This window comes from Zingiber officinale, chromosome 1B, assembly GCF_018446385.1.
Source record: "Zingiber officinale cultivar Zhangliang chromosome 1B, Zo_v1.1, whole genome shotgun sequence".
Classification (NCBI taxonomy): Eukaryota; Viridiplantae; Streptophyta; class Magnoliopsida; order Zingiberales; family Zingiberaceae; genus Zingiber; species Zingiber officinale.
The window spans coordinates 6,863,781-6,935,869 of NC_055986.1; the positions used below are offsets into that span (position 1 = coordinate 6,863,781).

General features: G+C 41.2%; 1 protein-coding gene across 1 annotated transcript; it reads right to left on the reverse strand.

Moving 5' to 3' along the window:
- Positions 1-46,461: 46,461 nt before the first annotated feature.
- Positions 46,462-48,203, reverse strand: LOC122048334 (scopoletin glucosyltransferase-like). Its single transcript, XM_042609920.1, has one exon. It carries the CDS (start codon positions 48,130-48,132, stop codon positions 46,591-46,593), a length of 1,542 nt encoding a protein of 513 aa, XP_042465854.1. The 5' UTR covers positions 48,133-48,203; the 3' UTR covers positions 46,462-46,590.
- Between the last annotated feature and the right edge of the window lie 23,886 nt (positions 48,204-72,089).

The window sequence follows — 72,089 nt, forward strand, 5'->3', positions numbered from 1 at the left end:
AGCAATATGTGCCGTTGGCCGTTACGAAGCTTACTTTTTCTTGATCTTCCCGGGCGAGCGGCACTTGATGATATCCTTGGTAGGCGTCAAGCATGCAAATTAATTCGCAGCCGGCCGTAGAGTCCACCAGCTGATCTATCCGGGGCAGAGGATAAAAATCCTTGGGGCATGCCTTGTTTAAATCTCGAAAGTCGATGCAGACCCTCCACTTGCCGCCCGGCTTGGAGACCAAGACTACGTTGGCCAGCCAACTCGGGAACTGCACCTCGCGTATGTGGCCGGCTATCAGAAGTTTTTCCACCTCCGCCCGGATAATGGCATTCTGCTCGGCGCTGAAATCCCTTTTTCTCTGCTTCACTGGCCGAGCGTCCGGTCGGACATGCAATTCATGCTGCGCTAGGCTCGGCGCAATTCCAGGTAACTCATGTGTCGACCAGACGAAGACATCATGATTTCGTTGGAGGCATTGGATCAGCTTCTCCTTCTGTTCTTCCCCGGATCGAGGCGATAAAGTCGTGGCCTCCGATCGGGTCGGATGGATCTGGACTTCCTCCTTTTCATCATAAATTAAGGGAGGTTTCTAGGTTATGGCGTGTACCTCAATTCGGGCGCCTTCCGACAAGCTTCTCCGGATCATCTCTATATAGCATCGCCAGCTGATCTTCCCGCACTTCTCCTACTTTGTCCTCCACGGGAACTTTATCTTTTGGTGGAAGGTTGAGACAACCGCTCGGAATTCATTGACGTCCCAAAATGACGTTGTAGGATGAGGAGAGTCGACCACCACGAAGTTTATTGTCTGGTCCTCTTGAGCGGTTCTTCTCCGAGGTGGCGGTAGGATTTGTCAATAGGGTGAACCTCGTTGCGTAAACCCGTAAGCGGGGTCGTCATGGGCGTGACTCGGCTCGATCAATTTCGGTGATCGACGCTTCTTGAATATGATGTTGACGAGCTCCTGTGTCAACAAATATCGGAGAATGGTGTAATTTGCTATTACCGCTTTAATGAGCAGCGCGTCGTCGTGGGGCACTTCTACTCCTTCTAAGTCCCCGGGTCCGAAAGTGATTTCCGGTCCACTTGCCCGCTCTTGGCTACAGCCGACCGCGTGGATCTGCAGCTGTCGGACGCCCGCCTTTCTGGCTCGGTTGGAGTCTCCTCCGGTTGGCCCACCAGCAATAACGTTGATCTCGCCCCGGGAGGTATTGCTCCTATTTTCCTCCTCCCAAGCGGACGGTCGTGACCGTTCTCTAGACGCCCTGCGATTCTCCTGTCTCGGAGATCTATGCCGATCGGGTGTCTGTTGATGTCGCCTTTCGGTGCGGGCCCGGTTAGCTTCATGGGTCCTTTGTCTCCTGTCGATGGGAGGAGACCGTCGTTCGGCTCTCCTGGGAACGGGATTGGCCACGAAGGGAAGACTTCGACAATCCCTTGTGTTGTGCGTATCCGCCTGGTGGAAGGAGCAGAACATAGGGGTCCACCTCTTCTTTGGCTTGGGCCGAGCGGCAGCCACCTCTTGTACGTGCGATCTGGCGTGGGGGGATCAAATTGCTTCGGTCCTCGGTCCTCTGGGTGGCTGCTGAGCGGCGTGCTATTTCCGCTCGGCATGAATAGGTGCATGCTCGGCTAGAGTTTCCTTTTTCCGAGCGGCCTGCGCTTCTTCCACATTTATATATTCGTTGGCCCGATGTAGCATGTGATCATAATCTCGGGGCGGCTTTCGGATGAGCGACCGGAAGAAGTCCCCATCCACAAGGCCTTGCGTGAAGGCGTTCATCATTGTCTCCGAAGTGGCCGTTGGGATATCCATCGCCACCTGGTTGAATCGTTGGATGTAAGCTCGAAGCGATTCTCTCGGCTCTTGCTTGATGGCAAACAAGCTGACACTTGTCTTCTGATAACGACTGCTGGCGAAGTGGTGGAGGAAGGCCGTTCGGAAGTCCTTGAATCTAGTGATGGATCCGTCCGGCAGCCTCCGAAACCACCGTTGAGCCGATCCCGAGAGAGTGGTAAGAAAGACTCGGCACTTTACTCCATCTGTATACTGATGGAGCGTAGCTGTGTTATTAAAATTACCCAGATGATCATCCGGGTCCGTTGTTCCGTTGTATTCGCCGATCGTCGGAGGTACGTAGTGCTTAGGCAGAGGGTCTCGTAGGATAGCCTCCGAAAATTGGCGATTGATCCGCTCGGGGGAGGAGTCCGCCCGGGGAGCTTTCCCCTTCCTGTCATCCCGCCTTGGCATTTCATCTGAGGAAGATCCTCTATCTCTTCGGGCTAGTATGGAAATAAGGCCCGATGGAATGTGACGGTGGCTGGAGGTGCTTCCGCTCTGCCGCCAGACGCAGATGCTGCTTGTTGCTCCGCCCGCTCGGCTGATGCTTTTTGCTTTAGCTCCATAAGTTTGGCGGCCCTCATCTCGACCAGAGCATCGAGTTCTTCTGTTGAAAGCGCCACTGTGTGTTGTCGTCCAGCCTCGTCCATTGTTCTTGCTCGAATGCAGGAGCGTTCCCACAGACGGCGCCAATTTGATCCTGTCCGAACCAGAAGTCAACAGACGCTGGGCACGTGGCGCCCCTTGACTCGCTGATGTAGACCTCCAACTGGTGGCGCGATGCTCCGACTAACCTGCACAGAAGTCGAGCCGGGAAGGGGGTTCCCGGCGACGACCCTCCGACGCTCAAGTCAGGTAAATCACGATGAATAAGGTGGCTTCCGAAGTCTCAGAGTACCTACCTCCTCTTCTCGGTGAAACCTGAAGTTCTTTATATAGAGCTGTGAAAGGTTTGGGCACGCGTACCAAGGTGCCTAAGTGTCCTCTGTCTTATCCTAGGTATGCGGCTGTCAGAAAGCTTACCTGTCTTTTCCTAGGTATGCGGCTGTCAGAAAGTTTACCTGACCCATATCGCTACAGCCACAGCATGCCCTCGATGGGACAGCAGAATCCCCTGTCGCAAGATTTGGAGTGTGACGCACACGTGAAACCTACAGGTTGTCAGAGAAAGAAATCCTCTGGCCCTTTCCTTTGCTCCAAAATTGTAGTCCGAGCGGACAGATACCTAAACATCCGATCGGACATCCTTGGTGGTTCACTTGTGCTTTGTGGAGACTAACGAACAGGGGTGCTTTATGACTGTGATCGGTCAAAAGGTCAGCTCGGTCCATGGCCTTTTTAACTGAGCGTCGGAACCCCGATTTGACAGGGTGCCTTCCAACCATAAGTGCGAGCCGGCCAGACCCGTCCGGGTATTCGATTCCATCGGCCCGGCCGTCTATGGCCATCCGTCCGGTCGGACCACACTCCTCCCGGATGGGCGGCTACTCCGGTGACTTCCACTCGGCGTTGACATTGCAAGAGAGAGGGGGGGCCCGTTCTTACCACCGGATCACTAGTAAACTTGGGTATTTATTTCGGATTAGCACGGATTTCCATTATGTTATGTTTCGGACTTCCGTTTCAGATTTATATGGATTTTCGGTGATTTTCTTGTACAGAATTCCGAGGTAATATGAGGACTGGACAGCGACGAAACATCTCCAGACGACAAATAGGTATGATGTTTATTTTATGATTGTTATACTTGTAGTAATATATGTTATATAACTTAACAGATATGAGGAGATCTACAGGTATTGCTGCGAGACGTGGTGTTGGACGACCACGTACGAGGACCGTGGGATCTCTGGACTTGCCAGAGATGCCTACCGGTGTTGAGCCTATCAGTCAGGGACAGACTCAGGATACTGTGGGCGTATCAGGCTCTCAGACCCCGATGGCTCCTATTGAGGTACCTACCTCGGTTGTACCGAGTGTACCCACCCCTACTATATTTCCGGTACCACCAGGGGTACTGCCGGCATATCCCACACCTGCTCCGGCCCAGCCTACGGCGTACCCGGCACCACCGCCACCTGGACCTACCGTGTACCCGACACCAGTGGCACGTGTACCCCCAGTACCTACCGTGTACCTAGCAGCACCTGCACCAGCGGTACCGATTGCTCCACATCCGATACCACTACCTACCGTGCATCCAGCCGCGACCACCTATGCTGACCCTACAGTGCCACCGGCGGCATATACTCCAGTCTATGCAGCAGCACCGGGAGTACCTCCCCCGGTCTATTCAGCGGTACCACATGTAGCACCAGCTCCAGTGGTTCCGCCAGTTCCTGCAGCCGTCCCGACACACCTCACTGAAATTGTCGCGGCACGAGCCAGGATTCCAGCGTTGGCAGAGTCGATGAAGAGTCGATTTACATTCTTCTGAGGAGACCTTGATCCGAGTGTGACCCTGTCATGGATTGAGACGATGGAGCGGACCTTCTTCTACATGGCTTGCTCCGAGTGGGAGAAAGCAGAGCTGGCTGCTTTTCACTTACGGGACGAGGCCGACACTTGGTGGGTTACTCAACGTTCCATCATCGGCGAGCAGAACATTACTTGGGTCAGGTTCAGAGAGGCTTTTGAGAGCTTCTTCTTCCCACGAGATTATCAGATGGCTCACCGGCAGGATTTCTTGAGTCTGCGACAGAACAACCGGTCGGTGATAGAGTATAATGCAGAGTTTGACAGATTGGCCAGATTTTGTCCAGAGCTAGTTACTGAGGACAGTTCACGTATGCAGCAGTTCATTCAGGGGCTGGATGGACATTTGCAAGTAAGGCTTGCTGGTTTTGGGAACGCATCTTACCTGGAGAGTTTGGACAGAACCCTCATGATTGAGTCAGCTCAGCAGAGAGTGTTTCCGGACAGAAAAAGGAAGCAGACGGGTCATACATCAGGACAACACAGTCAGTCAGGAACTTATCGAGGAGGGCGAAGAGCCCAACCTTCGCATGGCTAGCAGCGGAGTGCTCCCCTTGCAGTAGCTGCATTTGGCATGCTCGGACAGGAGTACTCCAATACTCCTATAGTACACCAGAGCTCCATTCCGGGACCTCATTATCTGACTCAGGGGCAGTATCAGCTGCAGCCCCAGCCACAGGCTCAGTATCAGACGCAGTCCCAGCTATCGGTACAGTATCAGTCGCCACCCTCTCAGACTTCTCTGGTGCAGTATCCAGTACTACCTTAGTGGCAGGCTCCTGCCCAGACGCAGCAGTCGCAAGCAGTGTTACCACCTCTTCCTCCGCCAGAGACTAGGTGTATTCATGCGGTCACCAGAGAGGATGCGCAGCGAGCCGATGGATCCGTTTTCTACGGTACGATTTCTATTTATGCCTTATCTGCAGATATACTGATAGATACTGGTAGCTCGCATTCTTTTATATCCCGTACTTTTATGCGAGAGATTGGTAGACTACCCACTTTCAGACTGCAGCGACTGACTGTCTCCCTACTATCCGGTGATTCATTGGACGTCACTCAGGAGGTCAGAGGTTGCCCGTTAGATTTTGGTAACCTGATACTTACGGTAGATCTTTTAGTATTGGAAATGATCGATTTTGATATTATTCTTGGCATGGACTGTTTGTCAGCATATCATGCCACTGTTGATTGCCAGACGAGGGTGGTCACATTCCGACCTCCGAACCAACCCTCGTGGGATTTCACTTGTTAGCTAGAGCCCTAGATCCAATCATTTGATGATTGTATTATGGACTTGTTGTATCATATTCTATATAAATAAAGACATTTGGTTTTTGGTTATTATACTTACTTGTATTGGTGCCAAATAAACTAAGTATAATAACGTCCTTGAGTAGAAGGTTCTTACCTATATCAATCGGTTAGCTGAAACGATAGTGAGATGATATAGGGAACACTACTCTTAATCATTCCTAGTCGAGTATTAACATTCAGGGACAATGTTAATGTAATAAGACTAGCATGTAGGTCAACTCGATGACTTGATCTCACAAGTCATGGATATAGAGATATCAAATTGACACATGAGTATGCATTAGAGAATGTATACTGAATGACCCTCCATGAGAAAGTATCATGGATCGTTATATGAGTGTCATATACTTTCTCATGTGGCTATTAGTATGACTACTAGTCCTTGGACCTGAAGTCACCATGGATCCCTACATAAGGAGTTATGTACTTTGATTTCGTCAAACGTCACCCGTAACTGGGTGGACTATAATGGCGATTACTGGGTATGTAACGAATTATGCAGAGGGATGTGAGTGATGTAGATGGGATCTATCCCTCCTATATGATGGGAGAGACATCGGTATTCTTGATAGAGTGAGACCACGAAGTGCATGTCCATGCCCAAATGAGTCAATATGAGATATTGAGCTCATTTATTTTAGTGAGTCTACTTGGAGTTCAAGATTTAGATTGATCAGAGGATGACACGGTCTATGCCTCACATTGATTAATGTAGATGTCTAGGATAGAAGGACACTTGTCATATATTGTGAGGAGTCACAATTAGTAGTCACAAGGTGATGTTGGATCTCAACATTCTTGTAACTTGGGTAGCAATGATGTATTGCTAGATGCCGTTCATTGCTTATGTTTCTAAAGGAGTTTAAAAACATTGCCAACGTTACAAGAACCTATTGGGTCACACACAAAGAACAAGTGGATGGAGATTAGGTTCATATGATGAACCAATTGGATTAGGTTCATATGATGCACCAAAGATTGGATTCAGATTAATTCAAATTAGACTTATTGAGTTAGACTCAATTAGATTCAATTGTTGAATGAGTCTAATTTAAATTTGATTCATTGAGTCAATTTATATTAATGAATTGAGATTTATTAGATTAAAATTGACTTGAACCAAAGGTTGGTTTTAACTCAACAAGGAAGAGAATTGGTCAATTTTGACTTGACCAAATGGAATTTGAAATATCAAGTTTGACTTGATGTATTGCCACATCATGAAGGTTGACTCATCCAACATGGCATGACTAACCTTGCCACATCATCTCCACCTCATCATGGTGTGCCACCTCATGGAGGTTACACATCCATTCCATTTAATGTGGCCGACCACATTAAATGAGGGAAGTTACAAGATGTGGCCGGCCACACTAATGTGTGGAGAGGTTTTCATTTTGTGGCATTGATGTGTGATTACTCAATCCATCATTTTCCTTGGTCCTTCTTCCTCCTTCTCTACTGTTGCCGTGGGTTTCAAGCAAGGAAGAAGAAAGGTGAGTGAGTCTAATCCAAGAAGAAAGGTTAGTGAAAGTCACATAGAGTTTTAGAGGAGTGTGTTCTCTTCTTTTCCTTTCTTCATCTTCCAATCCCATCCGAGAGCATCAAGAAGTGCTAGCACACTTGTGGTGTTCTCTTCTCCATCCTTGAGTGTTAGAGAACACTTCTTGTTCGTGTGGATACTACTAGAGGTGTGTACGTTTGAACACACTCGAGATCCGGCGTACCTTGGACGAGCGGGATTCGCAAAGGGCACGCAACAAGGGTAACCTTCTAAACATGTAGATCTAAGTGTAGATCTAGTTAGTAAACTCGTAAATGTAAAATTTTTTTTTGTTCTATACACTTCGCACGGATCCGGTGGCATGGGAGTTTCAGGGTTTTCGCGACGTGAAAAAGCAATTTTCGGGGTCCGAAAAACCCAACATCACTGGAATTAGGGACGACAACATATCGATCATTTCAGTGATTCAAGCTCAGAAGCTGTTGTTGCATGGTTGTCAGGGTTTTCTGCTATCTTTGATTAGTACTAACAACAGCAATAGTTCGCAGCTCTCCGATGTGTCAGTAGTCCAAGAGTACCCAGATATATTTCTAGAGGAGCTACCAGGTTTGCCTCCCAGAAGGCAAGTGGAGTTCGCTATTGAGCTGATTCCGGGGACCGCGTCGGCATCGAAAGCTCCTTATCGTATGACACCAAAAGAGTTGAACGAGCTGAAGGTTCAACTCCAAGAGATTTTAGATAGGGGATTTATTCGCCCTAGTGTTTCTCCATGGATTTCTCTACAGGCGACCATGTTTTTCTACGAGTTTCACCCACGAAAGGGGTGAAGAGATTTGGTCTCAGAGGAAAGCTAGCTCCTCGATACATTGGCCTTTTCCAGATCCTAGAGAGGATTGGAGCAGTAGTTTATCGGCTAGCACTACCACCGTCCTTGGCAGGCGTTCACGATGTATTCCACGTATCTATGTTGAGGAGATACGTACCCGACCCGACACACGTGCTGACAGATATCTCAGTTCCCGTTCATCCTGACGTCACTTATGAGGAGATTCCGATACGGATTCTAGACCAGAAAGAGCGTCAGTTGCGGAACAAGACAATCCGACTGGTTAAAGTCGGATGGCAGCATCATTCGGATGAGAAGGCTACCTGGGAGCTCGAGGATACTATCCGAGCTCGATACCCCTATCTTTTCACTTGAGGTATGTCATTTAATTTACCGTTCAATATTTATACTCTTTACCTGTTGTTAGTATTTGCTGATGGTAGATAACGAAATTTGGGGACCAAATTGTTTATTAGTGGGGGAGAATGTAAAATATCGAAAAATGGCGAATAATGATAAGGGAATTTTCCAAAATTTTTAGAAATTTTTCTGGAATTTTTCGGAGACCGTATGACTTCGATTACGGGGATAAAAACTGGGCCCCGGGAAAGCCTGTTTAGGCTACCCATTTAAGCGAGGAAATGTTTATTTTCTTAATTCCTTTCTCTTTTATTTTATTTTATTTTCTTTCTTCTTTCCTCGCCGAACCCGTGCGTACCCCTCTTCTTTCCCCGCCGAACCACCGCGTGCCCTAACCGCGGCAGTTTCTTCTCCCTTATTTCCTTTAGATGTCGATTCCTTTTCTTCACTTCTCTTCCTCCTCCTCCCATCTGCCGATTTTCCCCTCTCTGTGCTCATGCCCTAGCCAGCCCGGATGCCACTTCCTTGCCTCTGCCGTCGCCCCTTGACGTGAAGATCCCACAACCGACGCCGACCGAGTGCCACCTTGCTCCGCCACTTCGCCGAGCCTTACAACCGTTGAACACAGTCGGCTTCACCCTACTAGAGTTGTGTTGCGGTGACGAGAAGAGTCCAAGCGCTGACCACCAGGTCCGACCCCAGGCACCTCCGACTCCACGGATCCACCATCTGCATGTGTGCCCTAGCGTCGGCTCAGGTCCAGCGCACTTTTCTCTGTGCTGTGCCCTAGCCATCTTCTCGGTTGCGTCTCCTCCTTCTCCTTTACGCTCGGCGCCGACTATTTCCAGCCCTAGCACTGACGTCGTCGACAGATCGCCACAAGAGCTCGCCGAAAGAAAGTATCAGCACCACCATTTCGTCTCTGCCCTAGCGAAGGTAGCCGGCCCTTTCCTTTGCCCTAGGTTTCCTCTTGTTGCCGGATCCGAACCCTAGCTCTGTTGGGTATGGTTGTGATCAGCCTACCAGATAGGTAACTCTTCCTTCTGTAACCTGATATGAATACTTCTGTTGATTCTTTCTTGGAGAATTCAATAGTAGCTTGCGGTGTCTACCACCAACGGTCTCCAGCAGCAGCTACTCTTCCGGCAGCAACCATCTTTGGCTGTGAATTGAGATAAGCGTTAACCCTAGCCTCTAAAATAGGTGATACAGTGATGGATTATTAATTTTCGGGCATTTAATCAGGTTGGACAGCGGTATCGTAGCGTGTACCTCTGGCATTGACTAACCGAGGAATCCCTATATCTTGGTGAGTTTTAGAAGGGATAACTATTTGGATTTGACTAGAGGAGGAATTTTATTCTTGCTTTAGTTACACCTAAAAATGGAAATTTGGAATAATTTAGGGCTAAGGATTTTATTTAGCTATTTATTGAGTTATAGCTAAATAAAATATATTTATATTGGTAACACAGGACTGTGACGCGAGAAGATTATCTCGACGTCAGATTTGGACCAGATTGGACTTTTCTATTGGAGGCGGGTACTTTGACTTTATGTCATTTGATATGCATAGTAATGTGTTTATCAAATAGCAATGATTGTGTTTCTCATTTGCTTCGGTTGATCACTACCCGATCTGTTACATGCTTATTTGTTTATTTGTTATGCATATCATGTTAGTACTTATCTGATTATACATGCTTATAGAGGTAGTGAAACAACCATGTTATTTATTATGTTCAGGACCTAAGGTTTTTGATACCTTATCTGATTCTGTGTTCCTTTGGTTTGGTTCATTGTCATATGGTACACATTTTATACATATATGGATATTGTTATGCTGTTCAGAATTTTTGTCATGCTTAGTGTCATGCACCATTCGCATGATTGCATATTGCGCGATAGTCTGCTCCATTATTGTTGAGCACATCACCAGTTTCATCTCTGTCGGTGCTCCGTTAGTCTGCTCATGGGTAGCGTGACGTAGCGTGGTAGCACGTCAGTTTGTCTCTGTCGGTGCTCCGTTGATTCGCTCATGGGTAGTGTGACGCAGCGTGGTAGCACGTCAGGGATCCCTCCCCGTCAGTGTATACCGGGAGATGAGAGCATTAAGCTCCCCCATTTATAATTTGGGGTAGGAGGATAGGTGTACTTCGACAGCATCCTGTCCACTCGGTCACTCATCAGGAGTAGTGATATTAGAGTGCACGGTTGTCACAGCCCTACCCACTCGGTCTCACCATTGTGTGTGAGATGACTTACTGGCGTCAGGGGTGACCATGACATTGGCATCATATGCATGATGCATTTATTGCTTGTGTTTGTTGCATTTACTTACTGCATTTATATGGATACATATGATTGACATGCATACAGGATTTATGACACTCTCGGTCTGACGACCCTATTGTACTTATACCCTGGTCCTAGTTAGTACAGTTTTCTCCTGCTTGTTTCAGTTGCATTTATCCTTCTTGTATCAGGAGACTGTACGCATGATTAGTGCTGGTTGTTATTTTCTTTATTATGTATATCAGTTGATACACTCTGAGTGTTGGACTTACACCCTCCTCTGTTGTTATTTTCAGGTTGATGTTGTCCGGAGAGTTCTAGTCGCTAGTCCCCTGCAGTCCACGAGGACATGTGTTGAACTTTTAGTTTTTCTTTTTTAGACTATGTTAGACTTATTCTGTTTTTGACATTTGGACTTGTATTAGTTACTTTATGGATATTGTCTATGAGTTTTATTTGGATTTGTTTTACTACATGCCTGCTTAGACGGCAGAAGAGGTGAGTTGATTTTACCGTCGGATTTGTGCTTTATGGGTGTAGTGGAGTAGGAAATATGTTTTTAGCTTTATGGGTGTAGTCGAGTAAGGTTGTTTTTGAATCTTCTTATCATTGCTTTAGTTGTTCACTATTGCGTGGATGTTTGGATGTGTGTTATGTTTTATTATTGTTATTGTTCCGACCGTGTTGGCCGATGTATATGTGGCCCTGAGGGCATTGTAGAAGTTTCAAATTGTCACTCGTACAGGGGAGGTGCTGCCAAAATTTCTTCGGACAGGGACTTCCCAGGGGCGTGACAAAAGATCCCCCGATTGAAAAATCAGGTGGCGGATGAGTTGGCGAAATTAGCCAGTTCATTGTCACCAATCGTCATAGGATAGCCGATCGAACAGGTCTTGCTCGTTGCATGTACTGACATAATGTAAGGAATAACCTTCCCTAACGACTTGAGTACGACCCTGATAGAGTTCTTACGATCGTGAGTTACACCTGTCGATCAGGACAAAGCTCGCTTGAAGAAGAAGAGGGTCGGACGGTTCACCTTGGTCGGGGGCCAGCTTTATAAGAGAGCCTTCTCCAGGCCTCTACTTAAGTGCATTGGATCGGAAGATGACGAATACATTCTACGGGAAGTGCACCAAGGTTCCTGCGGAGGCTGTTTGTAGGGGGGGGGTAACCTTAGGTCCTAGGGGGAGGTAACCCTAGGTGGAGGAAAATCGTAGGGGGTGGTAACCCTAGGTCCTAGAGGGAGGTAACCATAGGCGGCGAAAAACCCTAGGGGGGTAACCCTAGGTCCTAGGGGGTGGTAACCCTAGGCAGAAAGTCTAGTCAGTTTGGAGGATCAGACTGGCATTAGGTATGCTCTCATGAGTGGAGTATGTTAGTATTAGCCATAGTACCAATTATGAGATGATTGTTAAAGACACATTATTGTATCATATATCATTATTAAAGTTGGTTATTATATTTATTTCAGTTCAGTGTCAATTGAATAAGTATAATAATATCCTTGGGTAGTAGCTTCTTATCTACATTATATCAATTGGTTGAATTGATAGTGAGATGTTGTAGAGAACACTACTCTTAACTATTCCTAGTCAAGCATTAATATACAAGGATAATATTAATGTGTTGAGACTAGCATGTAGGTCAACGGATGACTTGATCTCACAAGTCATGGATATGAGATATCAGGTTAACACATGGGTATATATTAGAGAATATATACTGAATGACCCGCCATGAGAATGTTTCATGTATCGGTATATGAGTGTCATAAACATTCTTATGTGACTATTGGTATGAATAGTCCTTTGACCTGAAGTCACTACGGTTCCCTACATAAGGAGTTGTGTACTTTGGTATCGGCAAACGTCATCTGTAACTAGGTGGACAATAAAGTCGATCACTGGGCATGCAATGAATTATGCGGAGGGATGTGAGTGATGTAGATGGAATCTATCCCTTCCATATGACAGAAGTGATATCTGTGGGCCCCTTGATTAGTAGGACACAAGAAAACATGGCCATGCGCAAATGAGTCAATATGAGATATTGAGCTTATTTGATTGAGTGTGTCTACTTAGAGATCAAGAAACACAAAGGTTGATAAGAGGATGATACGATCTATGCCTCATTGGTCAACCTAGATATCAAGGATAGAGGGACCAAGTCATACAAGATAATAGCCAAGGACAGGTTAGGTCGGATCTCGACTTTCTCGTCACTTGGGTAGCAATGATGCCTTGCTAGATGCCACTCATTGTTTATGTATCTAAATGTTGATTTAGATACATTGCCAATATTACAAGAACCTATTGGGTCACACACAAAGAACAAGTAGATTTGGAGATGGGTTCATATGATGAATCATTGGAATTGGACTTATTGAGTTAGACTCAATTGGATCTAATTGTTGGATTAAATCCAATTCAAACTGGACTCAAGGAGTCAATTCAAATTAATGAAATGTGATTCATTGAATTTGAATTGTATGAGATTAATTGAGTGAGACTCGATTGAATTAGACTTGAGTTAGACTCAAGTGAATTGGACGTGAGTTAGACTCAAGTGAGGAGACTTGAGTTAGACTCAAGTGAGGCTTAATGAAGAAATTCATTAAATTTTGAATTTAATGAATCATGTCATTTAATTTTTGAAATTTCAATTTAAAATGAGAGGTTTTTAAATGTGTGCTTAATGGAGAGTGAATGATCATTAAGACTCATTAATGGAATTAATGCACATTAAGTGTTTTCATTGGATGAAAATACTTAAGTAATTTTTCCTCTCATTTTTGTAACTTTTCATTTTTGGCTTCTTCCTCTTCCTCTCCTCTCCTCTCCTCTTGGTCAAAACCTTCTCAAGGTTGCTAGCACAACCTTAGGTGGTTTCATCTTCATCTTGTGAGTTTGTGAGACAAACAAACGCTTGTTCGTGTGGATACCGTAGAGGCGCAAACGTGAGATCGTGTTGTGATCTGAGCTGTCGGGAGTCCGTGAGCACGCTACAAAGGTATAATACTATCATGTTAGAAAGCTTAGTATATGTAGTAATTACTTTTTCCTTTCGTATGGATCTTCTGGAGGAACTAGTATTTTTCGCTGCGCGTTTGCGTGTTTAGCGCATCTAGTTCCTTACAGTGGTATCAGAGCCACCTGCGAAGGTATATACTAAGTTTTAGAGTTTTATATGTGATATAGAAAAGCATGATAGGTTTATTATGATTTGCAAAATTATGAGTTTCGGCCAAAAATTAGTGTTTTGTTGAGAACGAAACATAGTTGGTATGTGACCAACAAGGTCTCGGTCAAAGGTGTTTTGTTCGGAATGAAACATAGTTGGCCTTAAAGGTAGTAGGGTCTCGGTCATGGAAGCAATTCATAAACGAGTATGCAAAAATTAATTTTGTTTCGAGGGCGCTGCCCCCTAACCCCCGCAAAAATTAATTTTGTTGCGGGACCGCCGTGGCGTTGCGGCTCATAATTTGTTATTGCAATCATAGTAAATTTATGTAGTAAATATATTGTGAATATATGTGACATGGTGCATGGTTATGGCCCTTGATCCCCTATGTAGTTGTGTGTGTTGTTGTAATTCATAATACGGCCTGCGTGTCGTGCCTTTATCCCTTTTATTCCTATTGTAATTTAGACTACACTCGAATGTAACTCGAGTTTCTTTAGCTGTTATAATGTACAAATTAGAAAGGAATTAGTCTACTGGGCGATGGGTGAAAAGGAAGGAACGAAGAACAACAACACACGGCGACAAAGGGAGCGCTTGGAGAAGCTGCAGTAACCTAGGTGGACTCATCGCTCTTCTTATGGGCTTGAGAAGATCGTAGTTTATGGGGGTCATAACCATGTCACGTTTTGATTTATGCATATATGTGTGATGTGTGCTATGTGATGTATTTGATACATGTTTAGTTTAAAAGATTAGGTCTTTTTAATATATGCCTACCAAAAGTTTAATACTCACTTCTGACTCGATCAATTGTAGTTAGGTTTTGCCAAAGCAAAGTGACTCAATTTATCTTGCTAGAGTGTGACTGGACAATTGTGATGCCCGAATATTAAACTTTGGGTACAACTTAAGTTGTCTCACTTAGATTGAGAATTTAAAGGCATATCCCATAAGATGGAATTCAAATTGTACTAATCTTGGGCGATTAGTCAAAGCTAACTCAAGATAAGCTATAATATGAATTTCATAAGATGGGCAAAATGAACAAATAGACTAGTTCATCTCGCTATACAAGAGTTGCATTTGATGCAATTGGTATATGATGTCTACCTACGTTATACGAGTCTTGGGATATTAGCCAAAGCTAACTCAAGATGAGTATAATAAGGATCTTATCCCACATGAATGTCATTGTGATTGGATTTGGAGCTAGTAGTGTGGGTAAAACCACAATCATGACTTGTTCCTACCAAGCTTTACAATTCAGTGGGAGCATCATTTAATTAAAGGCCTAATTAAATGATCGATATATGATACTAAGTTCTGCATTATGTTGTTGTAGATAACCATGTCATCAAACACGTCGAACACTCTCTCTCTCTGCGATCTATCCTTGATAAGGACAAGCTCAATGGAGCTAACTTCCTGGACTGGTACAGAAACTTGAGAATAGTTCTCAAGCAAGAACGAAAATTGTACGTCCTAGAGCAGCCCATTCTTGAGGCACCCCCCGCTACTGCTACTAGAGCTGATAGGGATGCTTACAAGAAGCATCAAGATGATGCATTAGATGTGTCATGCCTTATGCTCGCCACCATGAATTCTGAGCTTCAGAAGCAACATGAGAACATGGATGCTTATGATATGGTTGAACACCTTAGACAACTATATCAAGGACAAGCAAGGCATGAGAGATTTGAGATCTCTAAAGCACTATTTCAATGCAAAATGCAAGAAGAAAGTCCTGTAGGACCATATGTACTCAAAATGATTGGTTATGTAGAAAACCTACAGCGGTTGGGATTTTCACTAGGTCAAGAATTGGCCACTGATCTTATCTTATAGTCTTTGCCCAATAGCTATAGTCAATTTATCATGAACTACAACATGAATGAAATTGACAAACCACTGCCTCAGATGTTGAGCATGTTAAAAACCGCTGAACTAAACCTTAAGAAGGCAAAGCCTAGTTCCATTCTAATGGTGTCTAAGGGTAAAGGCAAGTCGAAGCCTAAAGGTAAGGGTAAGACCCAAGCCAAAGGCAAGGGCAAGGCTCATGCACTGAAACCCAAAGGTGGGGTTACTAAGGAAGGAACCTGCTTCCACTGTGGTGAGACTGAACACTAGAAGAGGAACTGCAAAGTTTACCTAGAGGAACTAAAACGGAAAAGAAGTGAGACTTCTGCCTCAAGTATATATGTTATAGAAGTCAATCTATCTATTTCTTCTTCATAGGTATTAGATACCAGATGTGCATCTCACATTTGTACTAATGTGCAGGGGCTGAGAAATAGTAGAGCATTGACAAAGGGCGAAGTGGACCTACGAGTAGGCAATGGTGCAAGAGTTGTTGCTGTCGCTGTAGGAACATATTCTTTATCTTTGCCCACTGGGCTTGTTTTAGAACTAGAAGAGTACTGTTATGTGCCCTCTTTGACAAAGAATATTATCTCTGTTTCTTGTTTGGACAAGAAAGGCTTTTCATTTGTAATAAAGGACAAATGTTGTTCTGTTTATTTCAATGATATGTTCTATTATAATGCACCTCTTATGAATGGCCTCTATGTTCTAGACTTTGAAAACCCAATCTATAACATAAATACCAAACGGTTCAAGTCTAATGATTTGAACTAAACATATCTCTGGCATTGTCACCTAGGTCACATAAATAAGAGTCGCATATCCCAACTCCATAAGGATGGACTTTTGGACTCATTTGATTTTGAATCATATGAGGCATGCGAATCTTGTCTTCGAGGTAAGATGACAAAGACTCCATTTAGTGGACATGGTGAAAGGGTTAATGATTTGTTAGGACTCATACATGCAGATGTATGTGGGCCTTTCAGAATAGCTGCTAGAGGAGGCTATTATTACTTCATTACCTTCACTGATGATTTCAATAGATATGACTATGTGTATCTGATGAGACATAAGTCAGAACCCTTTGAAAAGTTCAAAGAATTCAAGAATGAAGTGCAAAACCAACTTGGTAAGAGTATTAAAATGCTTCGATCAGATCGAGGTGAGGAATACCTTAGCCAAGAGTTTCATGACCATCTCATTAAGTGTGGGATCATATCTCAGCTTACTCCACCTGGAACACCACAATGGAATGGTGTATCAGAAATGAGAAATCACACCTTATTAGATATGGTACGATCGATGATGAGTCATACAGATCTTCCTACTTCCTTCTGGGGACATGCTCTAGAGACGGCCGCTTTCACACTTACCGAGTTCCATTTAAGGCCGTCATAAAGACACCATATACGACATGAATTGGGAAGAGTCCCAAGATGTCTTTTATGAAGATTTGGGGTTATGAGGCTTACGTTCGACGACAAGTCTCAGATAAACTTGGACCCAAATCAGACAAGTGCTATTTTGTAGGATATCCCAAGGAAACAAAGGGATATTACTTCTATAATCCCAAAGAAGGCAAGGTGTTTGTTGCCAGAACTGGTGTCTTTCTAGAAAGGGAATTTATTTCTAGAAAGACTAGTGGGAGTGAAGTCAATCTTGAAGAAATTCAAGATACACAAACTAGCACCGATGCCTTGATGGAAATTGAACAGGCACCACAAGAAGTTGTGGAGCAACAACCTGTTCAAGTAGTACACGCTCTACGCAGATTTGATAGGACCCGCCGTCAACCTGAGAGATATTCATTTCTCTTGTCTGACCATGATGATGTAGAGCTTATTGGTCTTGATGAGCCTACATCTTATCAAGAAGCTGTATAGGGCCCAGATTATGAGAAATGGCTAGAGGTCATGAGATCCGAAATGGAATCCATGTACACTAACCAAGTATGGATTTTGGTTGATTCACTTGAAGGGATCAAACCCATTGGGTGTAAGTGGGTCTTCAAAGTGAAGACTGGCATGGATAGACATAAGCATACCTATAAAGGTAGATTGGTAGCTAAAGGTTTCAAGCAAATTCATGGTATAGACTATGATGAAACTTTTTCACCAGTTGCGATGCTTAAGTCCATTCGGATTTTACTTGCTATTGCAGCTTACTATGATTATGAGATCTGGCAGATGGATGTCAAAACCGTATTTTTTAACGGAAATCTACTCGAGGATGTGTACATGACACAACCTGAGGGTTTTGTAGATCCAAAGCATGCTGGAAAGGTTTGTAAGTTGCAAAGATCCATTTATGGATTAAAGCAAGCTTCTAGAAGCTGGAATCTTCGATTCAATGATGCGATCAAAATGTTTGGTTTCATTAAGAATGAAGATGAACCTTGTGTCTACAAGAAGGTTAGTGGGAGCACAGTCATCTTTCTCATATTGTATATAGATGACATACTACTCATTGGAAATGATATCCCTACTCTTCAGTGAGTGAAGACTTGGCTTGGGAATTATTTTTCAACGAAAGACTTAGGTGAAGCAACCTATATTGTAGGCCTTAAGATCTATAGAGATAGATCTAAAAGATTGCTTGGCCTAAGCCAGAGTACATACATTGACAAGGTGCTTAAACGTTTTGCTATGGAGAATTCCAAGAAGGGATTCTTGCCTATGTCACATGGTGTGAGTCTTTTGAAGACTCAATGCCCCTCTTCTAAGGTAGAAAGGGACCGCATGGATCAGATTCCTTATGCATCTGCTATAGGGTCTATCATGTACGCTATGTTGTGTACTCACCCAGATGTCTCATATGTGTTATGCATGACGAGCAGATACCAGTTAGATCTAGGTGAATGTCACTGGACAGCAGTCAAGAATATTCTTAAGTACTTGAGAAGGACTCAAGATTATTTCTTTATCTTTGGAGCCGATGAAGAGCTTGTTGTAAAGGGTTACACTGATGCTAGCTTCCAAACATATAAGGATGATTATAGATCGCAGTCAGGGTATGTGTTTTGCTTAAATGGTGGTGTTGTGAGCTGGAAGAGTTCGAAGCAGGACACAGTCGCTAATTCTACAACAGAAGCTGAGTATATTGCTGCTTCAGCTGCAGCAAAGGAGGTTGTTTGGATCAAGAAGTTCATTACATAGCTTGATGTTGTTCCTAGTATAGCGAGTCCAATAGACCTCTATTGTGATAACAATGGGGCTATTGCACAGGCTAAGGAACCTCGTTCTCATCAGAGATCCAAACACATACTACGGCGATTCCATCGCATTTGAGAGATCATCGATAGAGGAGATGTGAAGATATGCAGAGTACCGACCGATGCTAACATTGCAATCTTTTGACCAAGGCTTTGACACAGAGAAAGCATGATGGTCACACTAGGTCCATGGGTATTTGATATCTTAGTGATTGACACTAGTGCTAGTGGGAGATTGTTAATATTAGCCCTAGTACCAATTATGAGATGATTGTAAATGATATATTATTGTATCATATATCATTATTAATAAAAGGCAAAGTAGGTTATTATATTTATTTCAGTTCAGTGTCAATTGAATAAGTATAATAATATCCTTGGGTAGTAGGTTCTTATCTACAGTATATCAATTGGTTGAATTGATAGTGAGATATTATAGAGAACACTACTATTAACTATTCCTAGTCGAGCATTAATATACAAGGACAATATTAATGCGTTGAGACTAGCATGTAGATCAACGGATGACTTGATCTCACAAGTCATGGATATGAGATATCAAGTTGACACATGAGTATATATTAGAGAATATATACTGAATGACCCGCCATGAGAATGTTTCATGGATCATTATATGAGTGTCATAAACATTCTCATGTGACTATTGGTATGAATAGTCCTTTGACCTGAAGTCACTACGGTTCCCTACATAAGGAGTTGTGTACTTTGGTATCGGCAAACATCATCTGTAACAAGGTGGACAATAAAGTCGATCACTGGGTATGCAATGAATTATGCAGAGGGATGTGAGTGATGTAGATGGGATCTATCCCTTCCATATGATAGAAGCGATATTTGTGGGCCCCTTGATTAGTAGGACACAAGAAAGCATGGCCATGCGCAAATGAGTCAATATGAGATATTGAGCTTATTTGATTGAGTGTGTCTACTTAGAGATCAAGAAATACAAAGATTGATAAGAGGATGACACGATCTATGCCTCATTGATCAACCTAGATATCAAGGATAGAGGGACCAAGTCATACAAGATAATAGCCACGGACAAGTTAGGTCAGATCTCGACTTTCTCGTCACTTGGGTAGCAATGATGCCTTGCTAGATGTCACTCATTCCTTATGTATCTAAATGTTAATTTAGATACATTGCCAATGTTACGAGAACCTATTGGGTCACACACAAAGAACAAGTAGATTTGGAGATGGGTTCATATGATGAATCATTGGAATTGAACTTATTGAGTTAGAATCAATTGGATCTAATTGTTGGATTAAGTCCAATTCAAACTGGACTCAAGGAGTCAATTCAAATTAATGAAATGTGATTCATTGAATTTGAATTGTATGAGATTAATTGAGTAAGACTCGATTGAATTAGACTTGAGTTAGACTCAAGTGAATTGGACGTGAGTTAGACTCAAGTGAGGAGACTTGAGTTAGACTCAAGTGAGGCTTAATGAAGAAATTCATTGAATTTCAAATTCAATGAATCATGTCATTTAATTTTCAAAATTTTAATTTAAAATGAGAGGTTTTCAAATGTGTCCTTAATGGAGAGTGAATGATCATTAAGGCTCATTAATGGAATTAATGCACATTAAGTGTTTTCATTGGATGAAAAACTTAAGTAATTTTTCCTCTCATTTTTTTGTAACTTCTTCATTTTTGGCTTCTTCCTCTTCCTCTCCTCTCCTCTGGCCGAAACCTTCTCAAGGTTGCTAGCACAACCTTAGGTGGTTTCATCTTCATCTTGTGAGTTTGTGAGACAAACGAACGCTTGTTCGTGTGGATACCGTAGATGCGCGAACGTGAGATCGTGATGTGATCCGAGTTGTCGGGAGTCCATGAGCACGCTACAAAGGTATAATACTATCATATTAGAAAGCTTAGTATATGTAGTAATTTCTTTTTCCCTTCGCATGGATCTTCTAGAGGAACTAGTATTTTCCGCTGCGCGTTTGCATGTTTAGCGCATCTAGTTCCTTATAGAGTAAGTGCGGACGCGTTCCCCGCGGAGGGAACAGTAGGCGTCGGTTCGACCTAGGGTTTCTGGTCGAAAATTCGAAGTTAGATCCGGATAGTCCGAAGACTGTCAAACTTATTTTTCCAATATATTATATATTATGTTCTAACTCTATTTTGCAGGAGACTAACATTTTGTGCAAGGGTAGAACTGACCGGGATCGGTCGACCGAACGTTTGGATCGGCCGACCGAACCCCCAAGTAGCAGGATAGTTTTCTAGTGAGTGGACCGGGCTCGACCAGGGGATCGGTCGACCGAACCTAGTTATCGGTCGATCGAACTGGAGATAGGAGTTGACCAGATCGAAGCGGAGCGAGCGGATCGATCGGATCGGATGAGGAGGAGATTATCTGATCGGTCGACCGAACATGGGGATCGGTCGACCGATCCTCTTCGGGTCAAACCTGATCTCGAGCTTTGAGGATCTGGATCAGTCCTGCAGAGGCTATAAAAGGAGCCTTGGGGAGTAGCTTCTAAATATAACTCGAACAGAACATCCTGTGCACTTGTACGCTGCTCCGAACACTCAAACGACGCTCCGCTGCTCCGACAACTGACGACTAACTTTCCTCATCTTTTGTGTTGTCGGTATTGTAATTCTTTATTCAGTACTTGTAATTTTAAGTTGTAAGAGATTTATGGATTGATAGTGATTGCCCACCGAAAGCGATCAACGATCGCGGGCCTTGGAGTAGGAGTCACCCAAGGCTCCGAACCAAGTAAAAAACTTGGTGTCTTTGTTCTTTGTGTTTGTCTTTATTTTATTTTCGCTGCTTAACTCGTTGTTTTTCCGAATACGATAAGTGAAGCCACAAGCGCTATTCACCCCCCTCTAGTGCTTCTCAATCCAACAATTAGTATCAGAGCGGGGTCGCTTCGAACAGGTGAAACCACCTTTCAAGCAAGTTTTTCGTGGTATTTTCAATTTTTTGGAGTCGGCCGGAATTAGTATAATTTCTATATTCTGATCTATCTTTATCAAATTGATTTTTGCTTGAAGTTGGTGCAACACCACTCGAGTTCATTTTTTTTATATCCCACACTATTAATCTAAGACCAAGTCTTGGAACAGATTTTTCTTGTTTTGTGTGTGCAAGTTTTCAATGGCTCAACAAGAAGGTTATAGCATTATCCACCCACCGCTCTTCACCGGAGAAGACTTCAGCTACTGGAAGGGCCGTATGGAGTCGTACCTATAGACCCAGCTCGAGATGTGGATGATCGTTAAGACCGGACTCAAACTTCTAACTGACGACGTCGGCAAACTGATGCCTTGCGAGAACTGGGATGCAACCCTGATCAAGAAGGTAGAAGAAAATGCCAAAGCGACTTACACCCTCCAGTGTGGCCTAACAAAGGAGGAACTCAACAGAGTAGGACCTTTATCAAGTGCAAAGGAGCTGTGGTAAAAGTTGATCGAACTACACGAGGGTACACCAGACACAAAGGTAAGCAAGAGGGACCTTATTTTAAATAAACTATATAACATTAAATTACAGGAAAATGAAACGGCAAGCCAACTGCACACCCACATACAAGACCTATTGAACGAACTCCACGCAATCAACCAAAGGGTGGTGAACCGCGACATATTGAGGTATGCCTTAAACACCTTTCCGAGGAATACCTTGTGGGCATCCATGGTTGATGCGTACAAAGTTTCTAAGGATCTCTCTTCAATCAAGTTAGATGAGTTATTTGCAGAATTTGAATTACATGAACAGATTAACTCACGTCCCGCCGAAAAGGGTATAGCTTTGGTTGTAGGTACAAGCAAAACCCGGGAAGCTAAAACAAAGTGCAGAACTAAACCAGAATCAAAAGAAGAACCAGATTCAGACGACGACGACAATGAGCTCACGGCCGAACTCGTCAACCTAGTGAGGAAACACTACAGAAAGAAGAGAGGCTTCAATAAGAAGAATGTCAAAAAGGTAATCCAGTCCAAGGAGGCCCAACCAAAGGTGAAGTTCGAGGTGACGTGCTATGGATGCAACCAAAAGGGGCACATCAAGGCAAACTGCCCGAACCAGAAAGATGCGAAGAAACCAAGAAGGAAGAAGGCCCTGAAAGAGACTTGGGATGAGTCTTCTTCGGAAGAGTCCGACAGTGAAGAACTCGAACAGACGAGTTTCCTCGCAATGACGGCCCGGGACAAAACCAACGAATCTGGAAGCGAAGAAGAATCGGAAGCTGAGTCCGAGAGAAGCCATGGATCTGTATTCGTTTCCGAAGGGCTGAACCCCTCTGTAAGTACATTTCATTTGTATAATTTAATAAATTACTTAATGCGTAAACTAGCTAAGTCTAATGTTCGAATCAAGTCGCTTCTAAAGGAAGTAACATCCCTTAAAGAAGTGACTAATATCGAATCCTTGGCTGCCCCAGTTCAGACTGGAACCTCAACTCAAGTCCAAAAGCTTGAGAAAGAGAATTTCAGCCTGAAAAGTCAAGTCAAAGATTTGAAGTTTGCATTGAAATGGTGTACACTGAGTTCCAAGAATCTTGACTTGATTCTTGGAAATCAGAAAGTCGTATACAATCGATCCGGACTAGGATTTAGAACTAAAAGAAAATATCGGTCTTATTTATCACTTGTTAACAGACCGAGTAAAAAGATAGTTCAAGCATGGGTACCTAAGTCCAACTTGGTCAATCAAGTTGGACTTGGTCAATATTGGGTCCTGAAGGATTAAGTTCATTACCTTGATAGATCATATTAAGGCTATGATCCAGGGGGAGCCAATAGAAAAACTATTTTAATACATAGATAAAATTGTTTGATGCTTGTTTACTTTTTCCTTGTAATAAGCATGTTTAGACTAGGATAGATTAAGGACCTAGGCATAATTTATACTTGTTTAGTTAAAACTATGGGTTTCAAAAGGGAAATTAAATATATATTTTCTTTGAAAGGCTCTATCTAGAAGTGGTGGATGATCTCATACCCAAGAAGGTCAGTGTCTCGCCATAGCTTGGGAGCCAATCTTCGAAATGTATATTTAATTAACCAATTGGAAAACCTAAGTTTAACTCAAATATAAATTAATCCTTAGAAATAATCTAAATTAAGATAATCATCTCACAAAGCTACTCAAGGTTCCTTGATTGATAACTTAGAATCGGGTGAAATGGATCTAGGTTGAACTTAGTCAATTTTAACTAAATAAACTTAATTAATAATTTAAATAAATAAACTTAATTAACTTAATTAATAATTTAACTAAATAGACTTACCTAAATTAATTAATAATTTAACTTAATAATTAATTAACTTAATTAACTTAATAATCAACTAAATTTAAATTAACTTAATCACTTTTAATCTAATTTACTAAAATCTAATTAACTAACTTAACTAATCGACTTAACCAATAAATTAACTTAATCAGCTAAATAAAATAAATTAACTTAAACCAATTAACTTAATAAACCATCTCACAAACACCCATAGGAATACCATAATTGATCATCGGGACTGGGTGAGATGGAACATTAAAGTTAATTTCAGTCAAACTATCTTCTAAATCCATCAAATTGACCCAAATCAAATACTTTATGTAGGAACATAAAGAATTGGATTAATGGATGCTAGATAGTGGATGCTCCAGGCACATGACTGGAGACAGACTGAAATTCACTAAACTGAAGCTCAAGAACCTAAGGTTTGTTGCGTTCGGCAACGACAGAACCCTTAAGGTAATCAGAATAGGTAATATCCAATTAAATTCTAATTTTTATATTCGAAAAGTGTTATTAGTTGAACAATTTAGCTTCAATTTACTTAGTATTAGCCAATTATATGACTCAGGATACTTAGTCACTTTTTCAAAAACTGAATGCATAATTAAGAATATTAATAATCCTGAAATCACACTTAAGGGAATTAGGAAAAAGAACATTTATACAATAGACCTACCTACCTCTTCACAAGAGTGTCTACTGACACAACAAGAGGAAATCGAGTTGTGGCACAGAAGACTGGGTCACACTCATACTAGACTCATTTCAAAAATGAGTCAAAATGGTTTAGTTAGAGGTCTGCCTAAATTAAAATTTATTGAAAATTCAACTTGTGATACTTGTCAACAAGGTAAACAAACCAAGTCAAACCATAAGTTAACCAACCTAAACAGAACAAATTCTATACTTGAGCTCCTTCACCTAGACTTGTTTGATTTACACGGATCCAAGTCACTAAGCAAAAACCAATATTACTTAGTAATAATCGATGACTACTCAAGATTTACTTGGGTAAAATTCATAAAAACTAAAGATGAAACCTTTGAAGTTTTTAAAATCTTTTGCAAATCAATTAAAAAGAATTAGAAGTGACCATGGGGGAGAATTTGAAAACCATAAATTTATTAAATTTTGTGAAATTAATGGCTATAAACATGAATACTCATGCCCTAGGACCCCCCAACAAAATGGTCTAGTAGAATAGAAAAACAAAACCCTACAAGAAGCCGCTAGGACCATGTTGAATGAATACAAACTATCTAACCAATTCTGGGCCGAAGCAATTAATACAGCCTGTTTATATACAAAATAGAATTTTACTTAATAAATATCAAAATAAAACACCTTATAAAATATATTATAATAAAATTCCTAACTTAAACTATTTAAAAGTATTTGGTTGTAAAGTATTTATTTTAAACACCAAAGACTATTTAGGAAAATTTATATCAAAAACAACCCCAGGAATATTTTTAGGGTACTCAACAACTAGTAGGGCATATAGGATTTATAACAAAAATACCCTAAAAGTTGAAGAAACTACAAATGTAATTTTTGATGAATAAAATAACTTATCTAATGTAGTAAATGAAAATATCAATATAGAAAATATTAACTCAAGAAATTTAGAAGATAATGGAAAAATTCCACTTGAACCTAGTGAATTACAAGTACCCATTACTGACCCAACTATAAGACCAACAAGAACAAATACTAATCACCCATTTGATCAAATTTTGGGTGATCCAACTCTAGGAATCAGAACTAGGTCTAGGTCATCCTATAGGAACCTAAGCCAAATAGCCCTGATTTCCAAAATTGAACCCAAAACTGTAGACGAAGCCCTACCCAACCCAGATTGGACATTAGCAATGCAAGAGGAATTAGCCCAATTTGAAAGAAATCAGGTCTGGGAATTAGTACCTAAACCCATTAACAAGACCATAATTGATACTAAATGGGTTTTTAGGAACAAGTTAAATGATCAGGGTGAAATAGTTAGAAACAAAGTAAGGTTGGTAGCTAAAGGGTTCAACCAAGTAGAAGGGTTATACTATGATGAAACCTATGCCCTTGTAGCCAGACTTGAATCCATTAGGATGCTGCTGGCCTATGCAGCACATAAAGGATTCAAACTTTATCAAATGGATGTAAAATCCACTTTATTAAATGGATTTATCAAAAAAGAGGTATATGTAGGTCAACCCCCCGGATTTGAGGAATTAGAATATCCAAATCATGTCTTTAGGCTAAAAAAAGCCTTATATGGACTAAAACAAGCACCTAGGGCTCGGTATGAACGTCTATCCAATTATCTAATATATAAAGGGTTCAACCAAGGTCAAATAGATCCAACCCTATTTGTAAAAACCCTAGAAAATGATATTTTTATAGCTCAAATATATGTAGACGATCTAATTTTTGGCTCAAATAATTCCAAATTTTTAAAAGAATTTACCAAATTAATGGGAAATGAATTTGAAATGAGTCTAGTAGGTGAATTTAACTTTTTCCTAGGTCTACAAATTAAACAAACCAAAGAAGGAATTTATATTTTTCAAACTAAATACGCCAAGGAATTAATTAGAAAATTTGGAATGGATAATTCAAAAATTATTAATACACCAATGACTACCAACATTAAAATTGACTGAGACTTAGAAGGAAAATCAGTAGACTTGAAATACTATCGAAGTGCGATAGGAAGTCTACTGTACCTGACTGCGAGTCGACTGGACATTCTTTTTGCAGTAGGTATGTGTGCAAGATATCAATGTTGTGCAAAAGAGTCACACTTCACATACATTAAAAGAATACATAGGTATATTAAGGGAACCCTAAATGTAGGATTATGGTACCCTAGATCTTGCACCCTTGATCTAACCAGCTATTCTGACTCAGACTATGCCGGGTGCAAGCTAGATAGAAAAAGTACAAGTGGTAGCTGTCAATTTCTAGGTCAGTGTCTAGTAAGTTGGTCAAGCAGAAAGCAACACTGTGTTGCTTTATCTACCACTGAAGCTGAATATATAGCCCTAGGTGAATGTGCATCTCAATTATTATGGATGATGCATACCCTAAAAGACTATCAATTAGAATATCAGAAAACAAAAACTTCAATTAATAATATAAGTTCAATTAATCTAACCAAAACCCCAATTCACCACTCAAGGACTAAACATATAGAAGTAAAGCACAACTTTGTAAGGGATCACGTAGCTAAGGGTGATATTATACTTAACTATGTTGAGTCAAAATCAAACTTAGCTGACATATTCACAAAACCCTTACCTGAACTTGAGTTCAGTTCACTTAGAAGACAAATAGGGATGTGCTTAGTAGAATAGAACTTATTTTCTGCTTACTATATTTTCTCAACTTGTTTTTAAAATTGGTTTTAAAATCCTAGGAATTTTTTTTTTCAAAATTCTAACTTTTGTTAGTTTTTTCAAAAATCTGGTTTAGCCTAGGATTTTACCCCCTAGAAATCATGTACCCCTAGTTTCAGTCAGAGCATCTCACAAGCACCCTAGGGTTTACTTGCTTGTGTTTGAAAATACTTAGAATGGTGTGAGATGCATAGGGTACTGCCTGGACTTCAGTATGCTTATGTCTGTGCATCGACATAAGTCTGGGCTATAAATATCTAACTTACATTAATCAAGTTAAGTTATCCAGACGTAATCAAATATAACTGGATCACTAACTTAACTTGACTAACCAAGTGAAAATTGTTGCCCTCTAGGTAAACAGCTAGTAGCTAATGGTTAGACATGTGGTCAAGAAAATTAAGTATTGAGTTTTAAATTTTTTGTTACTCATGCTTGGACTATAGGACTTTTTGAATGTTTTTTATGAGGGTGGCCTTAGCTAAAATTATTTAAATCAAATGGTGGTGCTAAAATTTAAGCTAAATTTAAAAGTAACTTTTTGACCCTAAAAGAGTTCTTTTCTACAAGATTTTTTTATACTTTAAAGTTTTATCATCTATTTTTCAAACTTTTTAGCTAAGCTACTTTTCAAATCAAAACTTTCCCTTAGCTAAATATATTTCTAAAATTAAGTTTTGAGATTTTGAGTTCACTTGGCTAAAAAATCTTACTCTAAAAAGCTAAGTGTTCTTGCAAAAACTTTTCAAATTTAACTAAGTATTTTTCAAAAGTTTTTTAAATTTGGCTAAGTACTTTTCAAAAAAAATTTCAAAATTGGCTAAGTACTTCAAATTTGGCTAAATATTTTCAATAGCTTTTCAAATTTATCTAAATACTTTTCAAAAGAAAACTTTTCAAAATTTAATTTAAAGCTTTTTAAATTTATGATAAAACTTTTGATTTCACTTAGCTAAAAGTATTACAAGGAAATTTATTCTAAAAAGCTAAGTATTTATCAAAGTATTTCTAATTCTCTATTCAAACGTTCTAAAAAGATAAACTATCTCTCAAAAAGAAGTTATTCTTAGCTAAGGTCATTGATCACTTTCCTAATTTTTTCTTTACTTTCTTGCTTATTTTGATATATGGCAAAGGGAGAGAGTATAAGAAAATTCAAAGGTATTCAAAAGTATAAGAAAATTCAAACAAAGAAATTAAAATTAAAATTCAAATTTTAAGAGGAGCTTTTATTAAGGGGGAGTTTTTGTAAGCTTCTATTAAGGGGGAGTTTTTTTACAAAGTTTATGCTTGTCCTATTTTTACTGTTACGCTTATGCTGTCTTTGAAAATACTTTATAGCATTATTTTACATAACTTTGAATTTTCGTTGTCATAATCAAAAAGGGGGAGATTGTTGGTGAGGGAAGCATCCGACGATCGAACCCAAGTTTTGATAATGACAAAGAGATTCAAAGTTAAGTTGTTTTGTTGTCTAATCCGCTTGAATGAGCTTTGTAGGAAAGTCCTAAGTGTTCTTAGGCAAAAGTCCTAGCTGCGGTTATGTAGGTAGAAAACCCAAGGGGGTGGTAACCCTAGGTGAAGGAAAACCCTAAGGGGCGGTAACCTTAGGTCCTAGGGGGTGGTAACTCTGGGTGGAGGAAATCCTAAGGGGGGTAACCTTAGGTCCTAGGTGGAGGTAACCCTAGGTGGCAGAAAACCCTAGGGGGTGGAAACCCTATGTCCTAGGGGGAGGTAACCCTAGGTCCTAGGGGGTGGTAACTCTAGGTCCTAGGGGGTGGTAACCCTAGGCAAAAAGTCCAGTCAGTTTGGAGGACCGGGGCTGGCATCAAGTATACTCTCCTAAGTGGAGTAGGTGAGGACGCGTTCCCCGCGGAGGAAACAATAGACGTCGGTTCGACCTAGGATTTTCGATCGGAAATCCGAAGTCAGATCCGGATAGTCCAAAGACTGACAAACTTATTTTTCTAATATATTATCTATTATGCTCTAACTCTGTTTTGCAGGAGACTAACATTTTGTGTAGGGGTAGAACTGACCGGGATCGATCGACCGAACGTTTGGATCGGTCGACCGTGTTGGTGCAACCTTAGGTCAAGGTTGACCTGGTTGACCCGACTCGAGGTGACGTGACTCGAGTTGTATTTTGATGTTTGACTTGGAAAGATTGTCGGTGCAACCTTAGGTCAAGGTTGACCTAGTTGAGTTGCATGTTGATGTTTGACACTCGTGAGAGAGTTCTATTCTTGATGTTTGACAAGAATAGGTGTTTGGGAGATTGTAGGTGCAACCGTAGGTCAAGGTTGACCTGGTTGACCTGATTCGGGAAAAAGTCCAAGTATGGAGACTTGGCACTGGAAAAGTCCAAGTATGGAGACTTGGCACGGAAAAGTCCTAACTGGGATGTTAGGCAGTTGGAAAGTCCTGGTGAGTGAAGCCAGGCAGTGAGAAAGTCCTAACTGGGATGTTAGGCAGGTGGAAAGTCCTGGTGAGTGAAGCCAGGCAGTGAGAAAGTCCTAACTGGGATGTTAGGCAGGTGGAAAGTCCTGGTGAGTGAAGCCAGGCAGTGAGAAAGTCCTAACTGGGATGTTAGGCAGTGTGGAAAGTCTTGGTGAGTGAAGCCAGGCAGTGGGAGAGTCCTAACTGGGATGTTAGGCAATTGGAAAGTCCTGGTGAGTGAAGCCAGGCAGTGTGGAAATCCTGGTGAGTGAAGCCAGGTGAAAGTCCGGGTGAGTAAAGCCAGGCAGATTGGAAATCCTGGTGAGTGAAGCCAGGTGAAAATCCTAGTGAGTAAAGCTAGGTGGAAGTCCTGGTGAGTGAAGCCGGGCAAGGGAAAATCCAGATGGATCAAGGATGATCGGACATCTGGTGTTGAGAAGATCAAGTAGGTCAAGGGAGTGACCGGATACTTGACACGAAGAGAAAAGTCCAAGTAGGTCAAAGGGATTGACCGGACACTTGGTGGGGAGTTTTAGCAGGTCAAGGGAGTGACCTGATGCTAAGCATGAGATACCAATAGGTCAAGGTTGACCGGATATTGGTTTGGAAGGCATGGGACTTGGTTTGGGCAAAAACCAAGAGCTGGATCGATCGCTGGATCGATCCGGATGTCTTCTGTCGCGATCAGAAGACCGATCGGAGCGTCTGGGATCAGGAAGTTCCCGATCGGTCCATGGACCGATCAGATGAGCCGGACCGATCGAGGATGCCCGATCGGTCCGCACTTGCACGTGAAGGTCGAGTTAGCCCGATCGGTCTCAGACCGATCGAGGCTTAGCCTGATCGGTCCCATGACCGATCAGAGCTCGTGGACCGATCGAGATGGAGCTCGATCGGTCCAGCCTAGCCGTTGAGTCACAACGGCTCGCTCTGTGTTTTCTTCATCTTCTTCGCAGTTATAAAAGGAGATCGAGGGCTTCTACGGACTACTTCTTCTTCCTTCTTGCCCCTGCTTCTTGCTGTGTTTGAGCTTTGCTGAGCTCTCTGCTTCGTGAAGCTTCGTGTGAGCTTCCCCGACTGGTCAGTTGCTGCTGTTCTTCCGTGAAGTTGCTACTTTGTCAACGGAAACCAGTCGAAGGCAAGCAAGGTGTTTTACATTCATATTGTTTGTATTTCTTGCTGTATTTCTATCCTGCTGTTGCAAGTTGTTGTGGCGAGGTTTCTCCACCCATAAGGAGTTTACATTAGCCGGTTCTCCGGGGTCTCATCCACCGACGGATTGATAGGCTTCGTCCACCTTACGGACACGCCGAGGAGTAGGAGTTTCATCTCCGAACCTCGTTACATCGACGCGTTGAGGTTTGATCTTCTTGTTTTCGTTTCTTGTTTTTATTTCCGCTGCGCTAACCCTAGTTTGTAGAAAGAAACGCGAGCATTTGGGGTCGGCTATTCACACCCCCCCTCTCTAGCCGTACGAAGGATCCCAACAGACCGAACCCCCAAGTAGCAGGATAGTTTTCTAGCAAGTGGACCGGGCTCGACCAGGGGATCGGTCGACCGAACCTAGTTATCGGTCGACCGAACTGGAGATAGGAGTTGACCAGATCAAAGTGGAGCGAGCGGATCGAGTGGATCGGATGAGGAGGAGATCATCTGATCGGTCGACCGAACGTGGGGATCGGTCGACTGATCCTCTTCAGGTTAAACCTGAACCCGAGCTTTGAGGATCTGGATCAGTCCTGCAGAGGCTATAAAAGGAGCCTCGAGGAGTAGCTTCGAAATATAACTCAAACAGAACATCATGTGCACTTTTACACTGCTGCGAACGCTCAAACGACGCTCCGTTGCTCCGACAACTGACGACTAACTTTCCTCATCTTTTGTGTTGTCGGTATTGTAATTCTTTATTTAGCACTTGTAATTTTAAGTTGTAACAGATTCATGGATTGATAGTGATTTCCCACCGAAAGCGATCAACGATCACGGGCCTTGGATTAAGAGTCACCCAAGGCTCCGAACCAAGTAAAAAACTTGGTATCTTTGTTCTTTGTGTTTATCTTTATTTTATTTCCGCTGCTTAACTCGTTGTTTTTCCGAATACGATAAGTGAAAACCACGAGCGCTATTCACCCCCCCCCCCCTCTCGCACTTCTCGATCAAACAAAAATGAGTGTAAAACCTAAGTTTTCTTATTTAATCATAAACCTAGGTTTTTATGAAATCAATAAACTCCCACTTAATTGATAATTCCAATAGACTTCCTCAGAGCCTAATAGATTTGTCCCCTTAAACCAGTCATTTAGGCTCTGTTAAAATCTCAAAAAATTTCTAAAAATTTCTAGAAAATTTAATAAGGTTATTTCTCTAATAAAACTTATTATTTAATTATCATATCTTACACTACGCCTCCTCGACATTGTTAAACTCGGTTGCTCGATCGCTCGATTAAGTAGATGGTCAAAGTTTTGGGGGTCTTCTGATTAAGGAGCGGAAGAAATTATTATCGGTGAGACCTTGGGAGAAGGCACTCACCAGAATTTCGGTGGTGGCTATCGGGGCATCCATAGCCACTTGATTGAATTCTTTGATGTAAGCCCTAAGTGTCTCCTTGGACCCTTGTTTGAGCAAGAAAAGACTTGGGGGTGTTTTGGTATCACTGATTGCTGGCGAAGTGATGAAGGAAAATCTTACGGAAATCCTTAAAGGTACCAATGGATTTAGCCGACAATCGCTTAAATCATCTTTGTGTCGAGCCGCCGAATGTGATGAGAAATACTCGACACTTTACACCATCCGTGTATTGATAAAGGAGAGTGACATTTCAAATTTTAGCAGCTGATCTTTAGGGTCAGTTGACCTTGAGTATTCCCCTATTGTCAGGAGCTGATAATGCTTCGACAACTTGCCCTCTAGCACCCTCTGAGAGAATGGGGTGCTAACCTCTTCGGGAGAGCAGCATGTTGTAAGAGCCTTTCCCTTGCACCCAAGGGCTTCTCCAGAAGATTCTTGGTGTGCTCCCTCTTGGCCCATATATTCGAGCGACATACGGAAGAGTGCTCGATGATGCAGGATTGGTGAATGAGGTGCAGAAGGTAGATGGGTGGGGCCTTCCTCCGGAACTCCTCCTTCCCTTCGACTGGCTGTCATTGATGTTATAGGATTGAGTGGCAGCAGTGTGTTGCTGTGCTAATTTTTGTGCTCGGGCATTGATGAGCAGCTCTAGATCTTCTGTTATTAAGGTATCGGTGGTGAGTCGTCCAGCTTCTTCCATCTCTGATCTCATATTCAGGCGAAAGTTCCTACAAACGACGTCAAATTTGATCCTGTTTGAACATTACAGAGATGATGCACTAAGCACGATGACTTGATTGTTAACTGAGAGAAGACTTTTTGCTCCTCAGAGAAGCTTCCTTTCAATCCTGTGCACAAAGAGACGAGCCAGCCAAACATTAGTGCGTAGGAACCAGGGGGATCCTTGGCGAATGCACTTCGACACTTAAGTCAGTACAAGTCTAGACAGGTGAATAAAGAACAGTAAGGAACGTGCACACTGTGGACAATATCATGTCATTGTGGAGATATCTAAATTCTTTTCGATCCTACAATTGGTATCAGAGCCCGGACTGCCAGAAGGTTTAACCACCGACTGTGCACAAGAGCTATGGTCTAATTGAACCATGTGAGTACAATATTGACCTCGAACAAAGAAAGTGGGGGCTCCTATGTTCGAATCAAGAGGACCAGACACCAGGCAGGAAGTCCTAGTAGGTCGGGTGGACCGAGGGGCAGGAAGTCCTAGTTGCGGCTAGGCAAGGAAGTCCTAGAGGTCGGGTAGACCGAGGGGCAGGAAGTCCTAGTAGGTCGGGTAGACCGAGGGGCAGGAAGACCTGGTGGGTCAAGGATCGGACATGGGAAGCCCATGGTCCTTTGTTTGAGGGGGGGATTGTTGGGGTTGCAAGGTTGCAAACATAGTCCCATATTGAAAACACATGGAAAAGATCATGGGTTTATAAGAGAAAGATATCTCCATTGACATGAGGCCTTTTGGGTAGAACCCAAGAGCAAAACCATGAGGGCTTAGGCCCAAAGTGGACAATATCATGTCATTGTGGAGATATCTAAATTCTTTTCGATCCTACACACACGAGAGTAGAGTAGTAAGGAATGTACACACGATAGTAGAGTTCAAATGTTCAGAGAGCGTACCTTCCTAATGGAGAGTGTTGGTGCAGGAAGCATCCGACGATCGAACCCGAGTTTTGATAATAGCAAAGGATTCAAAGTTAAGATTAATTGTTGTCTAACGTACTTGAATAAGTGTTTCAGAAAGTCCTAACTGCGGTTAGGCAGGTGAAAATCCTAAGGGGTGGTAACCTTAGGTCCTAGGAAGCGGTAACTCTAGGTGAAGGAAAATCCTAAGGGGTGGCAACCTTAGGTCCTACGGGGTGGTAACCCTAGGTGGAGGAAAAACCCTAAGGGGCGATAACCTTAGGTCTTAGGGGGTGGTAACCGTAGGTGGAGGAAAATCCTAAGGGGGGTAACCTTAGGTCCTAGGGGGTGGTAACCCTAGGTGGAGAAAAACCCTAGGGGACGATAACCCTAGGTCCAGGGGGGTAACCATAGGCAGAAAGTCTAGTCGGTCTGGAGGACAGGATTGGCATCAGGTAATCTCTCATGAGGAGAGTAGGTGAGGACGCGTTCCCCGTAGAGGGAACAGTAGGCGTCAGGTCGACCTAGGGTTTCCGGTCGGAGTTCCGAAGTCAGACCCGGACAGTCCGATGACATACTGCTTTTACTATATTTTATGTGTGCTAACTTTGTCTTGCAGGGTATGTGTGTGTTTTGTGGACTAACATGCTTTGCAGGGATAAATGAGCAAGGCCAGCCTCGGATGAACAGTGTCCGAGGCGCCTCCATGGAGCTTGGAGGCGCCTCGGGTGCAAAGGAGTTGAAGTCTGTGTGGCAGAGCTGGAGGCACCTTGGATTGAGCTGGATGCGCCTTGGACCGCAGCTTGGAGGCGCCTTGGACCAGCATGGAGGCGCCTTCAAGTGGATCAGAGGAGAAGATTTCAGCGTTGATCCACGCGGTTGACTCGGCTGCTTTGAGGCACCTTGGAAGGGCTTTGAGGCACCTCTAGCACTGTTTAAAAGGGGTATTCGAGCAACAGGTTGACATAACGAATTGAAAAGCAATCTTCTCTTGTGTGTTGTGAACAAGATGACCCAGAAGTGCTGCTACAAGTGCCCGACGACCCAGAGCTTCAAATCTTCAATTTGTGTTGTCAGTACAACATTTAATACTATTAAACTGTAATACTTTTGTAACTGAATTTGCGCGATATAGTTGTTGCCCACAGAAAGCGATCAATGATCATGGGACTTGGAGTAGGAGTCACCCTAGGCTCCGAACCAAGTAAATAGCTTGTGTTCGTGTGTTGTTTTTCTTTCTATTTCTGCTGCATTTACTCGAACGATTTCCAAATATGAAACGTGTGAAAGTCACGAGCGCTATTCACCCCCCCTCTAGCGCATCTCGATCCAACAATTGGTATCAGAGCGGGGTAGCATTGATCTGGTGCAACCACCAATCACACATTTCTTTCGTGTTGTTTTCTATTTTTCGGAGTCGATTGGAATTAGCATAATTGCTATTTTCTGATCAAGTTCTTTTCGTTATCGAATTCTTTTCTCGAGGTCGGTGCAACACTACTCGAGAATGTAATTTACCCTTACTTTCATACCGCACTGCTAATCCAGGATCAAATCCTGGGATATTCTTGTGTTATTTTTCTGTGTCATATCTAAATGGCCCAACAAGAAGTCTACAGCACTGTCCGTCCCCCACTCTTCACTGGAGAGGACTTCGGTTACTCGAAGGGCAGGATGGAAATTTTCCTGAAGATCCAGTTCGAGATGTGGATGATCATCAAGACCGGGTTTGAACTACCGACTGACAGAGACGGCAAACCAACACCCTGCGAAGATTGGGAACCAACATTAATCAAGAAGGTGGAGGCAAATGCCAGAGCAATGTGCACCCTCCAGTGCAAATTGACGAAGGAGGAACTAAACCGCGTCGGCCCATTCTCAAGCGCCAAGGAGCTATGGGATAAGCTGATCAAGCTTCACGAAGGGACCTCCGATACCAAGGTAAGTAAGATGGACTTAATTTTTTAATAAATTATACAATATTAAATTGCAGGAAGGTGAGACGGGTACCCAACTCCACGCTCGGATACAAGATCTACTCAATAGTCTTCATGCGATCAGACAGAAGGTGGAGAACCAGGACATAATCAGGTACTCACTGAACGCTTTTCCGAGGAACACCTTGTGGGCATCAATGGTAGATTCTTACAAGGTTCCTAAGGATCTTTCTTGTATTAAATTAGACGAATTATTCTCTGGATTTGAGTTGCATGAGCAGATTAATGCACGCCTTGCCGAGAAAGGGTTGGCTTTGGTTGCAGGTATAAGAAGAGCACGCGAATCAAAAACAAAACGTAGAACCGAACCAGAGACAGAAGAAGAACCAGATTTGGACAATGACAACGACGAGCTCAAAACCGAAATATTCAACCTGGTGAAGAAACTCTACAAAAAGAAGAGCTTCAACAAAAAGGATGTCAGAAAAGCCATCCAATCCAAAGAAGCCCAACCAAGCTCAAAGGTCAAATTCGAGGTAACGTGCTACGGGTGCAATCAGAAGGGGCACATCAAGGTGAACTGCCCATACCAGAAGGATCCGAAGAAACCAAGGAGAAAGAAGGCCCTGAAGGCGACGTGGGACGAGTCCTCTTCCGAGTAAGATGACGACGAAGAACTCGAGCAGACGAGTTTTCTCGCGTTGACGGCCCGGGACCACATGAACGAATCCGGAAGCGAGGATAAATCGGAAGCCGAGTCTGAGAGAAGCCACGAATCCGTATCCGTTTTCGAAGGGACAAACCCCTCTGTAAGTATGAATCGCCTTTACAGTCTAATTAATTACTTAATGTGTAAAGTAGCTAAGTCCAAGGTTCGGATCAAGTCACTTCTAAAGGAGGTAACATCCCTTAAAGAAGCGACTAATAACGAATCGTTGACTGAATCTGTTCAGACTGGAACCTCAACTCAAGTCCAAAAGCTTGAGGAAGAGAATTCCAGCCTGAAAATTCAAATCAAAGACTTGAAAATTATATCGGAACGGTTTACATTGGGTTCCAAGAATCTCGACTTGATTATTGGAAAATAGAAAGCCGTTTACAATCGATCCAGACTAGGATTCAAAGTAAATAGAAAATTTTGATCTTATTTATCGTTAGTGAACAGACCAAATAGTAAAATACTCCAAGCATGGGTACCTAAGTTCAACTTAGTTAATCAAGTTGGACTTAGTCAATATTGGGTCCCCAAAGATCAAGTACACTACCTTGATAGACCATATCGATGCTATGATCCAGGGGGAGCCAAAAGAAAAATTGTATTAATAAAAAGTTAAATCATCAAAAGAAATATAAATTTAATGTATAAATAAAAATACATAAAGTTATCAATAACGTAGGGGGAGGCTTCAGAATAGCTGACACCTCCAAAAATAACCTACTTGGCAGGGTAAATAGGATTAGAATAAAGAAGGACAACAGTTTAACTTGACCAATTGTATTGGTGAAGTTTTGGATGATAGTACGTTAGGGAAACTTAGTCTATGCATGTCTAGGAAGATATGGCTTCGACCTGGTGTATTTGGCTAAGTGGAACTGATCGAAACTACCCCTTACGGATCCTAACTAGTTAGACAAAGGTTTTGTACTAAGTTCAGTGGATAGGACTATTTGAAAAACCTCGAAGGCATGGTTACTCTAATGATGTCCAAGTGACTCACCATTGCCCAGAAGTTTATCCAAAGAATGTCTATTTGTTGAGCCCAAAACTAAACCTGAATCTAACATAAAGTTAAACCAAACCCTATAATTGAACCTAATTCATCTCACAAAATTATAGAATTCCCTGATTTGAAATTTAGATCGGGTGAGATGACTACGGATTAAATTAAATTAATAATTCAAATCTAATTAATAATTCAAATTAAATTAATAATTAATAATTCAAATTAATAATCAAATCAAATTCAAATAATATTAAAATCTTTAAAAAAAACTTATTTAAAAATTCTTTTAAAAACTTATTTTAAAAACTTATTTAAAAATTGTTTTCACAAATTATTTTGAAAACTCATTTAAAAATTATTTTAAAATAATTTAAATTTAAAATTATTTAAATAAAAAAAATTCTAAAAGTGGCGAACGAAGGCGCCTCTGCTATGGCAGAGGCGCCCTTCAAGATCGACGGGAAAATTCCCGCCGAAAACAACTAAGGCGCCTCGGGCCGGGTCTGAGGCGTCCTGAACGCTCCATTGGAGGCACCTTCAATGAGATTGAAGGCGCCTTCAATACCGAAATATGCAGCGAACAGAGAGCTCGCTGCAAGTTTTTCTTCTCGCCGAAACTAGCGATCCAAGGCGCCTTAAACTCGGATTTCCACCCTTCAACTCCTTCAAATACCCTACATTGCCTCCTAGGTATACTCCAAACTATCCTAAATCATCCTTTACATGGTTCTAGTACTTGTTTTGCAAATTTTTATGTATATGGTTAAAATTAGGAAACGACGCAATGTTGCGTCCACCTCGGGCACGACCCCATCCACTGACGCTAGATTTCCCACTAAGCAGCATAGCCTTAGTTTTTCTCAGCATTCATACTCTATCATTAAATGTAGATACCTAAGTAGACCCTGTTTCATGAGTTATTGTCCATCTGTCGTAGAGATGATTGCCCACTATCAGTTGGACAGACTGGTTTACTGCAGTCATGGAGTAAATCGAGATCTATGTGCCCAATTTTTCAACAACCTTGAGAGGGTTGATGATTTGGTCTATTCCACCAGAGTTGGTGGAAAGGACATCTAGTTTACACCTGCTTTATTACGCACTAGTTTAGAGCTTAGACAGTCAGCCTGTCCTTTCCTGTGCTACCCTAGTAGGGATCTATCATTTGGCGACCCCTACTCCCACATTACTCTAGATACACTCTTTGAGTATTTTTTTGGTGGGGAGAGACCAGTTGGAGTCTCTAATTTCAGGTCGATGTCTCTCAGGGTGCAGGATTACGTCATGTATAGAGTCCTCACTGCATGCATTCTACCCATCACATCTCGGGACGTCCCGAAAATGTGCCCGTCCCATTATTTTTTTTTGTATGCATTATGTCATCATCTGGATATAGACATTGCATTACACATGTTCTCTAACATAGTTCATGCGGCTAGTCTCGTCACATCTCAAGTAGTTCACATGCCCTACTGCCATGTACTGACGTCCATCTTTTCGACGATAAAAGGAATAGATGTGACTCGGGGAACGATCATTCCTCTTACCCGTTATGATGAGTTTGGGCTGGGTTCTCTTAGGTTAGCGCATATAGATGTCACTACTCAGGGGGTCCTAACATGGGTGGGCAGGCCACCGCCAGCCGACCCAGCCAAGGATGAGCCAGTTGCTCTAAGAGGGCCCGAGGCAGACGATGAGTTTATTGCCTTCTTTGCTCCAGCTGAGGGAGAGGAGTGGTTAGAGTTCACAGTCGAGGATATTCATGGATAGCCCTCCACTTCGGTAGGGCCCTCGACCTCGATACGACCATCCACCTCCTTATCGATTGAGGACCGACTTACACGTCTCGAGATTCACTCCGCACAGACACGACGGCTTATCCTGGATGAATTTCGCATGCTTCGCGCGGAGATAGCCTTCGACTTTTCCTCTCTTCGTCAGGGACAGCCTACACCCGAGCAGCCTCTTGCACCACCTCCAGCTATCGACCCTCCAGCTGATGATCCTACTCAGTGATGCTATCCTTTCATGCATTGTATTTTTAACTTTGGACGCAGACACTTTCATCCACTATTCTATCAGTACCTAGTTAAACTTTTGCCTATCAGAATTTAGTTACTTAACCTACTTTTCTGCTTACCAGTTTTTGTTATATTTAATGTGCTTAGTAGAATAGACCTTATGTTACTTGGCTCTTGTATCCTTCAAAATTTTAGGAAAAATAATATTTTCAAAATCCTAATTTTACTAGACTTTCAAATTCGAACTTAGCCTAGGAATTTCCCCCTAGATATCATGTTCCCCTAAATTTCAGCCAGAGCATCTCACAAGCACAGTAGGCTTAACTTGCTTGTGTTTGAAAGAAATTTAGAATGGCGTGAGATGCATAAGGTACAACCTAGACTTCAAAATACTTATTTCTGTGCATCGCAGTAAGTCTGAGCATTTAAAACCAACAATACATTAATCAAATTAAGTCATCCAGACCTAGTCAAATCAAACTAGATCAATTGACTTAACTTGACTAACCAAGTGAAAGCTGTTGCTCTCTAAGTAATCAGCTAGTAGCTAATTGGTTAGACATGTGGGCAAGAAAATTAAGTGTTTAATTTTAATATTTTTAAGTTACTCATGCTTGGACTTTAGGGCTTCTTGAAATGATGTGAACATGGCCTTAGTTATAACTTTACAAATTTATCTCTTCTTAAAGCACTTTTTAAAATTCAGTATTTTTCAGTTCAAGATCAATGCTAAGTACTTTTCAACTTTAGCTATACTTTCCAATAGCATTTTTAAAGTTATTTCAACTTTTGCTAAAGCATCTTTTCGAATTTAAACTTTTAAAGGATTTTTCAAAATTCAATGTTTTCAACTAAGTGTTTTTCAAAAAGCTTGCTAACATTTTAGCTAAGTGACTTCTATAGCCGTTTCCAAAATTAGCTAAGCTAAATATTTTTCTCAAAAGTTTTTTTCGAATTGAATTAAGTACTTTTTAGAATGCCTTCAAACTTAGCCAATTTTGAGAAAAGTCCTATCTCAAATGGAATTAAGCATTTTTTGAAAAAGTTTCTCAAGTTTAGCTAAACTCTTTTTAAAATAATTTACCTAAGTACTTCGAATCTACAAGATCTAAGTTTTCGAATCTAGCTAACTTGTCTAAAAAAAGGCTTCTCAAAAGTTATCTACGTACTTTTTCGAATGTTGTTAAGTTATTTTCAAACTTAATCTTTTAAAGCTATCTTAAAAGATCTCTTGTGAATCCTTAAACATTTACTTAGCTAAACATTTTACAAGACTATTAATTTCAAAAAGCTAAGTCTTTATCCCTCTATTTATATTAAGGTCGTTATCGTTTTTAAATATTTTTTGAAAAGTCAAAGCTAAGGTCATTAATCACAAACTCCCTGTTACCCCCTTGTTTATTTTGGTGTATGGCAAAGGGGGAGAGTAGGAAAATTCAAAGCAGAACTTAAAATTCAAATTATTCAAATTAAAGGGCTCTTATTAAGGGGGAGCCTTACATCGTTAAAGGCTTAAGTTTGTTTCATTTATTTACTTAAGCTTGCTTATGCATCTTACTTAAACTTTGAAGATCATTATTGCATTTTTTTTTACTTAACTTTGAATTCCGATTGCCATAATAAAAAATGGGGAGATTGTTGGTGCAGGAAGCATCCGACGATCGAACCCGAGTTTTGATAATAGCAAAGGGTTCAAAGTTAAGATTAATTGTTGTCTAACGTACTTGAATAAGTGTTTCAGGAAAGTCCTAACTGTGGTTAGGCAGGTGAAAATCCTAAGGGGTGGTAACCTTAGGTCCTAGGGGCGATAACCCTAGGTGAAGGAAAACCCTAAGGGGTGGCAACCTTAGGTCCTAGGGGGTGGTAACCCTAGGTGGAGGAAAACCCTAAGGGGCGGCAACCTTAGGTCCTAGGGGGTGGTAATCCTAGGTGAAGGAAAATCCTAAGGGAGGGTAACCTTAGGTCCTAGGGGGTGGTAACCCTAGGTGGAGAAAAACCCTAGGGGGCGGTAACCCTAGGTCCTAGGGGGTGGTAACCCTAGGCAGAAAGTTCAGTCAATCTGGAGGACCGGACTAGCATCAGGTAATCTCTCCTGAGGGGAGTAGGTGAGGACGCGCTCCCCGTAGAGGGAACAGTAGGCGTCGGGTCGACCTAAGGTTTCCGGTCGGAGATTCGAAGTCAGACCTGGACAGTCCGATGATTGTCAAATACTGCTTTTACTATATTTTATGTGTGCTAACTTTGTCTTGCAGGGTATGTGTGTGTTTTGTGAACTAACATGCTTTGTAGGGACAAATGAGCAAGGCTAGCCTCAGATGAACAGTGTCTGAGGCGCCTCCATGGAGCTTGGAGGCACCTTGGGTGAAAAGGAGCTGAAGTCTGCGCGGCAGAGCTGGAGGTGCCTTGGACCGCAGCTTGGAGGTGCCTTGGACCAGCTTGGAGGCGCCTTCAAGTGGATCAGAGGAGAAGATTTCAGCGCTGATCCACGCAGCTGACTCGACTGCTTTGAGGCGCCTCGAAAGGGCTTTGAGGCGCCTCCAGCACTGTCTAAAAGGGGTATTCGAGCAGCAGGTTGACATAACGAATTGAAAAGCAATCTTCTCTTGTGTGCTGCGAACAAGACGACCCAGAAGTGCTGCTACAAGTGCCCGACGACCCAGAGCTTCAAATCTTCAATTTTAGTTGCCGGTACAACGTTTAATACTATTAAACTGTAATACTTTTGTAACTGAATTTACGCGATATAGTTGTTGCCCACAGAAAACGATCAACGACCGCGGGCCTTGGAGTAGGAGTCGCCCTAGGCTCCGAACCAAGTAAATAACTTGTGTTCGTGTGTTGTTTTTCTTTCTATTTCTGTTGCATTTACTAGGGGTGGGCATCGACCGGTTTGGTCCGGTTTTACCTTACTACGGTTTTATTTTTTCAGTTTCGGTTTTAAAGATTTTTGATCCAAAACCAAACCATTTTATTACGGTTCAGTTCGATTTTTATGTAATACGGTCCGGTTTATACGGTCGGTTATATATGGTTTATACAATGAATTAAATTGATTTTGTGCTACTACAAATATTAGTTTAGAGACAAAGAAAAAGTATCAATTTATTAAAATAATTATGAATTTAAAGTAATATTAAAATTTTGTTATCCGGTAACAATAAGTAAATATAAATATATAATTTGATTATGCTATTATATTATAAATAATTAGAAATTAATCCACTTGTATGATCAAATATCTATAAAAATAATGTTTTAAGTATAATACGGTCGGTTCCGTTTTTTCGGTTTTTTGGGAGTCAAAACCGGAAACCGAACTGAATAACCGAATTTTAAAAAACTTAAACCGAAACCGGCCGAAATACCGAAAAAACCGAACAAAAAAAATGGAAATTTTTCGGTTCGGTCGGTTTTTCCGGTTTGAACCGAATTATGCCCACCCCTAGCATTTACTCGAACGATTTCCGAATCTGAAACGTGTGAAAGTCACGAGCGCTATTCACCCCCCCCCCCCTCTAGCGCATCTCGATCCAACAAAGAGGACCCCCTTTATATATCACATCTCATAGCCTCTGCAATCATGAGGTGACAACCCGTGTTAGAGGTTGTTAGGTAAAGGAGAGGTTACAACCTAGGCAATGTGCAATAATTGTCAGAGGAATCTTCCATTTATCCACATGTATACCTCTTTTGTCATTTATAGCTTATGTTGTTGCCGAAGTTATTAAAGGAATATGCTATTATAGTGGTTTGCTAATGGGAAACATAATAAGCCCTGAAGAAGGTTCTAGAAGAATATTCTCTGACATATAGTTATTATTCTGATAGGTTTGTTAGGATTCTTTACTTATGCTATCGGCTAAGTATATCCCGGTCAGCCCCTATGGTCGACCGTCTTTATGCCTATTCTTGTATTAAGCTGCTTTATTATATACTGAATGCTATTAGAAATCCGTTCGGAAATAACATGATGCATTTGTCTAAGTACATCTTGGATGACCTATAAGATCGGTCATCTTTATGCCTCTGCTGTTGGCATCTATCCTCTGAGTATATCTTGGTCGGGCAATAAGGACGGTCATCTTTATGTCTGTCCTTGCATTAAGTTGCTCAGTTATATTCTGCGTAATATTAGCCTGAGTATATCCAGGACGGCCCCTAGGGCAAGCCATCCTTATGTCTGTCCTTGCTTTAAGTTGCTTTGTTATGCATTGAATGCTATTAGAAACTCATTTGGAAAATAATATAATGTCTTTTGTCCGACCGAGCATATAATTGGTCATCCAGAGAAATGAAGCTATCCTGAGAGGTTCAATCGACTCTTTAAGTAGAGGGGCCTTTGGCCCAATCGGCATTTCATCCGACCAGGTATATAAACCCGTCCGGTTCTATGACCATAGGGATACACAAGCACTGTCGTGTGACAACTCATAGGGGCAACTCGTAATAAGGTCGGTCAGACATATGTAAAGAGGCTCGTATAGAGTAAGGAGTTTAACCTTTCCCTTGACCAGATCTATGGCTGTCGATTGTGAGGTAGGTCGGTTATTTCGGCTAGCCTTAAACTCGGTCAGCTATTGAATGACCAAAAACTATCCTTTTAGTTCAAGAGTAACACATTAAAGCACTAAACCCCTTAGGTTCGCTTGACATAAGGGTTGACCGGTACTTACCGGTTGAATTGCCATCCGGTTAGGCTGGGTCCGAGAGCCTTAGCGCTGGGCGATCAACCAAGCCAAGGGCAGAACGCTTTCTTCTCCCAACTACCACGTCGTCTTGACCTTTATTGTCATATCCCCTTGATTTTGACTGTCACATCATCTTTTGTGTCTACTCGTTACAACCCGTATTAATTATATTTACATACTTTGTATCTACTTATAAAGTTAATACGCCAACTTTTGTGTACTTCAATTGTGTGTAACTTTTATTCTCTGTTTATATGAAGGAGTGGACGATGAATGAATAAAATAAACTTAAGGGCATGCAAAGAGAATGGAAAGGGAAAGAAATCTTCCTCTGCATATTTGTTTACCTTAAGTGAGCAGGGTGGGTACATGCAGTGTAATTTTTATAACTAAAAAAGGATACATGCATCATTTTTTTTTATATATGATATAATTTTATGAGTTAAAAAGAGTACATACGTCATTTTTTACATATGGTGTAATTTTATGAATAAAAAAGGTACATGAGCCATTTTTTTCATCCGTTACTTTCCATCTGATTTTGAGATAATAGATTTTCACTCTAATGCTCTGTTTACCAGAAGGAGTGGATGATGGATAGATGAAATAAACCTAGGGGCATAGGAAGATAATGGAAAGAGAAAGAAATCTCTTCCTCTGCGTGTTTGTTTATCTTGATTGAGGAATGTGGGTATATACGGTGTAATTTTTATAATTGAAAAAGGGTACCTGCGTTTTTTTTATTATATGGTATAATTTTGTGAGTTAAAAATAATATATGCGTCATTTTTTAGATATATATGGTATAATTTTATAAATAAAAATAAGTACATTTATTTTTATTATTATTATTATTATTATTATTATTAATAAGATGATCCCCGTCACGGATTATGTTAATGTCATCAATTTCTGCATTCTCTCGGTTGATCACTTTTACAGGATGATGTCCCACAAACTTACCACTGCAAGTTTTGGGAGAAAATTAGCATATGTCCCACAAACTTACCACTGCAAGTTTTGGGAGAAAATCATTGCTAAGTTCCTTGTGGATACAACGGCAAAAGAGTGTTAAGAGGTGCTCTAGCTTGTAAAAGTATATATATTTATATTAAGATCTTATGGATTGACAATTTATGTTACTCTAATAAATTTTAAAATTAATTTTTAATGAATATAAAATATTTTATTAAATATCTATCATCTGTATATAAAAAATCATTATACTAAATAAAAAATACCTTTGTAATTAATCAACTTATATTTAGTCAGCCGTCGACAATATTGAATCATCATCTTGTCACTTTAAAATATATTGATATTGTCCCAGATTATAATATAATAGTAAGATATTTAATTATCATTTAGATATTTACAGTTCCAGTTCTAATACATTTGTAAAAAAATTATCTCCTAGATGGATTCTTAATGGTCATTAATTTTTTTTTATAAAAAAAATATATTAAGATTCCAGACTTCACTTCAAGGCCATGTGCCCCCACATGATCTGGTGGGCCATGTGCTGCCACGTGGTCTGCTGGTCCCCACCGAGAAAACGTCTCCAAAGATGTTTCTATTCTACATTTCTACGTCAAAAGATGCCCTGAAGTCTGAACATTGGCCCCATCGGCCGTACAATAATTAGCTCAATAATTGGAACAAATGAATCCAAAGTTGGAAGAACACAATAACAGAAGCGGCTTGTGTTTCACAACTAGTAATTCGATGTACCTTGCATTATAAAATTAATAGTAATTTTATATTAAGTTAGCACTTACAACATAATGATATTTATAATATAATTTGAAAAACGTACAGAACAATTTGCAACATTATAATAATATTTGATAGTTGCATGTCAGCTTAATCTTTGAGAACTATTTTCTGAAAATGAGGAATATATGAGAGAAATACTAGTAAATAATATATAACTAATAGGGGATGGATGCCATGCAATTATTCAGAAAACAGAACAAGTAGACAACAAAAAGCAATACAGAAATAAACCTACGATCACACTGCTAGCTAAATCTAAATGTCGACCGCCTTCCCTGCAGCGGACCTCTTGTTGTCGTGCCAGACGTATATATCCTCTATCAAATCATTCAAAGCCTTGTCGGACGAACCGCCCTTCTCTACCGCCGCTCTCGCCTTCTCCGCGAGCTCCCTCGCCCGCCTTCTAGTTCCCTCGGCCGCCACCCCAGCGTCCATGATGCTCCCTATCGCCCTTGCCAGCTCCGCTGCCCTCACGATCGTCCGATTTGGATCCGTCGTGCTCCTTATGCTGTCTGACGCTTTGACGCCCACGCGGAATCGCTCCACCACCAGCTTCTCGATTATAAACTGATCCGTCCCGATAGGCCACGTCACCATCGGCAACCCGGAGGAGACGCCCTCCTGAAACGAGTTCCACCCGCAGTGCGTCACGAACGCGCCGACGGCGGCGTGGCTGAGCAGCTCTACCTGCGGGACCCACCCCCGAAGAACAAGCCCGCGCCACTTCACCCGCTGCTCGAATCCATGCGGCATCCATTCGGCTCCGTCCGCCTCGCGCAGCACCCACAAGAATGGGTGGCCGGAAGCCTCTAGCCCGAGCGCTATCTCCCTGAGTTGCTCGCCCGTGAACTGGCTCCAGCTACCGAAGCAGGCGTACACCACCGAACTCGGCTTCTGCTCGCTGAGCCACGAGAGGCAACGTGCTCTGTTCCCAACGGCGGCTGGGTCGAGGCCGCCACCTCGGACCCCGACGCTGCTGGATTCAGAATCATTCAGGGAGATAGGGCCCACGAGCCATGTCTTCTTGATGCTCAACATCCGATGGAAGTAATCGAGGTAGATCCCCTCAAACTCGGTACAGCTGTTGATGATGATGCCGAGGCTTGCTTTGTCGGCTTCGCGGACTTCTTCCATGAGTCTACCGAAGACAGTATCCTGGACGAGGAAGTCGGGGAGCTCAGATCGCGCTAGTAACAAAGGGTGAGGGAGGTCCGGGATGGGAACGCGCTCGTCGTCGCGGGTCACGTTCTTGAACGGCTGGTTCGCCAATACAGAATGAAAGACGCAGAAAGACAGGGTCCCCAACGCGGTGAACTTGATGCGCGGGATGCCGAGTTTGCGAGCGATATCTATAGTCCACGGGAAATGGCCGTCGGCGACAACCGCATCAGGGTGGTGGAGGCCGAGCAGGTGCTCGAGGGTGGGGCGGGTGAAGGCGATGGCGTAGTCGATCTTGTCGCACTCAGAGGGGGGCAGTGCGCTGAGGTTCTCTACGCCCGGAGGGAGGCCGGACTCCGCGGACGGGAAGGGGTATTCGAGTAGCTGGATCCGGAGGCCAGCGGCTGCTGCGGCGTCTACAGTGGCGCGGACGAGGGCTGCGTTGCAGGGGGTGGCTAGGATGGTGGAATCGGCTCCTCGGGCAGCAAGGAAGCGGGCAATATCGACCAAAGGGATCAGATGGCTTGAGGCAAAGTAGGGAATGAAGAAGAGACGCAGTGGCCTCCGATCGGCGGCGTCGGCGACGGAACTCATCGCTAGTCTGTCTCTCGAAGGTATTCGGTGTAAGACTGTAAGCATGCCTCTATTCCATTGATATTGCGTTGTTGAACCTAAAGGTCCTGAAGACCTGAACCGGTGTTCGGTCTGGTTCGATTGGAAAGCCGAATTTCAAAAATAAAAATCTACGTTGACTCGTTAAGTCCATAATAATAAATTTAATAATAAATACCATTTTTTTCATTTTGATTAAAATTTTCAATTAATTTTGATGCTTTTTAAACTCACCAATTTTAATTCATTAACCGGTGGATTTCCTTAAATGTAATTTCAGATTGGAAGTATAGAATAAACTTAAAATTTCTAAATTAATTGATTAAAGATAAGTTATATTTTATAACAAAATCATTCAAATTCTGTTTTTTTTTCTTTTTTTACATTTTGAGCAAAACGAACACTAAAAATATATACAGAACATAAATTCTTTACTATGTTTCTGTTCATTTTAATTAAATAAATTTAGAATCAATTTTCAACTGAGATAAAATACCTACCGTTTGCTCAGTTTTAATTAAATAAACAAAATGCATAAAAGAAAATTAATAGAAGAGACGAACAGAAAGAGGAAAATAAACCTGACGTCACTTCGATTCAATTTGAACAGACTAAAAATGAAATTCTCAAAGGAATTAAAAGATTATTTCCCCTTTTCATCTTCTTTTATAATATACAAATTGATCATTTAAAATTACTTCATTTCCTCTACTTCCATTGAGGAAGCTTTTGTTAATATGTTGCCTTTTATTCAAAACATTAAATAAGTTTGCCTTTTTAAAAATTAAACTAATCTCATCATTTTAATGAGCGCCACTTTTACCTCTCCTCATCTTTAACTCGAATAAATCTAAATCAAATTTACAATAATTAGTTAATTTTTTTAATCAAAATATTTTCTAAATATTTGTAGAACAAACTCTGAGAGTCAAAACTTAATTTTATAATATAATATACGGATTTAGAATATTAAAATATCAATATCTTAATTTTATAAATTTAAGCGTTGAAAAAGATAGTACATCTTCCATATATATATATTGATTAAGACTTCTGTATTTAAGTCATTATAATTTACTTGTTAAAATTTGTGTCGACGTCAAAGTCAATGTTGAAGTCGGCGTCAAAGTCGATATCGATGTCAGCATCGAAGTGGGCTTCGAAGTTGACATCGACGTCAAAGTCAACGTCGGCGTCAACAGCGTGCAAGCATCGGGTTGTGCGAGTCAAACGGTGCAAGTGTTTTTCGTCGCGACGCAAATAATAACTAAAACAATAATTTTTAGAATTAATATAAAAAAGGATAAAATTAGAATACAAATTTTTTTAGTTCACATTACCCTTTCTTACACCCTAAATCGGGTATAAGAAATTCTTTTATTTCATGGGTAAGGAAGATTAAAGCTTACCCTTACCATTCCTTTCCTCACTTCCTCCCAAAAAGGGTTTCAAGTTTCCATTCCTCTTCTTTATCCTTTCCTCCCCTTACTCACCTCCTCCCAAACAGTGCGCTAGAGGATCCACGATAGAGGATATTTCTCTAAATATCTTTAATCTCAAATATTCTCCATTAGAAGGGAATATTATGGAAGAGATTTGAAATAACCGGACATGGAGTTATAGAGTTATACTCGATGATTTCTCTCTTTATTTTTAAATAAAAAATAAAAAATATATATTTAATGGTAGAATTTGGAATATTTAATAGTGGAGTATTTAATAGGTAGATTACGTAAATATTTAGTTTGTGGAATATTTAATTGTGAAATTTAGAATATTTAAGTAATGAGATATTTGATGACCACATATATTTGGAAGAAATATTTGATCGTATTAAAGTATCCACAATAATAATATAGAATATTTCTCCCAAATATTTATGGTCCACAAATTCACATTATTAATTAAATATTTCATTTTCAAATATCTCAAATTTCACAATTAAATATCCCTAAAACTAAATATTCATGGGCACACCTATTAAATATTCCACTTTCAAATATTCCAAATTCCATCCTTAAATATTATTTTTATTTTTTATTAAAAAACGAAGAGAACGAGAAATCATTTGGCATAACTCTATGTCCAGAGAATAGATCTTTTGGTCTGCAATCTCTAGTCCCCTCTTGGTCTCTTCTACCATTTGCATGTCGAATCACGGTCGGAATCCGGTCAAAATTAGCTACGATCTCCCTTGAATTCATCTTCCCACCTAAGTTATAGTTTGGGTCGAGTCAGGCGGCATCCTCCGGCCGCCAATGGTTGGGCAAACTGTATGGTATCGACAAGTGGGCGATCCGCCCACCGCTAAAGGATATGAACCCAGGGGAGATCACAGTCAATTTTGACCAGATTTCAACTCACGAAAGAGACTAAGAGGGGACTAGAAATTGCAGTCCAAAGAATATGAACTATTATGCTCGATGATTTCAAATCTCCTCCCCAATATCCTCTTTCAATGAAAATATTTGAGATTAAAAATATTTTAAAAAAAAATACTCTCTCTAAATATCTCTTATTATAAATGCTCTTACAAAACACCGCACCTACTATGGTGTGCTTGATCATACAAAACTTAATTTTCCTTGACTATGACAAACTAATTAGGAGCCTTCGCCAAGTTTTGTTTGTGTGTAACTTTAGCAGTTAAGAAGTCTCAATTCACCCATGCAATCAACAAAACTAGTAAGTATTAAGGAACTCTTTATACAAATGTGGGTGATTATCTTTAATTTGTAAGTTTAATTATAAGTTGGGCATATGAATATAAATCAAATCCATTAAAATGATTTAATTTAAACTTATTAAATTTTGGATTATCATATGTGAGTTAAATATATAGAATTCTTTAGCCCGATTTATTATCATCTATGAACTGATGACGAATTCTTAGTGCAGGTTGCACTAATAATCTAGGTTTGATGTATGACAAATAGGCTAAAGTTAGATGTGTTGTTTATCTAATTACTTTACCAGGTGTGCAGGAGTTGACTGGTCTGAGGGACCTGATACCAGGATGAAATCCAGCTAGGTCTGTGGGCTTGATAGCTGGTGGGAAGTCCAGATAGGTCCGCGGAGCCTTATATCTGGCAGGAAGTTTGGTTGGGTCAGCGGGACCTGACAACCGGCCGAAATCTAGTTGGGTCAGCAGACCTGACAATTGACGGAAAGACCTGGTGGGTCAGAGGCAAGTCAAGTGATTATAGTTGATAAGTGAAGATAAGCAACTGGAGGAGAGATCCAGTGAGGACGCGTTCCCTGTTGAGGGAACTGTAGGCGTCAATCCTGAAGGCACCGGAATCCCATTTTGTTTCAATTTCCCAATAAAAAAAATTATACAAGAACAGAACTTTTCCTAACAACCCGCATGTTCAATCAAACATGTGTTTGATCAATCAAGCAAGTTCTTGAAAGATCAAAGCACACCTTGATTGAAGTACAAGATCACTGGCCTCTTGTGTTGGTATTCGAAAAAATGATACAAAGAAAACTAACTAATTACGCAACAGAATTAAAAAACTAGTTGTACCTTTCTTCGTAACTAAAGACCTCTTGATCTTCTGCCGTATTCCTCTCCTATTCTTGGACGTCGTGTGGGTGACGATCTACCAAGACAAAACCACCCTTCTTCTCTTCTTTGTTTCCAAACCCGCCAGCCACAACCTTCTAATCTTCTTCCTTCTCTTCCTCTTCTTCAAGCCACCGCCCACCAAGGGAGAAGGGGGCACCAGCCCTAAGCAAGGAGGAGGGGGGCGCCGACCCTATGCAAGGAGGAGGGGAGGGGCGCCGACCACAAGGAGGGAGGAGGATGTGTGCCGCCGGCCCTAGGAGGAGAGAAGAGAATTGTGGGAAAATTAGGTTTTAGGGGGCACCACTTACTCCTTGTTATAGCCTTGCCGCCGACCTTAGGAAAGTAAGAAAAAACCGAACCAAAACCAAGTTGTGGATGAGTGGATGCGAAGCTTTATATAGAGGCTACAACAGGGACCTAGAGGATGAATTGGTTTAGGCCTCCTGATGGGCTTGGGCTTCTTGTGTTCGGCCCGAACACCCAACTCAAGTCCATCAATAAGAACTCATATCACTAAAGGGTTATTATTGAACTACCGCACCAATCTCATATTACAATATGGACTCCTTCTTATCATGAGTGTGTTAATCTCCCTATGTTTAAGATATCGTATGTCCGTTAATTAATTGAGTTAATGACAACCCAATTAATTAACATCTGATTCCAAGAGTAATACCACTCATCTTTATTATCATGCCGGACTAAGTCCACCTGCAGGGTTTACATGAGCTCCTCAAGGGGACATCATCAACCTAAATAATTAGGACATAGATTCCTTCTATAATCAACAACACACCATATAAATAATACTATCTCCTAACTCATCGAGCCTATTGATTTAACGAATAAATTTCACCCATTGATAAGTTAAAGAAATAAATACTAAGTATATATGTTTGTTATTATATAGGGATTAAGAGGACGCACATCCATAAGAACAGACGTTCTGTTCTTTTATGTAGTCAGTACAAATCAAACAACCTCAAACGGTCCTGCTCAATACACACATAGTGTACTAGTGTAATTTTATAGTCAAGACAGACTAATACCAAATTACACTATAACCGTTCCAATGGTTTGTCTCAGTACATCTTGGTTGTGAGCTACTATTTATAATTTATAAGGAATCGATAACATGATCTTCTGTGTGGCACCACACACCATGTTATCTGCAATATACATTAAATGGACAACTGCATTGACATATATATAAATATAAAATGCAAACATTTGACCAACGTGATTCTCATTTTAAAATATTTCAAAACAGATGTTCATACAAAAGCTACGCTTATAGTAGACATCCCAACAATCTCTCACTTATAATAAAAGACTATGCTGTCATAAATGCTGACATACATCTGATTCTCATCCCCTCAACATGTCTATCAAAATCTCTCACCGGAAGGGCCTTAATGAAAGGATCTACCAGGTTATCTGCTGATGCAATCTTGGCGACAACAACCTCTCCTCGTTTTACGATGTCTCGTATCAGGTGGTACTTGCGCTCAATATGTTTACTTGTCTTATGGGCTCGTGGTTCCTTCGAGTTTGCTACTGCACCACTGTTATCATAATAAATTGTGATAACTTTGAGCAAACCAGGAATCACATCTAAGTCCATCAAGAAGTTTCTGAGCCATATAGCTTCTTTGGCTGCCTCAGAGGCTGCCACATACTCAGCTTCCATGGTGGAGTCTGAAATGCATTTCTGCTTAACACTCCTCCATGCTATGGCTCCACCTCCGAAAGTAAACACATACCCTGAGGTTGATTTACTATTGTCCCTATCTAATTGGAAGTCCGAATCCGTGTAACCCACAGGGAGCAAATCATCTGCCTGGTAAATCATCATATAATCTCTAATCCTCTTCAGGTACTTTAATATATGCTTTACGGCAGTCCAATGTCCCGGTCCTGGGTTACTTTGATATATGTTAACCATGCCCACAGTAAAACAGATATCCGGTCTCGTACATAGCATCGCATACATTAGGCTTCCTACAGCCGAAGTATAAGGAACTGCCTTCATCTTCTCTATCTCCTTTGATGTCTTAGGACACATCTCTTTATATAAAGGTACTCCATGCCGAAAACCTTTTTTTGGAGTTTTGCATGCTAAAACGAGCTAGGATAATATCGATGTATGAAGCTTGGGATAAGCACAACATCCTTTTCTTGCGATCCCTTATTAGTTTGATCCCAAGAATATGTTCACATTCTCCCAAGTCCTTCATATCAAACTGCTTGGACATCCATACCCTTACGTCTGACAACACTTTGACATTGTTGCCAATGAGCAAAGTATCATCTACGTATAGTACAAGAAATACCACCACGTTCCCGTCACTTTTCTTGTATACACAAGACTCATCCGGAGACTAAATGAATCCATGAGACTGGATCATTTCATCAAACCGGATGTTCCAAGATCTCGAAGCTTGCTTCAGTCCATAAATGGACCAATTGAGCTTACATACAAGATGCTCTTTGCCCTTCGCAATGAATCCCTCTGGTTACTTTATATAGATCTTTTCTTCAAGACTTCCGTTAAGAAAAGTTGTCTTGACATTCATTTGCCAAACCTCATAATCTATATGAGAAGCAATAGATAAAAGAATCCGGATAGACTTAAACATGGCTACCAGCGAAAAGGTTTCCTCATAATCGATTCTCTCTTTCTGAGTAACCCCCTTCACAACAAGACTCACTTTAAAGATTTCCACCTTCCCGTCTGTTCCTCTTTTCCTTTTGTAGACTCATTTACATCCAATGACTTTTACACTATTTAGTGGTTCTACAAGCTCCCAGACCCGATTAGAATGCATAGATTCTATTTCAGAGTTCATTGCACTTTGCCAAGATTCTGCATCTTTATCTTGGAGTGCTTCATGTTCACCAGGGATCAAGTCTGAAGACTCTCCCAAAAACATGAATCTATCAGGTTGCCTAACAACCCTCCTATTGATTGATACTCAGAATATCGTACCGATTTCCCTGTACAAAAATTTTGTACAAGTCCTGAACCATTCTTAACAACCTATTATGTTCTTTAGAAATTAAATTAGGAATCGCAAACGGAACTAAACATTATTGATTCCAAATTTAACTTATCTGTTCTTAGAGATTTAGACTTGGATCGCAAACGATACTTAACATTATTGATCCAAATCCACCCATGTTACAAATTCAATTAAATATTAATTTCATAGATTGGCTTCCAGGTTAAACATGGCGAGGCACTAGGCCTTCTTGGGTATGGGAGCATCCACCACTTCCTAGACAAAGCCTTTCAACAAAATTTAATATTTAATTTCCTTATAGTAACCCTAGGTTTAACCAAAAGGAATAATCGAATCACAAGATCGAAAAACAAAAGAAACACAAAACTCGAATCACAAATTCGAAACCTAGAATCATATTCCTCTTGTGTTTGGTATTTCAAAATATATACAAAGAAAACTAGTATGATGCGAAATAGAATTACTAGTTATACCTTTCTTTGTAAGCAACAACCTCTTGATCTTCTATCGTATTCCTCTTCTTATCTCGGACGTCGTGTGAGCAACGATCTACTGAGACGAGAACCACCCAAGCTTCCTTCTTCTCCAAGCAAGTTTTAGCTACCACAAGAACTCCAAGAGAAGATGAGGTTCGACCACCACCAAGCTCCAAGGGATACTAAGAAACAAGACCTCCTATCTCTCCTTCTTCCTTTAGCAAGATCCGGCCACCAACCAAGCTCCTTGAGATGAAGATGCCGCCGGCCAAGGAAGAAGAATAGGAGAGGGAGAGGAAGAGAGGGGTCGACCACTAACCAAGGAAGAGAGGAATAATAGAAGAGATATTGTTATGAGGTGATGCACCTCTACCCTCTCTTTTATATTCCTTGGTCTTGGCAAATAAGGAAAGTTTTATTAAAACTTTCTTATTCTCTTTGCCAATGAAAGGAAAGTTTAATAAAATTTCCCTTTCAAACTATATATGGCCGGCCACCTTAATCCCTCCAAACAAAGAAAGTTTTAAACACAAAATTAAAACTTCTTAATTTGTTTCCGAAAATTTTTAAATAAAAATTACTCTTTAAAAAAAATTCCCTTCATGGTTGGTTATAAAAGAAACGTTTTATAAATTAAAATCTCTCTATTAAAACATGTGGATGATTTACAAAAAGAAAAGTTTTCTCTAAAATTAAAATCTTCCTTTCAATCTACAAATAAGGAAAGATATCAAATCTTTTCTTAATCTTTTGTAGAAACTATAAAAGGAAAGATTTAATTTTAAAACTCTCTTTTATATCATTAGGATTGTTACAAAAAAGGAAAGTTTTATCAAAAATTAAAATCTTCCTTTTAACTAAAAATAAGGAAAGATATCAAACCTTTCACTTAATCTTTTGTAGAAAGCTATAAAAGGAAAGATTTAAATTTTAAACTCTCTTTTAAAACCATAGCTTCCACATAAGAAAGATTTTAAAAAATAAAATCCTCTTTAATTTAATGTGGCTGACCACACCAAGCTTGGGTTCAAGCTAGGGTCGGCCACCTATTTAAACCATCTCACCTCGGTTTGGCCGGCCCTAGCTTGGGCTCCAAGCTAGGCTTGGCCGGCCACCTTAAGGTGGGTAAGAAGGTGGGTATGGGTGGGTATAATACTTTATAAATAAGAGGCTACGATAGGGACCGAGAGGAGGAATTGATTTTGGTCTCCCGATGAAATTAATCTTCCCGTGTTCGCCCCGAACACCCAACTTAATTTCATCAATAATAATTCATACCACTAAAGAATTATTATTGAACTACCGCACTAATCCTAAATTACATTTTGGGCTCCTTCTTATCATGAGTGTGTTAATCTCCCTGTGTTTAAGATGTCGAATATCCACTAATTAAATGAGTTACTGACAACTCACTTTATTTAATATCTTAGTCCAAGAGTAGTACCACTCAGCCTTATCGTTATGTCAGACTAAGTCCACCTGCAGGGTTTACATGACAATCCTTATGAGCTCCTCTTGGGGACATTATCAACCTAGATTACTAGGACACAGTTTCCTTCTATAATCAACAACACACACTATAAATAATATCATTTCTCAACTTATCGGGCCTCTTGATTTATTGAGCTAAATCTCACCCTTTGATAAGTCAAAGAAATAAATACTAAGTGAACGTGCTTGTTACTATATCGGGATTAAGAGCACACACATCCATAATAACAAAGGTCTAGTTCTTTTATTAAGTCAGTATAAAAGGAACTTACCTTAAATGGTCCAGCTCAATACACTCTGAGTGTACTAGCGTAATTTTATAGTCAAGATAAACTAATACCAAATTACACTACGACTATTCCAATGGTTTGTTCCTATCCATCTTAGTCGTGAGCAACTGTTTATAATTTATAAAGAACTGATAACATGATCTTCTGTGTGTGGCACCACACACCATGTTATCTACAATATAAATTAATTGAACAACTATACTTAGCATATAAATGTAGACATTTGACCAATGTGATTCTTTATTTCTAAATAAATGTTTATACAAAAGCTAGGCTTTTAGTATACACTCTAACAATCTCTCACTTATACTAAAAGACTATGTTGTCATATACCCTGCCATACATCTGATTCCCAACCCTTCAACATCTCCATCAAAAGCTCTTGCCTTAAGGGTCTTAGTGAAAGAGTCTCCCAGGTTATCATCTGATGCAATCTAGGCGGCAACAACTTCTCCTCGTTATACGATGTCTCGTATTGGGTGGTACTTGCGCTCTATGTGTTTACTTGCCTTATGGGCTCGTGGTTCCTTCGAGTTTGCTACTGCACCACTTATTACACTGTAATAATTTTTGCGCAAACCAAGAATCATATCTAAGTCCATCATGAAGTTTCTGAGCCATACAGCTTTTATGGCTGCCTCAGAGGCTGCCACATACTCAGCTTCCATGGTGGAGTCCGAGAAGCATCTATGCTATCACTCCTCCATTGTTATGGCTTTACCTCCTAAAGTAAACATAAAACTCCGAGGTCGACTTACTATTGTCTCTATCTTATTGGAAGTCAAAATCCGTGTAACCTATAGGGAGCAAATCATCTGCTTGGTAACTAGCATATAATCTCTAGTCTTTCTCATGTACTTTAATATATGCTTTACAACAGTTTAATGTCCTTGTCCAGGGTTACTTTGATATCTGCTAACCATGCCCACGGCAAAATAGATATCCGGTCTCGTGCACAACATAGCATACATTAGGCTTCCTACAGTTGAAGCATAAGGAACTGCCTTCATGTCCTCTATCTCTTTTGATGTCTTCGGAGACATCTCTTTAGATAAATATACTCTATGCCTAAAATGTACAAAAACCTTTCATGGAGTTTTGCATGCTAAAACGAGATAGGATAATATCGATATATGAAGCTTGGGATAAGCACAACATTCTTTTCTTGCGATCCCTTATTACTTTGATCCCGAGAATATGTGCACATTCTCCCAAGTCCTTCATATCGAATTGCTTGGACAACCATACCCTTACTTCCGATAACACTTTGATATTGTTTCCAACTAGCAAAATGTCATCTACGTATAGTACAAGAAATACCACCACGTTTTCATCACACTTCTTGTATACACAAGACTCATCCGGACACTGGATAAACCCATACGACTGGATTACTTCATTAAACCAGATGTTCCAAGACCTTGAAGCTTTCTTCAGTCCATAAATAGACAGATTGAGCTTACATGCTAGATGCTTTTTGCCCTTTGTAATAAACCCCTCTAGTTGCTTCATATGGATGTTTTCTTCAAGACTTCCGTTAAGGAAAGCTGTCTTGACATCCATTTGCCAAACCTCATAATCCATATGAGCGGCAATAGATAAGAGTATCCGGATAGACTTAAGCATAGTTACTGGCGAAAAGGTTTCCTCATAATTGATTCTCTCTTTCTGAGTATACCTCTTCACAACAAGTCTTGCTTTGAAGGTTTCCACCTTCCCATCTATCTCTCTTTTTCTTTTGTAGATCCACTTACATCCAACGGCTTTTACACCATTAGGTGGTTCTACAAGCTCCTAGACCTTATTACAATACATAGATTCTATTTCAGAGTTCATCGCTCTTTGCCAAGATACTACATCTTTATCTTGGAGTGCTTCGTCATATGTGTTGGAACCCCAAGGTTGTTTTGGTGTGATCAACAAGTTAAGTTAGGTCCTGTGTATTTCTAACCTTGTGTCTAAGTGTGCAGGAGCTTAGGAGCACAGGTAGTCGAGTGGAAGACGCAACTAGCGAGAAGGACAGCAGTCCGAGGGACGAGGTGCTGCGGAAGAGTACACCGACGGACGAGAAGGAAGCGTGCGGTGGTTCCGAGGAACGAAAGCTGGAGCGGAAGATTGCTCGGGGAGCAAGAGACGCAGCTAGTGAGAAGGACGGCACGCGGTGCGTCCGAGGGACGAAGACTACGGATGAGTACGCCGGCAGACGAGAAGGAAACACGTGGCGATTCCGAGGGATGAGAAACCGGAGGGAAGCCCGCTCGAGAAGACCGGAAGTTGGGTTCGGGTGAGCCCTTTTCTGGATGGCAGAGATTACCCAAGCAAACGGATCCGGAGTAGAAGACCCGGACCGAGGCGAACTAAACCGGAGTAGTGGTCCCCGGATGAAAAAGTCAGCATAGGTTGACTTTAGGCTCCGGGGCGCCCGGAGTAGTCCGGGGCGCCCAGAGCAGCCCTGGGCGCCCAGAACCCTTCCGGGCGCCCGGACCTGGTTTGTTGACCAGATCATGTCAAACGCGATCTGAACGTTGGGGATAAAGTTTTATCCCCCCAGGGTGCCCGGAACCCCTTCCAGGCGCCCCGACCAAGGCTATAAATATAGCCTTGGTCCAGAAGCTTTTTATCAGTTCAGAAATTGTAACAACGCTTGTGCGCTTTCCACTGTTTAGATCAACTTCTTTATTTTTGTGCTTCAACGCTGTAAGAGGCTTCTCCGCCTGAAGGAGATTGATAGTGTGCTTCATCCTTTCCTTGGATTAACAACCTCCCCGGTTGTAACCAAGTAAACAATTGTGCCTCTTTCTTTTCTGCTTTTAATTTACTGCTTTGATTATTTTACAAGTATTCTATGGAAAGTTCGAGAAGGGTATTTTTGTTTTTATTGTACAGGGCTATTCAACCCCCCTCTTCTAGCCAGTCGCAACGGTCCTACAAGTGGTATCAGAGCCAAGGTGCTTCAGGAGGACTAACCGCCGAACGAAGTAACGTGATGGCCGGACCAAGCATTCACCCGCCGAAATATGAAGGGGACTTCGCTACCTGGAAAAAACTGATGCAGGTATTTCTTACAACAGATATTGAATTATTTTTAACAATGAAACTTGGCTTTGAAGCTCCAGAGGACAAGGAAATAAATCAATGGACAAAAAAGGAGCAGGCCGACTTCGTGGCGAACGGCAAAGCAGAATACCATCTGCTAAGCGTTCTTCCCCCTCAAGAAGTCAACAGGATCGGTAAATACAACTCCATAAAGAAACTTTGGGAGAAGTTCCTTGAGCTGCACGAAGGGGCATCCGAGGCCAAGCTCGCCAAAAGAGATCTACTTCGCAATCAGCTCACTAGCCTGCGACTTGGGGAAGATGAGACAGTTGTGCACGTACACTCGAGGATCAAGGAGATCATTACTGAACTCTCGAATCTCGGAGAAAAGGTAAGTAACCGAGATTCGCTAAGGTACGCTTTAAATTCTTTTCCTAGAAATACCAAATGGGCATCATTAGTAGATGCCTTTTACATTTCTAAAGATTTAGAAAAGATTTCGTTAGAGGAGTTCTTTTCAACATTTGAAGTGCATGAGTCAAGATGTGCAGGAACAAAGGAGCCCAAGAATAACATCGCCCTCAAAGCTTCGAGAGACGAATCTGAGTTGGAATACTCTCTCGACGATGAGGAAATGGTAATGATGGTAAGAAGATTCAAGAAACTTTGTAAATCTAGATCTACTAACCATCCACAGGGGAAAAAGAAAAGGACGATCCGCTGCTACCATTGCGACGAAGAAGGGCATGTCAAGGACAACTGCCCCAAGCTGAAAAACAAGGACAGGCAGAAGGGTAAGAAGCCTATCCAAAAGCGAAAAGCCCTTAAGGCGACGTGGGATGATACGTCGTCAGAATCAGAAGTCGAAGCATTCTCCAGACTTGCTCTAATGGCAAGTCATCAAGACGACTGCGAGACAAGCTCTTCCGAAATGAGCATCGAGAACATCGATGAAGGGGGAGCCACGTCGGAAGAAAGCAGCAGTTCAGGGGGAGAAACGGACAACGAGACCGACAAAGTAAGTCAGGTACGATCTCTTCCTCCCGACAAAATGTTTAAATTTGTTAAACTTTTAACAAAAGATTGCTGCAAATTAGAAAATAAAAATAAAAATTTTAAAGTAATTCTAGCTAAGTCATGTCCCTTAGAAGAACTAGACAAATCAAAATTGGAAAATGAAAAATTAAAATTAGAAAATAAAAATTAGAAAATTAAAATTTAAAAATTCAAATTGATAACTTAAAAAACTATGCATGTTCATCTAAAACCAATTTTAGGAGATTTAATAATTTAAATTGGTACTTTAAATATCACCCGGGACAAATTAGGAATATTTCAAGAAAATATGTCCCTAAAAACTTTTTAGTTAATCCAGTAGGTTGGAACCTATATTGGGTTCCGAAATCATGCTTAAACTAAATTTTAAAATTAAAATTAGCGCTTTAAGTGAGAAAATTAAACAAAGAATTTCCTTATGAGACTTTGTCAAGGAAGTGGTTATTGCTCCAATAACCAAGAAGGCATAGTGCCTCGCCACGACCTGGAAGCCAAAATATTGAAATAAATGTTTAATTAATTTACTAATAAAGCATTAACACAAGAATTAATTAATGCTTTAAAAAGGTTATTCAAAACATTTTATTTCAATTTAGAAATTTACTTACTTAGAAATTTTTTTAATTGCCTAAGTCATTTTTTTTAAAAAAAAAATTGTGCTTAAAAATTCTCAAAAATTTAAGTTAGATTTTTTTAAAAAAATTTGTTACTTAGAATTTTGTATTAGAAAAATTCTCAAATCATTTTCTCCTAAGTTAAATTTTTTTTCCTGAAACTTAGAAAAATTTTCTAAATTTCTTAAAAACTTAGAACTTTTCTAGAAATATTTTTTCTAAGTCTTTAACCCTTAGATTGTTTTTCTTGGAACCCTATTTTTTTGTGATCAAAGGGGGAGAAGGGAAAGTATAAGTCTAGGGGGAGGTAGATAGATTTAATTTTTCTATCTTTTTGCACTTAAATTGTAAATTAAGTTAATTTACGTAATTTTATTTTATGTCTATTTTAACCCTAGCTTAACTTGGGTTGATCACACCAAAAAGGGAGAGATTGTTGGAACCCCAAGGTTGTTTTGGTGTGATCAACAAGTTAAGTTAGGTCCTGTGTGTTTCTAACCTTGTGTCTAAGTGTGTAGGAGCTTAGGAGCACAGGTAGTCGAGTGGAAGACGCAACTAGCGAGAAGGACGGCAGTCTGAGGGACAAGGTGCTGCGGAAGAGTACACCGGCGGACGAGAAGAAAGCGTGCGGTGGTTCCGAGGGACGAAAGCCGGAGCGGAAGATTGCTCGGGGAGTAAGAGATGCAGCTAGCTAGAAGGATGGCACGCGGTGTGTTTGAGGGACGAAGACTGCGGATGAGTACGCCGGCGGATGAGAAGGAAACACATGGCGATTTCGAGGGACGAGAAGCCGGAGGGAAGCCCGCTCGAGAAGACTGGAAGTTGGGTTCGGGTGAGCTCTTTTCCGGATGGCAGAGATCACCCAAGCGAACGGATCCGGAGTAGAAGACCCGGACTGAGCCGAACTGAATCGGAGCAGTGGTCCCCGGATGAAAAAGTCAACATAGGTTGACTTTAGGCTCCGGGGCGCCCGGAACCCTTCCGGGAGCCCGAACATGGTTTGTTGACCAAATCGCGTCAAATGCGATCTGAATGTTGGGGATAAAGTTTTATCCCCCCAGGGCGCCCGGAACCCCTTCCAGGCGCCCCTACTAAGGCTATAAATATAGCCTTGGTCCAGAAGCTTTTCATCAGTTCAGAAATTGTAACAACGCTTGCGCGCTTTCCACTGTTTAGATCAGCTTCTTTATTTTTGTGCTTCAACGTTGTAAGAGGCTTCTCCGCCTGAAGGAGATTGATAGTACGCTTCATCCTTTCCTTGGATTAACAACCTCCCCGGTTGTAACCAAGTAAACAATTGTGCCTCTTTCTTTTCTGCTTTTAATTTACTGCTTTGATTATTTTACAAGTGTTCTATTGAAAGTTCGAGAAGGGTGTTTTTGTTTTTATTGTACAGGGCTATTCAACCCCCCTTCTAGTCGGCCGCAACGGTCCTACAATATGTCCGGGGATCAGGTTCATATTCACCAGGGATCAACTTCGAAGACTTTCCCAAAAATATGAATCTTTCAGGTTGCCTTACAACCCTCCCACTACGACGAGCACTGTCTGTGGTTGTGTATCATTTGTGATACGTGTTGCAGTTTCTTGTGATATTTCATCTTATACTGTTGGTACTAAGTTAGGCGTGTCCTCTTTTATTTCTTCTAGAATAATTTTACTCATGGACTTGTGGTCCATTATATAATCTTCCTCTAAAAATTGAGCATTGGTGCTAATAATGATCTTATGATTTTTAGGATTATAAAACAAACCACCTTTTGTTCCTTTGGGATATCCTACAAATAGATAAATTTCTGTTCGTGATTCCAACTTGTCAGTGTCTCCCTTTAGCACATGTGTTGGACTACCCCAAATCTGAATATTGTTAGTTAGAGCCCTAGAGCCAATCATTTGATGATTGTATGGACTCATTGTATCATATTCTTGTATATTAATAAAAGGCATTTGTTTGGTTATTATACTTATTTGTATTAGTGCCAAATAGACTAAGTATAATAGCGTCCTTGAGTAGAAGGTTCATACCTATATCAATCGATTAGTTGAATCGATAGTGAGATGATATAGGGAACACTACTCTAAATCATTCCTAGTCGAGTATTAACATTCAGGGACAATGTTAATACAATAAGACTAGCATGTAGGTCAGCTCGATGACTTGATCTCACAAGTCATGGATATAGAGATATCAAGCTGACACATGGGTATGCATTAGAGAATATATACTGAATGACCCGCCATGAGAAAGTATCATGGATCGTTATATGAGTGTCATATACTTTCTCATGTGGCTATTAGTATGACTATTAGTCCTTTGACCTGAAGTCACCATGGATCCCTACATAAGGAGTTATGTACTTTGGTTTCGTCAAACGTCACCCGTAACAGGGTGGACTATAAAGGCGATTACTGGGTATATAACGAATTATGCAGAGGGATGTGAGTGATGTAGATGGGATCTATTCCTCCCATATGACGGGAGCGACATCGCTATTCTTGATAGAGTGAGACCACTAAGTGCATGGCCATGCCCAAATGAGTCAACATTAGATGTTGAGCTCATTTGATCGAGTGAGTCTACTTGGAGTTCAAGATTTAGATTGATTAGAGGATGACACGGTCTATGCCTCATATTGATCAGTCTAGATGTCTAGGATAGAAGGACAATGTCACATATTGTGAGGAGTCACAATTAGTAGTCACAAGGTGATGTCGGATCTCGACATTCTTGTAACTTGGGTAGTAATGATGTGTTGCTAGATACCGCTCATTACTTATGCTCCTAAATGGGTTTAGGGCATTGCCAGCGTTACAAGAACCTATAGGGTCACACACTAAGGGCAAATAGATGGAGACTAGGTTCATTTGATGAACCTAAATGATTAGGTTCATATGATGAACCAAATTGGATTAAGAGTAATCCAAAGTAGGATAATTGAGTTGGACTCAAGTTGGTTCATGTGTTAAGTGAGTCTAATTTGGACTTAGACTCATTTAATTAATTTAATTCAATGAATAGAGATTCATTAAATTAAAATTGGCTTGAACCAATGGTTAGATTAGATCAACCAAGGGATAGAAGTGGTCAAGTTTGACTTGACTTAAGTAGGAAGATGAAGAGTCATGTTTTTGACTTGACTTTGACTTGACCAATGCCACATCATCAAGGCCTCTTCATTTGGTCAAGTTTGACTTGACCAAATGCCACCTCATGGGAGTTACCAAGAGTTGTGACTCTTGATATTCCATGGGGGTTACAAGGTTTAATGTGGTCGGCCACTTTGAGTGTAAAAATGAATGTTTTATTTTTCATTCAAGGCTAATTGATTTTCATCTTCTTCCTCTTGCTCACAATTCTTCTCTCCCTCTTCTCCTTCTTGCCGAGACCTTACTTGAGTGCTAGCACACTCTAAGGTTTCTTCTCCATCTCTTGCTTGTGTGGATACAAATAGAGAAGTGTCTACTTTGACACTTTTGAGATCCGGCGAACCAAGGACAAGCGGGATTGCGAAGGGCTTCGCTACAAAGGTATAAATGGTTTATCCTTATGTAGATCTACTGTAGATTAAAGTTTTTCAAACTCGTACTCATATTTTCGTTCGGTTTTACCTTGCACGAGATCCGTGGCTTGGGCGATTCGGGGTTTCCGCGACGCGAAAAGCGGTTTTCGCGGCCCGAATAACCCAACGGTGGTATCAAAGCCATGTGCAAGGCTTGTACGAGTTTGTTTTTATTTTTATGAAAAATAAAACCTTCTGTGATTTTCTGTAAAAATTAGTTTTTTTTTATGATTTTATGGGTAATTTTTCCGTAGAAGCGAAGCACAAGTGTCTTGGCACTTGTAGGCTTCGGCTACCGGAAAGATCTTTCAAAACCGGCTTCGTTTTGCCCCAAATCCATTTGGGACAGCGGGCTTGGGTGCCATTAGATCGCAAAGGAGCAACTCACGATGGTTAGATCGTGGGTAGGGGTACTTCCCCTAACCCCGCAAGGGGATTTGCTCCGCGATCGCACCCGAAATCGCTAAAAACGAACCCGCCGGGAAGATTTTTCCGAAACGGCAATGTCTCGACCCAAATCGTTTTGGGACAGCGGGTTTAGGCGCTGTTGGATCGCAAAGGAACCCTCGCGATGGTTAGATCGCGGGTAGGCGTGCTGCCCCTGGGCCCCGCCGCGATTGCGCCCGAAACCGCTAAACGGGACCGCCGGGAAATTTTATTCGTAAAATTGTAAAAATTAATTTTAAAATTATAGAAAATTATGAAAAATATATAATTTTGAATTATATATTAATTTATGATAGTCATGGCCCAAAGCCCAATATGATTGGTTGTGTTGTAATTTATAATACGGCCTGCATGCCGTTGTGTGTTTGCGAGTGTTGTATTATATTCGCGACCTGCGCATCGTGCCTTATCTTATTTTCTTGTTGTAAATTAGATCTAGACTCGAATGTAACTCGAGTTTCAAATTGTAATGTACAAATTGGAGCGGTGGAGGGTCCACACGAGACCGAGTTCCGAGGCGGGCACGAGCAACACAAGGTGGTCAAAGGGAGTAGCTTGAAGAAGCTGTTGACCCTAGGTTGACCAATTGATCTTCTCATTGGCTTGAGAAGATCGTAGTAGGGCCATGACTAAATCACAAATAGATTAATTAATTGCTTGTGTATGTGATGCATATTTAATAAGTAGTTAATTAATTAGTGCCTTATGATTAGATTAGATCTAAGTCGTGCACATGATGCACCCTTGCGATTAGATTAGATCTAAATCGTGCACAAGATGCATCCCTTCTCGATTAGATTAGATCTCAATCGACTCAACTCTAATGCCTAACCGTGCCGTGATACCTATCACTACCTCGATCATATGTATTGTTGAATCTGCCAAAGCAGAGCAATACATATTATCTTGGTAGGATACGGAGGGACAATCTTGGTCCCGTCTATCAACGCATGGGTGAATACAAACTCAATTAGATTGAGTATTCATAGTTACTCGGTTGGATCGAGTCAACTATAGGCATTCTTCCAATAGTTGGAAAGATAGATCAATATCACATCTATATTAACTCTCGGGTGTATTAACCAAAGCTAACTCGAGTTTTAATATAAATGCGGATATTGATTCTATAAACAAGAGTTGCATAGAGATGTAATTGGTAATCGTTACCTACCGATCATACTAAGCCTTGGGCGTATTAGCCAAAGCTAACTCAAGGGTTAGTATGATGTGGATCTTGTCCCACAAGAATTATAGAATTCGGGGAGCATCATTTAATTAAAAGGCCTAATTAAATGATTTTTAAAGAATATGATATTTATTTCGCAAATTTTTCTTGTAGATAACCATGACGTCGAACACGAATTCCTTCTCCTCGCGATCCGTCCTTGAGAAGGACAAGCTCAACGAGCGAATTTCCTGGTACAAGAACTTGAGAATAGTTCTCACCAGGAGCGTAGTACGCTTGGAGCAGCCCATTCCGGAGGCTCCTCCGCCAATGCCCGAGGAGACAAAGATGCTTACAAGAAGCATCAAGACGACGATTAGATGTGTCTTGTCTAATGCTCGCGACCATGAACTCGAGCTGAAGCAACATGAGTTGATGGGCGCTTTTGATATGGTTGAGCATCTTCGCCAACTATATCAGGGACAAGCGAGGCATGAGAGATTTGAGATCTCGAAGGCATTGTCTGACGGGTCTCCTGTAGGTCCTTATGTACTCAAGATGATTGGGTACATAGAGAACCTACAAAGACTGGGTTCCCACTTGGCCAAGAGTTGGCCATTGACTTGATCTTGCAGTCCTTGCCGGATAGCTATAGTCAATTCATTCTCAACTATAACATGAACGAGATTGACAAGCCACCGCCCGAGCTACTTAGTATGTTATGAACTGCTGAGATTAACCTTAAGAAGGTTAAGCCCATTATGATGGTCCGTAGCACAAAGGGCAAGGGCAAGCCCAAAGGTAAGGGAAAGTCCCAAACCAAGGGCAAAGGCAAGGCACCAAGCCTAAAGGAGGGTCGCCAAGGATGCTACCTGCTTCCATTGCGGTCAGACCCACTGGAAGAGGAACCGCAAGGTATACTTGGAGGATCTGAAGAAGAAGCGAAGTGAGACTTCCACTTCAGGTATATATGTTATAAGTCAATCTATCTATTTCTACATCATGGGTATTAGATATCGGATGTGCTTCTCACATTTGTACCGATGTGCAGGCACTGAGCAGAGCATTGGCAAAGGGCGAGGTGGACCTACGAGTAGGCAATGGAGCAGGGGTTGCTGCTGTTCAGCTATCTCTGCCCTCTGGACTTGTACTAGATTTAGATGATTGTTGTTATGTGCCTGCTCTTACTAAGAACATAGTTTCAGTTTCTTGTTTAGACAAGAAAGGATACTCTTTTATAATAAAAGACAAATGTTGTTCTGTATATTTAAAAGATATGTTCTATTGTAGTGCACCACTAATAAACGGACTCTATATTCTAGATCTTGAGAGCCCTATCTATAACATTAGTACCAAGAGGTTCAAGTCAAATGACATGAACCAAACATACCTCTGGCACTGTCGCTTAGGTCATATAAATGACAAGCGCTTATCCCAGCTCCATAAGAATGGTTTGCTGGACTCATTTGATTTTGAATCATATGAGATATGTGAGTCATGCCTACGAGACAAGATGACCAAGACGCCCTTTAGTGGGCATAGCGAGAGAGCAACTGATTTGTTAGGACTCATACATAGTGATGTATGTGGCCCTTTCAATGTTGCTGCTAGAGGCGGTTATAGGTACTTCATCACATTTACTGATGATTTCAATAGATATGGTTATGTGTACTTGATGACACATAAGTCTGAATCCTTTGAAAAGTTCAAAGAATTCAAGAATGAAGTACAGAACCAGCTTGGCAAGAGTATTAAGGTACTTCGATCAGATCGAGGTGGTGAATACTTAAGCCATGAGTTTCGTGACTACTTAGCTGAGTGTGGGATTTTATCTCAACTCACTCCTCCTGGAACACCACAATGGAATGGTGTGTCCGAAAGGAGGAATCGTACCTTATTAGATATGGTACGATCTATGATGAGTCACACAGATCTTCCGACATATCTATGGGGATATGCTCTAGACACGGCAGCTTTCATACTCAACCGAGTTCCATCAAAGGCCGTGATAAAGACACCATATAGGATATGGACTGGGAGAGATGCCCAGGTGTCTTTCATGAGGATTTGGGGTTGTGAGGCTTACGTACGACGTCAAGTCTCAGACAAATTAGGACCCAAATCCGACAAGTGCTATTTCATCGGATATCCCAAGGAAACTAAGGGATATTACTTCTACATTCCCAGTCAGCACAAGGTAGTTGTGGCAAAGACTGGGGTCTTTCTAGAAAGGGACTTTGTTTCTAGAAAGACTAGTGGGGGCGCGTTCGATCTTGAAGAAGTTCAAGATGCGAACAGTAGCACTAATGCCATGATGGAAATTGAAATGGAACCACAAAGTGTTGTGGATGATGTTGTTCCACAAGGAGTTGAGGAACAACAACCGGTTCATGTAGACATACCTCTTCGCAGGTCTGATAGGGTACGTCGTCAGCCTGAGAGATACTCATTTCTCTTGTCTGACCATGATGACATTGTGCTCATAGAGGATGAGCCTACCACCTATCAAGAAGCTGTGATGAGACCAGATTCTGAGAAATGGCTAGAAGCCATGAGATCCGAGATAGAATCCATGTACACCAACCAAGTATGGACTTTGGTTGATCCACCTGAAGGGGTAAAACTCATTGGGTGCAAGTGGGTCTTTAAGAGAAAGACTGACATGGATGGACTTATCTATAAGGGTCGCTTGGTAGCTAAAGGTTTCAAGCAGATTCATGGTATTGACTATGATGAAACCTTTTCTCCAGTGGCGATGTTTAAGTCCATTCGGATCATGCTTGCTATTGCAGCCTACCATGACTATGAGATATGGCAGATGGATGTCAAAACCGCGTTTCTGAATGGAAACCTACTCGAGGATGTGTACATGACACAACCTGAGGGTTTTGTAGATCCACAGCATACTAGCAGAGTATGCAAGCTGCATAGGTCCATTTATGGACTAAAGCAAGCTTCTCGGAGCTGGAATCTTCGATTCGATGATGCGATCAAACAGTTTGGTTTCATCAAGAACGAAGATGAGCCTTGTGTCTACAAGAAGGTTGTAGGGGACATAGTTGTCTTCCTCATATTATATGTGGATGACATACTACTCATTGGGAAGGACATCCCTATGCTTCAGTCTGTCAAGACCTGGCTAGGAGTTGCTTCTCAATGAAGGACTTAGGTGAGGCATCCCGCATTCTAGGGATACAGATCTATAGAGATAGATCTAAGAGATTGCTTGGCCTAAGTCAGAGTACATACATTGACAAGGTACTCCTTCGGTTTGCCATGCAGAACTCCAAGAAGGGATTTCTGCCGATGTCACATGGCGTGAGTCTTTCGAAGACTCAAGGTCCCTCTTCTAGAGAGGAGAGAGACCGCATGGATCAGATCCCTTATGCCTCAGCCATAGGATCGATCATGTACGCCATGCTATGTACTCGACCAGATGTCTCGTATGCTTTGAGCATGACGAGCAGATACCAGTCAGATCCAGGTGAAAGTCACTGGATAGCGGTCAAGAATATTCTTAAGTACTTAAGAAGAACTAAAGAATATTTCTTGATATATGGAGGCAATGATGAGCTAGCTGTAAAGGGTTACAGTGATGCTAGCTTCCAGACCAGGATGACTATAGATCGCAGTCGGGGTTCGTATTTTGCATTAATGGTGGTGCTGTCAGCTGGAAGAGTTCGAAGCAGGATACAGTAGCTGATTCTACAACAGAAGCCGAGTACATTGCTGCATCAGAGGTAGCAAAGGAGGCAGTTTGGATCCGCAAGTTCATCACTGAACTTGGGGTGGTTCCTAGCATCGCTGACCCAGTTGAGCTCTATTGTGACAACAATGGAGCTATAGCACAGGCGAAGGAACCTCGCTCACACCAGCGGACCAAGCACATACTACGGCGCTTCCATCTCATTCGAGAGATTATCGATAGAGGAGATGTGAAGATTTGCAGAGTACCTACAGAGGCTAACATCGCAGATCCCTTGACCAAGGCTTTGGCACAGAGGAAGCATGATGGTCACACTAGGTCATTAGGCCTTAGAGCCTATACTGATTGGCACTAGTGCTAGTGGGAGATTGTTAGTTAGAGCCCTAGAGCCAATCATTTGATGATTGTATGGACTCATTGTATCATATTCTTGTATATTAATAAAAGGCATTTGTTTGGTTATTATACTTATTTGTATTAGTGCCAAATAGACTAAGTATAATAGCGTCCTTGAGTAGAAGGTTCATACCTATATCAATCGATTAGTTGAATCGATAGTGAGATGATATAGGGAACACTACTCTAAATCATTCCTAGTCGAGTATTAACATTCAGGGACAATGTTAATACAATAAGACTAGCATGTAGGTCAGCTCGATGACTTGATCTCACAAGTCATGGATATAGAGATATCAAGCTGACACATGGGTATGCATTAGAGAATGTATACTGAATGACCCGCCATGAGAAAGTATCATGGATCGTTATATGAGTGTCATATACTTTCTCATGTGGCTATTAGTATGACTATTAGTCCTTTGACCTGAAGTCACCATGGATCCCTACATAAGGAGTTATGTACTTTGGTTTCGTCAAACGTCACCCGTAACAGGGTGGACTATAAAGGCGATTACTGGGTATATAACGAATTATGCAGAGGGATGTGAGTGATGTAGATGGGATCTATTCCTCCCATATGACGGGAGCGACATCGCTATTCTTGATAGAGTGAGACCACTAAGTGCATGGCCATGCCCAAATGAGTCAACATTAGATGTTGAGCTCATTTGATCGAGTGAGTCTACTTGGAGTTCAAGATTTAGATTGATTAGAGGATGACACGGTCTATGCCTCATATTGATCAGTCTAGATGTCTAGGATAGAAGGACAATGTCACATATTGTGAGGAGTCACAATTAGTAGTCACAAGGTGATGTCGGATCTCGACATTCTTGTAACTTGGGTAGTAATGATGTGTTGCTAGATACCGCTCATTACTTATGCTCCTAAATGGGTTTAGGGGCATTGCCAACGTTACAAGAACCTATAGGGTCACACACTAAGGGCAAATAGATGGAGACTAGGTTCATTTGATGAACCTAAATGATTAGGTTCATATGATGAACCAAATTGGATTAAGAGTAATCCAAAGTAGGATAATTGAGTTGGACTCAAGTTGGTTCATGTGTTAAGTGAGTCTAATTTGGACTTAGACTCATTTAATTAATTTAATTCAATGAATAGAGATTCATTAAATTAAAATTGGCTT

What these genes read in the sequence shown, in the direction of transcription:
- LOC122048334 (XM_042609920.1), bottom strand. Translation starts at nt 48,132, where the DNA reads ATGCTTACAGTCTTACACCGAATACCTTCGAGAGACAGACTAGCGATG.